The sequence below is a fragment of the Cavia porcellus genome, unplaced genomic scaffold, assembly GCF_034190915.1.
Source record: "Cavia porcellus strain 051 isolate PalLab524CR breed Dunkin Hartley unplaced genomic scaffold, mCavPor4.1 scaffold_7, whole genome shotgun sequence".
NCBI classification, from domain to species: Eukaryota; Metazoa; Chordata; class Mammalia; order Rodentia; family Caviidae; genus Cavia; species Cavia porcellus.
The window spans coordinates 69,801,267-69,865,882 of record NW_026947490.1 but is presented as its reverse complement, the minus strand read 5'-3'; the positions used below and the strand labels follow the sequence as shown (position 1 = coordinate 69,865,882).

General features: G+C 39.6%; 1 pseudogene; it reads right to left on the bottom strand.

Annotated features, from left to right (window-relative positions):
- Nucleotides 1-20,696: 20,696 nt before the first annotated feature.
- Nucleotides 20,697-51,302, bottom strand: LOC101788681 (vomeronasal type-2 receptor 116-like; annotated as a pseudogene).
- Nucleotides 51,303-64,616: the final 13,314 nt, after the last annotated feature.

Here is a 64,616-nt window from a genome sequence, read left to right as displayed (position 1 = left end):
TCCTGGGACTGAATGGAGGTTGCTGAGCATGGTCCAGTTAGGCCCTCCCATGCCACCTTCAGTGTTCCAGGTAGCTGGGCAGGCACCTAACCACTGTGGATGATGGGCTAAAGCTCTCCTCGGGCAAAGACCAGTGCTCTGGAATCACTTCACCTGCTGTAAACTCCCCATAATTGAAGAAGTTTGCTGGGCATAACCTACTCAGGCTGCAAAACCTCCCAAGGCTAGTCTAGTGTGGCTGAGACCTGGGCGGGTCCTTGAGCTCTGGGAGAGATGATTTTTTTTCTTTTCCTGGTTCAGGGCCAGCCGCTCTGTGAGACTTTGAAACAAGGGATCCACAAGTGTGGTGGTCAACCAGCTCAGCTCAGCTCAGCTCAGCTCAGCTCAACTCAGCCCAGCCCAGCTCAGCTCACTGGACTGTGAATGCATCCATCTAGCTGTTTGGATTCTTCTGTGTGTCTGCCATTCACGAACCCGCTTCAGTCCCTTTGCCTGTTTTTGCTCTCTGGCTCATGTTGTAGCTTAGCATAACTGACTCTGTTCATCTTGTGCCCAGCATTTCCTTTCACTAGCACCCTGTATTTGACCCAGGAAAATGGAAGATGACACAGGGTACAAGTCCCAAAAGAATGAGTTGTAGTACCTACAGATTGAGAAAAAAATGGAAACCTGCTCACCCAAAGAAGCAGAATTCAGGTATCAGCCAACTGAAAATGACTGAAAGATTCGAGCCAAATTGTTTCGAACAGGATGTCTTTTGTGATTCTCTTTTAAAAGCTCTGTCATTTTTCAGTTCGCTTTGACGACGACGCCTACTCCATCTTGTGGCCACCAGAGGGCACAGCTGCAACCCCAGACACAGCAGAGGATTCAGAACTCCACGGAGACAGAGACAGAGAAAGACATCACAGACTCGGCACGTGACACATTAATTCTGGGATGCACTTGTCGCATGGGGATGGGGACATAGAAAAAGGGATGGCATCCCCTTTGGGAGGGTTAGGCTTAGGCTTAGGCTTAGGTTTAGGCTTAGGCACAGCGTTAGGGTTTTAGACTGTGGAAGCTAGGCAAGGCGCTCTGACACTGGCTTTTCTGGGTACCGGCGTCTTACCTGGGGTTGCGTGTTGCCTCGCAACTGAGCCCAGTGTTTCTTTCCCGTCTCTCTTTTCATCCATAAGAGGCTGGAGCTAGCTGCCTAGAATGCCGTCTATCCCAAGGATCACAACACCACGTTTTCTCCGGTGCCCATGACTCATGATGCGTATGAAACAACGTGTGCCCTGAGATGCTAACCACTGCCCCACAAACAGGAGCCTTGAGTGCCCGGCAGCCCTGGCCTGACTTGCCTGGCTATACAGTACAGCCCAGCACAACATAGCATAGTCCTTCCTCCACTGCAGGGGCCACCTTCACTACCTATCTTCCTGCCCCTGGGAGTTGGCAGGCAGGGAAGGTCTCCCTGGGGTTGTCAGAGCACCTGGACCCTGGCAGCGCCTCTGGGGATGTAAGTGTCCATTTTACCCACCAGAGGACACTGTCTCATCTGGGCAGAAGAGTGGCAAGCAGGGACGCTGATGGCACAGTCGGGCTATTTCTCTCTCACAGATGACCACATGGCATGGCATTCCATTGGTGCGGAATGTGAGCAGCTGTCGGCTCAGATCAAGGAGTATATCTCTTTTGTTCAGGGCTTCCTGTGTGGGGCCAAGGCTTCAGTTGGAGTCTGCAGGCCACTAGGCCCCGTTCCAACCTCTACTGGCTGCTGCTAAACACCATTCTGAAGTGCCAGTACCCTCTCTTAGCTATATATATGTATCCCTGCCTGTTCCTGGGGGGGGCCCCATGTGTGTGTGAGAGGGTGTTGTCTTGCCCCAGCGGGGCCCTCCTCCTTGGATGGGCCAAGGGATCAGGAGATCTGTAAGGCCATGACCAAGGAAGGAGGCCATCTGGGAGCACCAGATGGCCTGCACAGGTGGCACACAGACAGACAGGCAGACTCATTCACTTGTCTGTGGCAAGTGCAGAATGAAGAACTGTTCCTACACACAGACAGGCAAGTTTTCCTGGGCCCAGGTCTTTGAGGAACCTTCAGCCCCATCCCCATCTGTTTGTCTGTCTGTCTGTCTTGCCAGGAGGGAGCCACCCTTATACCTGCTGCCAAGGGTGCCAGAGCAGGTGTCCCAAGTCCGGACACCTGAGATGGTGGCTGTCTCTGATGACAGACAAGGACACGAGAGAGGTGGTAGAAAGTTCTGTCTGCTGTCTCTCTCTCTTTGGGCTGTAGGGGAACTCAGGGTTGTGGATGTATAGGGCTAGGTCAGCATCCGGTGTCTGCGTGGACTGTCCTGGGTCCTCCTGAAAAGGAGGCACAGCCACTGGAATGAATCCCTGATGTCAGTCTTCCCTCCCTCCATGGGGCCTTCAATGTTGGTTTTGCCCCCTACCCTTACCTTCATTCTGGGCTCTGCATAGACTCTTCAGGCTCATACGAGGATCTGCATTGTACCCACTACCTACCTCACAGGAGGACCGACACTGTAAGGGAGTTGGGGTCACCGAGCAGCCTGATTTCAGATCCTCCCCTGAGCTTCAAGAGGGAGCAGTGCCAGTACTTCTTAGAAGGACTGACCACTAGAAGGGCTGCAGCACAGTCTAGTGTGACTCATATGACTCCACCCTCCCACAAGGGGTTTCAGACAGCTAGTTCTGATGAGCCCATGACCAATGAATGTCAGATTCTAGCTAAATCATCTCCAGTAGGATGTCTGGAACCAGGATGTTGTTCTTGAGGATTTGGGGCGCAGTGGGTGGCCCTCAGGGGTTAAGGTTAGGTCTAGCAGAGGGTGAGCATTAGCGTCTGCTGGGGTTAGCCAGCCAGTGGCTTAGAGGAGTCTACAACTCTGTAAATCACCACCCCCTATTGCTTCCCCCACCCACCCACCACGAAGGAATCCAGCTTGGAGGCCAGATTAGACACCCTCCAACCCCCACACCCAGGGAGGAAGTTGCTCTGTTCTACCAAAAAACAACTCAAGACTCTACTTGAATTTTTCCCCATGGGAAAATGTATTGTGTTTCTCTGTTCCAAAGGTAGCACAGTGAAACACGGAGAAATGGCTCACTCACAGTACAATTCCCATGAGAGAAGCAGAACCAGCCAAAGAGTGGGGTAAGCCATGCCCCCTCCCTGCCCACCACACATGCAGGAGAGAAAAATCAACCCGCTCCCTTCACCAAAGGAGGTGGGAGGAGATGGGTGTCTGTCAGTATGTCTGATGCTGAGTGAAAAACGATGTCAGACTCTAGCCAAATCTCATTTTCAGCGGGATATCTGTCTGTCTGATTTGGTGGTTCTCGGATCCAGAGCTCTGTGGAAAAAACCAGAAAGTGTTGAGGTTTGGCTCCCTGGCTCCCCAGCCACCTAGACTTATACTGGACACTGATCAGTGCAGGTTCACAGCACACACATGCTTCCCCTATCCACCAGCACCCTAACTCTAAGAAGACACACAGATGCTCTGATCATCACCTATAAACCTGGCACATGCAGTTCTATTCTGCTCTGCTCTGCTCTGTCGTGCATTAGCAAAAAGAGCTTTGTCATCCAATGCTATGCTTATCACCCTAGTAACCTTGTAACTACCTTCCCAAACACAGCTGTTTTCTGCAGTCAGCCATCCTGGAGCACCAATCACATTGTTATAAATTAACTGAAGTGTTGCCATACTGTTCTGTATGTGTCGTCACCCCAGTAACCTGTTTGCTTTGTCAATCTTTGTTCTCTTTGTGAGAGACAAATGTTGCTGGAATTAGCAGACCAAGGGCTGTGAATTACTTTAAGGAAGAAAAGGGCTAACCACTGACTATGAAACATCTCTGACCTCAAGAAAAGGGGAACAAAAGCCTTCCGCATTCCCCTATGTACTTTGTGGTTAATGAGCTATAAAAGTCTGTCCAAATTCTAACTCAGTTACACAGCTTTGCAAACTCCATCTGCACTGTGTCACTGGTTGCCAGCTTAAATAAAAGTGCTCTTTTTCTTTTTAAAATATGTCTTGCCCTGTTTTTTGGACAGCATCTTGGGGCTCATTTTTGGGGTACAACATTTAGGGGCTCATCTGAGATTGAATGGAGACCCCTTCCCACATTATTTTTCAACAATCAATTGGATTAAAATATCTGTAAGTATTTGGATCTTTTGTTCTTTGTAATTTGAGTGCACACGTTTGAAGTTGCAGATGAGCATGGTGTTGCTTCTGCACTGGAGCGGTCACCCTCCAGGAAAGGGCTTCTAGCCCATTTGTCATTTGGGACATTTTGCCTATTTGGTTTTGTGCTAGGTATATTTGTACTGTAGAGCCATTTGCTCATTTGAATCTGTTACCTCAGTACCAACATTCAGGTTTCTTTTATTTCTCTTAAACTACTGTTGCAGGTTCCATGTGGCTTCTTGGACTTTTGGGTTATAATGAAAATTATTTTCCTATAGGTTGCCAGACAACTGTGAATCAAGAAGCTTCATGTGTGTGTTTTTGTGTTTTTCTTGTCTTTTTCTTGTGGTGCCCTGTGTTGTGTTATTGTCATTGACTAGTTATTGATAACTGTGGGTAAGGTATCATCATCAGAGCCTTTGTCTCCCCTGACCTTGGTTCTTAATCATTTCAGAGATTTCAAGGATCCAGCCCAGGGATATGGAGAACCAGTAAATTCTGGAAGTTCTGTATTTTCTGTGAGCTTGAATGGCCTGCTAGGGTTCCTATTTGGCCCTTGGTGGGTAGTTTTAATTTCTCCATAGCACAGGCCATCCAACAATGTGTCTTTTGACCCCCAATCCACCCATGCCAGATTGTGTACATTCAGGTTTGGATTCCAGATCTCATTTGCGATCCTCCTTCTTGGCTTAAAAAGTTTCTCAAGGCATCAGAGCTTCAATTTGGAAATCCCTCTCTCCTGGCACCTCTGAAAATGAAACCAAAACCTGAGCCTGAGCTATGCCCAATTCTCCCTGTCGGGGAGGAAGGACCTCTGCTGCTATCTTACCAACCCTCAGCACCAATGTCTGCTCCTCCTGAACCACTATACCCTTCTCACCCTCCTAGCCCTATCTGAACCAGAAGTTATCAACATTTGGAATCAACTGATTCCTCCACCTCAACTCCCGCCCTTCTTCCTCTGCACCAGATCCCTAACTCTGAGGATCCCTCTACCCCAATATTTACCTACGTCCTGTTTGCTACTTCTGACCTTTACAATTGGAAACAACAAAACCCCCCTTTTTCTAAGAATCCTCAAAGTATTATTTGTCTTTTAGAATCAATCTTTTCCACCCATCATCCTACTTGGGATGATTGTCAGCAGATTTTGCAGGTCTTGTTCATGGCAAAGGAGAGGGAATGCATCTATATGCTAGGATGAAAAGTGGTACGTGATCCTGATGGGAACTCATCCTCTGATCCCTAATGCCTGAACCATGATTTCCCTTGGTCCCAACCTGATTGGAATCCTAACACAACTGAAGGTAAGGAGGTGCTCATTCAGTATTGCCAGTTGTTCTTAGAAGCCCTTAAAACCCACCAATTTGTCCAAGGTCTCAGAGGTAAGGCAATTGACTAATGAGTCTCAGTCAGGATTTCTGGAAAGGCTACAGGAGGCCTATTGCATTTATATTCCTATAGATCCAGTGGCAACTGAAAATGCAAGGGCAATTAATATTGCTTTTGTAACTCAGGTGGCCCCCGGCATTAAATGAAAATTGCAAAGGCTTGAGGGATTTGAGGGAATGCCTCTTAGCCAGTTATTAGAAATAGCTCAGAAGGTATTCGACAACCTTGAAGATCCCAGAGATTAAAAATTGACAAAGGTATTAGAAGTATTGACTGAGAAAGTAACCAAAATGAATGCAAAGTCTTACCCACCTATAGATAAAAATCAATGGACCTACTGTAAGGAAATGGGACACTGGCGAAAGGATTGCCCAAAGCTGAAGGCCAAATTGGAAAGGAAAGCTCTATTGTCCCATAATTAGGGAAGTCAGGGCACTCATGCCCACCTGAGCCCAGGCTAACTTTGACTGTGGGGGGCCAACTAATTGATTTCTGAGTGGACTCTGGAGCTGCTCATTCAGTTCTGTCTTGGCCCATCGGAACCCCTATAGGAAATAAATTAAAAGTATTAGGAACCACTGGCACCACAAAGGTATATCTAAAATTTCAAGGTCAGCTAGCCTGACTAGGACAAAAGACTGACTCTCACGAATTTGTCTGGGTCCCAGAATACCCAGATCCCTTGCTAGGCTGAGACCTCTTGCATAAACTAAAAGTTCATCTCAGTTTTAAAACAGTTACCCAAACAGTGCAAATGGACAATGGCCCACCTGAATTCCTTGGCGCCAAGATCCTTGCCCTATATCCTGAAGGTGAAGGATATTTATTATTGGAAAGTCCTAAAGTTTTAAATGACAATGAAATATTGCTGATCTGGCTAATCAAGATCTCATTAAGTCCCTCCATGCCCTCCAGCCAGTACTAACTTACATTCACTGATTATTCCGGCAACAACATTCTCTGCCTGCAGTCCACTCTGAAAATGAACACCCTGCATTGGAACCTAGGACACTAGTCCTCATCAAGAGACATCACCATGAATCTCTCTAACCATGGTGGAATGGTCCTCAGCACTCCAACTGCCATCAAAGTTGCTGGAAAGCCTGCCTGGATTCATCATTCCCACTTCAAGTTGGTTCCAGCCTCTTGACAATGATCAACCTACACATAAGTGGACTGTCATTCCCTCCAAGGATTCTTTAAAGCTTAAAATTGCCAAATGTATCTGATAATCTTGTTCTTATGTGTTCTTCCTTATGGAGACCCTAAGAAGATACCTTATAATCCACTGTTTGGAACTTGAAAAATTACTATTTTACTGGTGAATTATTGAGAGTCAATGCTACTGTCCATGGGATAATTAAGATAGATTCATGTGCCCTATTAAATGACATCCCAGCAAAAATTAGACAGAAGAGAATGTTGTTGGGTCAGCATGCCATGCTGCAAGATTGGTTTCTAATGGAAGGGAAACCAAACAGGCCTTGCAGGGACCTATGTAGTCAAAAGAAATTACAGTCAATTGGGATGGCAGGGTCAATAGATTCAGAAGTGTCCAGCCTAATAGTTAGAGACCAAAGTTACAGACACTTAAGTGCACTCATCAACCAAGATCTAGCAGCCCTTAGTGACTGTCTCCAAATTAGAAGATTCTTTAAGTTCACTGGCTGAGATGGTTTTAAAAGACTGGCGGGACCTACATCTCCTGCTCCTAAAGGAAGGAGGCCTCTGTCTGGCCTTAGGAGAAAATTGTTGCTTGTATGCCAATCATTCTGGGGTTATCTGACAAAATATGGCCAGCCTTAAAAGGTGGCTACAGGAATGAGAATAACCAGACAAGCTGAACAGAATTGGTTTGAATGATGGTTTTCTCTAATTTCAGCAGCCTCTGGACCTCTGTTAATTTTTACATACTTTTTTAACAATTGGACATTGTATTATAAAAAAATTGATAAACTATGTCAAAGACCAAGTTCAAACTATAAAGCTCATGATTTTAAGGACACAAGGTTATGAATAGATACCTCTGTTTGAAAATCCCATGAGCCAATGATTTGATTCACTGACAAAAATCGGTGGGGAATGTTGTGCACTAGCAAAAAGAGATTTGTCATCCTGTGCTATGCTTGTCACCCTAGTAACCATGTAACTCTCTTTGCAAACACAGCTATTTTCCACAGCTGGCCACCCTGGAGCATGGACCACATTGTTATAAATTAACTGACACACTGTCATACCTTTCTGTGTCATCACACTAGTAACCTGTTTGCTGTGTCAATCTTTGTTCCCTCTGTGAGAGACAAATGTTGCTGTGTCAACCTTTGTTCCCTTTGTGAGAGACAAATGTTCCTGGAATTAGCAGACCAAGGCCTATGAATTCCTATAAGGAAGGAAAGGGCTAACCACCAACTGCCAAATATCTCTGACCTCAAGCAAAGGGGAACAAATGCCTTCCTCACTTCTGCTCTATGCCCATCACTATGTACTTGCAGATTATGTGGTTTATGTACTATGAAAGTCTGACCAAATTCTAACCCAGTTATAAAGCATTGCAAAGTCCTTCTGCACAGTGTCACTGGTGCCAGATTAAATAAAGCACACTTTTTCTTTTTAAAAGATGTGTTGCCACTTTTTTTGGACAAATTCTCGGGAACCATTTTTGGTATTCAACACAAATAGCATAATTGACATGCCCTCCATTTCTCTTTTTGAAGTCTCTCCTCAGACGTGTTTGCCTCCATTTCTGCCACATGCTTTTGAATCCATTTGTGCTGCAAGTTCCTGATCTTGGAGAGGTAGTCTGATAGCTTTAAAACCTCATTTCAATATTTTGATAAATCTCTCATTTAGCAATGCTCTGCAGCAACCCAAACATTTCAGATATTGCAGTTTATGTTTTATGTAACTAAAGGGTTTTCTAGCATCCCTGGTGGTTTCCTCTTGAATCTTGGTCTAGCTGATGTCTACATGTTTCTTGGAAATCCCTCTGTCATCATTGCTGGGCCTTTCTTTGGAAGATGCCCTAACGGAGAGTGTGGAAGGTTGGGATGGGTTCCTGGTGTAATGTTAGGATGCAGTGTACTAAAATTAAGGCTGTGAGCATTATATGCCTTCAGTATGAAGTTCATATAGAACTGGTAGAATGAGTTATGGTCCTGCATTGCTTGTTGGCACTGGTATTTTTCCCACCATGAAATGTGTCTACTCTGCAATTCTTGTAAGCCATGCATGGTGATGTGGAGATAGCCATGGACACACTGAATCTCCAGAAAATGTAAATGAAATAAAACTTTAGTTCTTTCTCTGAGTGTGTGACAGGGAGAATTTTTGCAATCCCAATGATAGTCATGGACCCACAGACAGGAACAGAGACACAGACCAAGAGAGAAACACAGAGTAGACAGACCTATGTAAGACACACACACACACACACACACACACACACACACACACACCACAGAGAGAGAGAGAGAGAGAGACAGAGACAGAGACAGAGACAGAGACAGAGAGAGATAGATACAGAGAGGGAGACAGAGAGAGAGATTGAGGCAGAGAGGAGAGAGAAAGAAATAGAGAGAGAGAGACAGAGAGAAGACCCAAAAAATATGAGACATAGATATGCTTCCAACAGAAGGTACCTGTTGAATATTGAAATTTTCCAGAGAGATCCAGAGACTGATTCCACAGCAGAATGGTTGCCGGATGCCTGGGTTTGGGGGGATGTGATTAAAGAGTGATAATCTCTGGAGGGTTCTTAGTTGGAATGTCTTTGAGTGGATGCAAATCTGTGAGTATCTGGAGCTACAGATGTCCAGCCTATGATAAGAACCTTCTCCCTGGCCAAAGCTATCCAGGTTTCTGAACTTTTGTTTTGTCCCATTTGCAATTGCTGACAAATCTTGGGCATGTGGCTGTATGCGTGCAATGCCAGCAGTCAGAAGACAGAGGCAGGGGGAAAGGCTTTGAGTTGCAAGCCATTGTGAATGAGCTAGCAAAAACCTGCATGAAAAATGCAAGAAATTGATCCATTGGGGCTCCTTCCAGCTGGTGTCATGGTAGGCACTGGATGAGATCAAGATCTAAAGGAAACTCTTTGAAAAAGAGATGTTAGTAAGATATGTGGGGAACAGGGCATCTTTTCAAAGTGTTGGGCAGGAGCTCTCTACAGGCAAGGCAAGGCACTTGTGCTTCCTTGTGCAGCTTTGAAATGCCTGGTAGAGAGTCATATGGGCAGCATTGTCCTATAGAGAAGTCCCAGTAAGTGTGGAAGGTGCTCAGACCCATTGTAGAGGTGTGGCAGGCATGTAGGCCAAGGAGGAGGCTGCATGCATTAGGATAACCTGGGTGGGATGGAGAGAAATGTGTGTCCACTTGGGCTTGGAGTTGCAATTGAAGCCTTGAACTTGTCAATTTCCTGGTAGGATCCCACAGCTGCAAATCGACTTGCTGTGTCCTTAGGTCACAGCAAGAAATCTATGACTTCCTGCATGACTTTTCTGATCCATACAGGGAGAATGGGAAATCTCAGGGCATCCTGGAGCCACACCTCTGCATGCCTCCCACAGCTGCTGGTGAAAGCATCCAGCAGGGCTCAAGCCAGAACCAAGCCATGCCACCCTCCAAGATCCCCAGAAATGACTGGTGGCTCCTCTGATATTCCTGGAAGTGTGCACAACCAGAATGCAGCAACCCCTCCAGATGAAGCCCTGGAAGCAATATTTGATGAAAAATAGCTCACTGAGCTTTTTGACCATAAGGCTCACCCCATGACAGCGATGGCCCACAGCAGGCTACCACAAGCCCCCTTTCATTGGCATCCCTAGGTATCACTCCCTGATTGCTAGAAGTCCCATGTAACCGCAAGCAAGCTGGCTGTCCCTGAGGGTGATGGCCAGATGCAGGACACAAGATGTGACAAGACTCTCAATGGCATCCAGAGGAGCATATTGTGGGGAGGTCCCATCAACAGACAAAAGGATAGTCAGACCCTCTGTGGGGCCCCGACGACAGTCTCCTTGGGTCAGCAGATCTTCCAGTTGGGTGCCATGACAAACCCTGTTTGTGAGCAGAGACTCTATGTGAAGCAGATGACAAATGCCTGCAGTGGTCAAAGGTTCAATGGGCACTAGACGGTGACTTTAACCAATGACCAGAAACTCAGTGGAAGATATCAGCTTGTAGCAGTGCCACAGCCAGGACTCATAGACTTGCCAGGAATTCCTGGCATCCAGGAACAACTCCCAGAACAGAATGGAAGCTTGCAGACAAAGCGGTACCCACTTCCGACAAATTCCCAGTGATCCAAGCCCTATGTCTGCCCATACCGGAGCTGCGGAAAATCTTACTGGAGGCCTTCTTACCTATGTTTCCACCAGCGCACACACAGAGGTAAGAGTGGGTTTGGGTGCTAGGGAGGCGCAAGTGGCCCTGTCTGTGTGTGTTTACAAAGTTTCACAAAGCTCCCTGGGCATTCATGGTTTCCACATGCACTGTTGCTGGGCCTTCAATCTAGCTTCTCCCCCATGAGAGCTTCTCCCTTATGCTAGGCCCTACCACTGAGCTACATCGCCAGCTGTCTTTTCCTCTTCCTTCCTGTACTTCACACTTGGTTTCTTGTTTTTCCACTTCATCTTGCTCTACAACTCTTCCTCTTCCCTGGCTTCCAGTATCCTTCACCCTGTATCTCCCTCTGCCACTACTTTCTACTTAGCCTTTCCCTGGTTCTTGTCTAAATGCCTGCCTCAAACTCCAGCGCAGCCTGACAGGCATCTCTTGCTCTGTCTCATCCAGGCCAGAAGCCCCATGCATGCAATGTGCAAGGATGTGAGTGGAGATTCAACCGCTCAGATGAGCTACAGCGAAACATAAGAAGGCACACTGGGGAGCAACCCTACACATGTCAATCTGCCAGAAGAAGTTTCCATGGTCTGATCACTTAACACAGCATCAGAGAGTCCACACCTGATCTCCCTCTGACTGGCACCGCAGTCTACCAGGAATGCTGCATATGTTGGACATTCCCCCTGAGCCTTTGCTCTTGCTTTCTAACCACCCTCTAACAACACTTAATAAATAGCTTATACTTGCCAACTGTCTTCTCTTTTCATTATTTGCTCAAGCAAAGGAAAAGGCTTGTGTGGCTTTGGCTGTAGAGACTTAGGACTGTAGACCTTCAGAGTTACAGAAGCGCTCTTGTTTCATCTCCCTCTGTAGGGCAATGATGCTGCTGGGCTGTGCATCTGAGGATTTGCTCTCCAGAGGCAGTACTTGTCAAATACACTTAGACACAATTCTGTCCACGTGATTTTCTCAGGTGAACTATTTCCTGTACATCTTTCAATTCCACCACTAGTGTGAAAAGTGCAAGACTCTTTTGCTTGGCATCAGCTGAGCGTGGTGGCATGCAATTGTGTTCCCAGTTAACTGGGAGGCTGAGGCAGGAAGACTGAAAATCCCAGGTCCATCTGAGTAAATCCTTTATTTCTTGGATTCTATCCTCTGTGGCTTTCACATGGTGTCACCATGCAGTTGAGGAAAAGCTCTCAGTTACTGCCATCATCTTGTATGCACCTCTCAAGGAGGTGTGTGTGCATGGATTTGTGAGCCACCAAACACACTTAGCCTGGAAATTTGGCAAGATGCTCTGACAGTACAGCTCATGAACAAGTGATGAAGTCCCTCAGCGGTAGAGGAGCCCTGGGTCTGATCCATAATAACAAGGAGACATTTCCCTTGCACTAAGCTCTTAGGATAGCATGCAATGGGCAAGCACCAATGGGGAAAGATTCTTTGGCCTGAAGCTTTGGTAGGCTTCGAGTGGTGACTGATCAGCTCCATGTCTTTGGGGCCTGTGGCTCAGCAAGGTCCCTACCAAGGGATGGCTGTAAGAAGAATGCCCTCAGCGGATGACTCAGAATCAAATGGACATAACGAGGCTTGGGTACTACAGCCCTGTTAAATGGTCTCTCGACAGGACCTTGTTTCCTTGCTTCAGCATCCACATTCTAAGGACCCCCAACCCCTCTCAACAGCAGCCTGGCCTTAGGACCATCCTTTCAATGTGTGCACTGGATAATGACCTTTAGGACCCAAGCTAGACTTGCTGTGGCCATCAACATTTTTCTCACCCGCTCTCCATCTCTCCAATTTCTTGTTCTGTGTTCTGAATACAGCAAGGGTGGGCAAGTGAGGCCAGAGCATAGAGAGTGCACTTGGCCTTCCTAAAGGCTGACAACCAGGCTAAGAGAAGACTCTATCCCCATCTGAGACCATCCAAATCTACATTATGGGACATGAATCTATAGGCAAGGCTGTGTGATTTGTGAAACACAAGGAGACAAATGCTGATGTATACTCATCACATCAAAAGACTCAACCTCTTTTCCTCCATTTTCAAGGCAACAATAAAGAATGCATTAAGGGGTTTTACATGCCATAAATTGTGACAGCCCTGAATTACACATTTCAGTGAAACCCTAATGTATTCATTTACACACTATTTTGAGTGCAGTATACCAAGATACTCTACAACACTAAATGCTAATTCAATCTGCATCTATCTAGTCAAGAGACAATGCCACTTGGTCATTGCAGTTCATGCCTCTGTCTCCAGAATCTGGGAGGCTGGGCCAAGACCATCACATGTTGAATTCTAGGAAGAACTGAGCCAATTAGCCAACTTTTTACTGGGAACTGACAAAAAATAGGGCTACGTATATAATTCAGCAAGAATGCAGTACAGGCAATACGCAGGAGTGAATGCAGGACTCATCTGTTAATGATCCTTCCATAGCTCCACCTAAGGAAAACTTGTTATGACTTTGACTTCCTCTAGATAGTCAAGTTTGATAGTCTTCTCAGTGCTCCACCAGGGCCGTGGGCCGACCCCGGCTGGGCCCATCTGAGGGCCTCACTAAACCATCCAATAAGTAGTAGCAATGGGTGGTGTGTACAGAGGGCAGGGACTTAATCAATGCAAGCTTATGACCTGCACTTACTGGGAATTCCTTGTTCGTGGAGAATAATTTCAATCCCGGATCCCCATCACGGATGGGGTTCAACGGGTTACCCATGCCTGCCAGTGTAGCGGTCATCTAAGGGCATCACAGACCTGCTATTGCTCCATCTTGGGTGGTTGAACACCACTTGTCCCTCTAAGAAGTTGGGGGATGCCAACCACTAAGGGGTCGCTTAACTAGTTAGCATGCCTGAGTCTCCATTATAGGAATTATCCAGACTAATCACTCCACCAAGAAAGGCCCTGCACCACCATCCACGGAATCCAGAAAGAGCTATCAATGTGTCAATCCTGTCCATGTCCGGGCTGGGTGAGGTTTCTGTGTTGAGTACTCCTGGTGGTGCCAATCCGTCAGTTCCTTTAAGTTTGAGCTTCACAACCATACTCCCCCCAGACTCTAAAGACTTTGGTTTCCTGGAAACTGCCAGGCGGGTCATGGGAATAATGCCACAGCATTGCCGGTCGGCATCGTTTATGGTCAGAACTACAACAGTATCTGATCCTCTTCGAACCTCCGACTTTCATTCTTGATTAATGAAAACATTCTTGGCAAATGCTTTCGCTTTGGTCCGTCTTGCGCGGGTCCAAGAATTTCACTCTAGGGGCACAATACGAATGCCCCCGGCCATCCTCTTAATCATGGCCTCAGTTCCAAAAACCAACAAAATAGAACCGCGGTCCTATTCCATTATTCCTAGCTGCGGTATCCAGGCGGCTCGGGCCTGCTTTGAACACTCTAATTTTTTCAAAGTAAAGGCTTCGGGCCACGCGGGACACTCAGCTAAGAGCACCGAGGGGGTGCCGAGAGGCAAGGGGCGGGGACGGGAGGGGGCTCCTCTTGATATTGACCGCCCACCTGCTCCCAAGATCCAACTAGACCTTTTAAACTGCAGCACCTTTAATATATGCTATTGGAGCTGGAATTATCTCAGCTGCTGGCACCAGACTTGCCCTCCAATGGATCCTCGCGAAAGGATTTAAAGTGGTTTCATTCCAATTACAGGGCCTCGTTTAAAAGAGCCCTGTATTGCTATTTTTCCTCACTACCTCCCCGGGTCAGGAGTGGGTAATTTGCGCCCCTGTTGCTTTCCTTGGATGTGGTAGCCATTTCTCAGGCTCCCTCTCAGAAATTGAACCCTGATTCCACATCACCCGTGGTCACCATGATAGGCACGGCGACTACCATCTAAAGTTGATAGGGCAGACGTTCGAATGGGTCATGGCCGGCACGGGGGGGCATGCGATCCGCCCGAGGTTATCTAGAGTCACCAAGCCACTGGCACCCACCCCCTGGCTGGGCTGAGAGGGAACTGACCGGGTTGGTTTTGATCTAATAAATGCACGCACCCCCCTCCCCGCGAAGGGGGTCAGCGCCCTTCGGCATGTATTAGCTCTAGAATTACCACAGTTATCCAAGTAGAGGAGAGAGCGACCAAAGGAACCATAACCGATTTAATGAGCCATTCACAGTTTCACTGGACCGGCAGTGCACGGCTTAATCTTTGAGACAAGCATATGCTATTGGCACGATCAACCAGGTAGAGAAAAAACGACAAGCGCGGCGAGTGACAGACACCAAAGTAGGACACGACGCAGCTGGACGATGAGGGAGCAGGCCAGAGGGGAAGAGAGGCAGCGCACCACCTGGACCACCCCCGCAGCGCGACCACCGCCCTCGCTGCCACCTGCCTCCTCCGATCTTCACCCTCCGGCCTGGCCAGAAGGCCGGCGTGACGCGAGGCGAGGGTATGCCCCTGGAGGACACGAGTTCGCCACCCCCAGCGACACCAGTGGCTTCAGCGTGCACACCCGTGGGGGGTGGGAGAGGCGTCGGGTCCTCAGACCCCACTGGCTCACCTGGCTCCACACAGCAAGGCTGAAACCCGGCTGCACCACCTCCCTGTCCAGGGCCCTCTTGCATTCAAATCCCTCTTCCTGCACCAGCCTCCCAGAGTCCTGGCATGAGAGGCATGAAACCAAAGGCCTGACCGGAGATGGGTCCTCTCTGAACAATCCCCGTTAGGCTTCACGCACTCCCCGGGAAACTGCAGTTTCCCTTCTCTGGAGTCTCAGCATCTTATAGGGCCTAGCGGCGTGACAGACCTCTAAGTTCTCCTGAGAAGCAAAAGCACTCAGCCCACGCATCTCAGGAAATGACCAGTCCAGAACTGAGACAAGGTTCCCATTTCAAGGGTGGATAAACCCTAGAGTTTCTGCTTTTCATTCTGTGTGTCTGTATGTGTATTGTTCTCTCCTTCTCTCATCTAATTCTGGATAGTCCTCTCTCTCTCTCTCTCTCTCTCTCTCTCTCTCTCTGTGTGTGTGTGTGTGTGTGTGTGTCTCTCTCTCTGTGTGTGTGTGTCTCTCTCTCCATCTCTCTCTCTCTCTCTCTCTCTCTCTCTCTCTCTCTCTCTGTGTCTGAATGTGTGTGTGAATTTCTGTGCGTGTGTAGGTGTCTTTGTGTGTGTGTGTGTGTGTGTGTGTGTGTGTGTGCGTTTTTGTCTGTGTGTTTAGGAGTGCTTTTATTTTTTTATTTTATTTTTTATCGGTACCAGGGATGGAACTCAGGACCACCTGCTTGCAAGGCAGGTGCTTATACTGCTGAGCTAAATCCTCAGCCCCAAGAGTGCTTTTAAGTATGTTTGTGTGTTTGCATGAGTGTGACAGGATATGTTTCTATCCACATGTCTGTGTGTGTGAGTGTCTGTGTGTGCCTGTGAAGAATTTTGGGCTTGACTATATGTAGGGCCTTCTCCACTCCAGATCCATGGCACTAAGGACTCTCCACAAGCCTTTCTGAGGTTTTCTCCAAATTCTGGGGCTTTGCACGTTGGCCCCACTGGGTCAGAACTTGCCACCTCCCTGCCACAGCTCGCCAGAGCCAGCACCTCCACTTGCGGTAGTCTCTGTCAGTGAAGCTGGCACAAGCCCACCGTCCAGTGTTGGAGTACTAACTTCACAGGCCAGTCTCCTAGAGATTGTCTCATCCCTGAAGAAAGAGGGAAAGCCCTAGTGAAAGGCAGAAGGACGTTCACACTCAGAAAGGGATCCAGCCCCTTTGCTTAGGGCAGCTGGGAAAGCAGCACTGCTCCCTAGGCACAAGCCTGAAAGCACTGTCTTGCCCTGTGTGTGTGTTCAAGTAGTTGAGATGGGAAAGTGCCTGGTGGGACTTTGAAGACTATTTTGCTCCTAGAAAGAAACAATTGGGGAATCTGAATTAAAAATGGCAAAGGTCCGTAATCAGGTAGAAGAAATAAATCTTTAATAAAGGAGACAGGTGGAGAGCCAAGCTCCAGGGAAGATAAAAGCCAGGGACGGAACAACTGTGGGAAAGTGCAGGATTGGGACTTGCCCTCAAGGCAGGGTCTTGGGTGGAGTGCCCACCCCTTCCCTCCCTCCAGGGAAACACAAAGTCAGGAGTGCAGGTTTCCCCGCTAGAGAGAGGTTCTCTGGATATTCCCTGGGCGAGTCAGGCTCGAGGTTCTCCTCCTTTGGGAGCAGAGTTTTTGGTAATGTCACATGGTCTTGGCCATGAGAGGGGCAACTTTCTTTGGTGGCGGGCCTCCTGCTGTAGGGTGCTGGAAATATGGCAACTGCAGCAGGACTCAGATGGGCACTGGCTTGCATCTGAGAGGCAGGATTCATGCAGCCTCTTCTGCTGTGTCTGCCACTGCTGGTGAGGCACATTCAGGTTCCCAAGGGGGACCTGTGTCCCATGGACCTCAGCTTTAGGCAAGACCCTTGCTGGTACTTCTGCTGCTGCTGCTCCTGCTGTGGCTGCCGGTCCTGCTGACACTGATCTTGCTGGTCCACTTGTGCTTTGTTCTCCTCCTGCCCCTCCTTGGGCTCCCTCCATTCCTCTGCACCCTGGTCCTGCTCCCCTTTCCCTTCCTATCACCCTCCTTTCATTTCTTATGCCTCCTATTTCTCCTGCTCCTCCCATTGCAACCTTCTGCTTCTGCCTGAGCACGGGCTCAGTGCTTATAGGGATGACCTGGCTTTGGTGGGCTTCGGGCTCCTGGGCTCTGACCTTTCGGATCCTGCTGGTCATGTCTTGCAGTCACTGTTCTCGGGCATCCTGGAGCTGCAGGTACATGTCCTGCCAGGACTCTTGCTCCTCTGGCTCTTGGCTCTTAATGTGTCTGTGACAATGCAGTTTCCATAAATGCTCTGTCTTTTCAGCAAGCCCTCCATTACATGTCTCTATGCATTGGAGCTCATGAGGCGGGCACTTCTCCAGGATGGGTTGAAGGACACAATTCGGGATGAAGTTCACATCACAGATGGTGTCTTGGTTTTTGGAGAGAAACTGGCGGAAGCACTCATAGAAGGCTATCTTGCTTGCACAAGAGGCAGAGGCAAAACCTGAGAAGCCTGCCATCATGGCCCAGGTTCTGTGTGTGCTGCAGCTGGCTTCCTGGTCTAATTCCCGATTTTCCCTCAGAGGGGCTGGTCGAGCCAGCCTGAATATGCTCTGCCAGGGTGTGTTCAGACTCCGGTGTGCTCGGCACCTTCCAGGCGCTGTATTAATGCTGACACAGAGGCAGAGATACCCCCCAGGCTGGGCTGGAGGTGTGAGGCTGAACCTGGCTGTAACCTTGGTGATTAGAAGCTTCTCAGGGTGGAGAAGCGGGAGCCACCAATGTGAAGTGCTTCTGGCTGCTGCCTATGCTCTGGGGGCAGGCTGCAAACCTGCTGGGAGGCATGGGGAGCCGAAGCCATTCTGTGTATCCATTCTGAGCCTCGAAGGCTGCGCTCCCTGTCTCTGCATTTTCACATGGGAAGCCCCAGGCATGCCACACCTCTGGCAGAAGCACATCCCCACCTAGGCCTTCTGTGGCTCTGCTCTCCTCAACATCCTGAATGCTCTGCCAGCTTTGGGCTGGGATACAGCCAAGCTTTTCCACTGGGCTCCCAAGGCCCTGGCCAACCTGCCAACCTGCTGGTCTTTGCGCAAGCTCTTGTCTGTCTCTCTGACACCTGTGCACTCAAGGACTTCTGGAGTCATGGGCAGGGCAGAGAGCTTCCTTAAGTATTTGCCAAGCTTGTGGAAGTCGCTTATGCACAGCAGGTGCCCCTGCAGCTTCTGTGCTGCTCACATCATGGGCTCCAACCTAGTCTTCGCCATACCGGTCCTACCCAGGTCTCCTAGCTCACCACACTGGCCACCCTCCCTGGAGCAACACTGGCTGCTCACCCTTCTCTGGACCAAGCTGGGCCTAAAGGGCCTGAGGGGGCTGGGCTTGCACAGCACAGATGGCTTGCTCCAACACACAGTTTAATTAAATCCACGCGGTCTGGGTTCAGAGAGGCCACCACAATCTACGCTTTCAACAAAACAACAGATGTTTCTCCAAGCACAGAGCTGAGCTCCAGGATAGCAACTTCCTCCTTTGTCTTTCAGCTTCTCTTTTGCCTCTCCCACAGGAGTGGGGCCTAAGCAGCCAGCAGATTCACCTTCAAAGTGTGCCTCCCACCCAAGCAACATAAGAGCCCCCAGGGCAGCTCTCAAGACTTGGGCCCTTTTTATGCCTTGAGCTCCGCCCATACTCCCATAATGCATCTGACCTGAAGTCCCACCCACCATGCCAATGCCTGTCTGCCTACCTACCTTGGGATGGGCCTGGGGGCTGGCGGGCCCTCCTCTTTCCTCTTCAGCTCATCCGTTCATTCATGAGCTGCACTCTCATCCCACATTCTCTTACTTTCTGGTTTCCTTGTCTCCTGACTTCACTTCCCCTATCCTGGGGCTGTATTCAAAGGCCATTGTGTTGAGCTCTGTGCCAGCAAGTGGCCCACTGGCATGAGCTCTGTGCCTATTGATGGCCCTGTGGCCAAATCATGTCATGTGGGGCCTAGCAGGTTCTCCTTCAGCTGAGGAAGGGTCGGGGCTGCGTTCAAATCGCCCTCTTCCTGCACCAGCCTCCCAGAGTCCAGGCATGAGAGGCATGAACCTAAAGCCCCAAATCAGAGATGGGTCCACTCTCAACAATTCTCTAGGCTTCACGCACTCCCCGGGAAACTGCAGTTTCCCTTCTCTGGAGCCTCTTCCAATCAAACCACGAGGCTTGAGATTCACCACATTCACACCCACCTAACCTTTCCATAGGGCCTTTGGTGTTTGGACTGGGGTCTGTCTGCTCTTGTCACCTTTCTAGGCTCCGGAAGTCATCTGCCTACCCTTTGGCAAGTAAGTAGCTGGGAGCAAGAATGGATGACAAGGTGATGGACAAAAGCACGTGGCATCTTCCCACCATCCAGAGAAACCAGGCTGTTTTTCAAGAGGTTTAGGCCGATAGCTTCAGGCAGCATGTTCCCCCTGAGTCAGGAGCATATGTGGATCCTGCACATGAAAGCACACTTTCTGTGTCCCTTTCCCTGCCTCACCCGAATCATCGCTCATGGGATCTAGAGCATCACAACTTTGACGGCTCTTGCTATGAGCCCAGCCATGCTGCATCTCATCCCCAGCCAGTCTTTACCCATTGCATTTCTTCACAGTGACAGGGGCACGCTTCAAATGGACTCAGGCACACAGTGTCTAGAAAACAGAGTCCCACCACTTACAGGGCCTAGCAGCATGGCAGCCCTCTTCAGTTCTCCTGAGAAGCAAAAGCACTCAGCCCATGAATCTTAGGAAACAACCAGTCTGCAACTGAGACAAGGCTCCCTTTTTAAGGGTGGATGGACCCTAGAGTTTCTGCATTTCATTCTGTGTGTCTATATGTGTATTGTTCTCTCCCTCTCTCATCTCATTCTCTCTCTCTCTCTCTCTCTCTCTCTCTCTCTCTCTCTCTGGGTGTGTGTTTGTGTTTCTGTGTGTGTATATGTCTTTTAGTGTCTGTGTTTTGTCTGTTTGTGTGAATGTGCTTTTAAGATTGTGTGTGTGTTTGCATGAATGTGACAGAATGTGTTTCATTCTGTGTGTCTGTGTGTCTGTGTGTACCTGTGAAGAATTTTGGGTTTGACTATGCGTAGGGCCATCTCCATCACAGGTCCATGGCACTAAGGAACATCCACAGGCTTTTCTGAGGTTTTCTCTGAATACCAGGGCTTTACACGTTGGCCCCACTGGGTCAGGACTTGCTACTGCCCTGCCACAGCTCGCCAGAGCCACCACCACCACTTGCAGAGGTCTCTGTCAATGAAGGTGGCACAAGCCCCTCATCCAGGACTGGAGTGCCAGCTTCACAGGCTAGTCTCCGAAGGATTGTCTCATCCTTAAAGAAGAGAGGGAAAGTCCGTGTGAAAGATGGAAGGGTGTTTCTACTGGGAAGGGGCTCCAGCCCTTTTGCTGAGGGCAGCTAGGAGAGCTGCACTGCTACCTAGGCACACCTCTCAAACCACTGTCTTTCCTGTGTGTGTGTTCAAGCAGCTGAGGACATATAGTGGGATCTTTGTGCAGCCAGTCTTGCCTGAGATGCAGAGGTGCAAGCCAAGAAGCCAGGCATTGTGGTTTGGGTTCTGTGTGCACTGCACCTGGCTTCCTGGTCTCATTCCCAAATTGCACTCAGAGGGGCTGGTGGAGCCATCCTGGCTGCACAGTGGAGGTTCTGGGCAATGAGCTCTGCCAGGGTGTGTTCAGATGTAGGTATGCTCGGCGCCTCCCATGCGCAGTAGTAATGGTGGCACAGAGGTGGAAACACCCCACAGTCTGGGCCAGAGGCCTGAGGCTGGACCTGGTCATGGCCCTAGAGATTGGAAGCTTCCCTTTGACCCTAAGACCCTTGAAAATATGCACATAATAAATGCAGTCCTCATTGCACAAAAATCACCTGGTACTTGCAAGAAAATCCAATCTGATAGATCATACTCTCTGTCCAAAGACCAATATATGAGTTATAAGGGATATGGATACTAAATAATTAATGATCCTTCATATTAAAATATAAGGACTCTCAAAGGCTTCAACTTGGATGAAATTAAAACCCTTTCATCAGTCTTATGGGCCCAGAGTAGGCCAGACTGGGTTGCCTTCTTTTGCTGAATCACTGGAAGCCAACAGTCCATGTCTGTATTGGGGACTAATCTATAACTTTCCTGGTAGACAATAGAATTCTCTATAGTTACTCAAATGTCCCCTCTGTCAAAAAATGGTTACCATCATCAGGGTAGCTGAGACTCTTGTCTCTCATCCCTTCTGCCAGAAATGAATTTGTAGCCTGGGAGGACATCTCACCAAACAGGAATAAGCCCGTTCTCATATTGCTTCTGGGAAAAGACTTTCTTTTCTAACAGTTAGAAGCAATTTTTCCATTGCACCAAACCAGGCAGCCTCCTTCTTTACACCTGCAACAGCTTGAGAAGCCAGGATATAATAAGAGCTGTAGCTACATCTTGGAACAAATGGCCTCCTAGTGAAGATCCTATCTTTACTCTGAGGCTTTAGTGAAAGCAGGGATGAATCTATATTGACACCTAAAATAAACCACAAAGATTTGTAATAAGAATGTGCCACTGAGGGTTCATACCATATATTCTAAAATATAACCCAGTCCATCTGCAAAGTAGTCATTGTGCCATGTGGCAAGTTGAAGGAATTTGAGTCAGAGACATGAATTCAAGCTTCTGGATTCTACCTCAAGAGGTAAGAGGTAGACCACATTTTCCTTCCCTCTTTGAAAATCTACCATAATAGACTTCATCTATTACACAATGATTGAAGGTATCAGAAAATGGTCAATAACTCAGAGATTGGAAGCAAAGACCTATGTCTGGCAAGAGTTTCCAAGAAAAAAAATGCAAACAAGAATAGCATCACAAAAGATCAGTGACTCTGTAGACAAAGTAATTAAAACTAATGAAGCAAAATCCAAAAAGTTGTAATGAAAGAACATGAACTTGAGGAAAACTTCAAATGGCATGATTTAAGAATAGAATCCCAAGGAGAGGTATGAGAGAAGTAGGTACCACAAGAAAAAATATCTAAAGAAATGTTCAAATACTTTCCAAATTTGTTGAATACTATATAGATTTACTAATCAGTGAATTGAGGTAAATATTCAACAGAAAGGCAAGCTCACATAAACATTACTATGTGTCCTTATCCACATTATTCCCCAGATCTGACACCATGCAACTGCTAGCTCTTTCCCAAAGTCAAAATGACTATGAAAAGAAAATACTTTAAATTGATTAGGAAATTAAGGAAACCATGACAACACAACTATATTTGTACATTTGTACATTCACAAAACAGGACTTGAGAATTGCTTTCTGGTTAGTGTAACCTATCAGGAAAAGTGTTCTTTTTAAAAAATTTTCCATGTTTACAGTGCACAATATTTTTACCTCTTGTGTAGAATTGGTACATAAACTTACTTCCTTTTCTCATCCTGTTTTTGTCCCTTCCCCTCATCTCTGGACCCTCTTCTGCTTTGAGAGAGCTCTATCTCAAGGGGAGCATTCTTTTTTGTTTTCGTTTTTAAAAGCCATTTTATTTCAAAGGTGAAAAAATGAAAATAAAAATATAAAAGAAATTTCCAACACAAGTCAATCAGGAGGCAACAATTATATATATATATATATATATATATATATATATGTATATATATATATATATATATATATATATATTATATAGTACATTGTTATCCCCAAATCATTCACACAGACCTCATCTAAATTCTATTGTCCAAACAATACCTGCACAAATCTTTCTTTTCAGTGAATGCAGAGAAATCAGGAATATGACTATCTTAACTATATTATATACATATACACATATACATATGCTGTTTCTTTCAGCTTTTTGCACTAGTGAAGCAATATGATGCTTACACATATATGACTTAGTCATTTCACTTATGAGCAAACTCTTTTTTATTTAAAAAAATAAAAATTAAAAATAAAACAGGTCACTACAGGACAATTTAAGCAACATAGTGTTTTGCCACAAGACAACGTGACATAACAGTAGCTAACATAGTACAGTAGCTAACATAATATTTCCTTGAAATATTTGAGTATAACTTCATATACTATAGTATCAAACATAATAAGACAGTGTAAAACCATCCAAGAGAACAAAAGTATTACAGGGTATTCATAATCAACTAAAAGAAAACACCAACAATGCTTACTATCTTATCTCCTTGTTCATAAAAATTTTGTTTATACTATCACATCTAATAAAATCCAGTAAGATACAACATGATAAAACTGATGGAGACAGAAGAACAAAAGCTTGGTGGAACTTCAAAAAAAGATGATATTAAATCATCACTAGCCATTATAATCTCTTGTTTTCTTCAAAATAGCTGCTCATACCCTCACAGACAATAAAATCAAACAACCCAGAATAAAAACATTCCAACTAATGAATGAAAACATTATAAGGCTTCAAAGCCATATAATGGGGAATCAGGATAACCACAAACTTTCATGTATTCTTACCATTTCTTACACTAGGGAAACTAATCGATATTTATACATGTAAATTTCATTTATTTCACTTATGAGTACAGTCTCAACCTGCATTCATTTATTTATAAATATGGCAATGTGATCATTTTTATAGCTGAGTAATACCCCATTGTATAAAAATATCACAACTTTTTTTATCCATTCCTCAGTTGTTGGACACTTAGGTTGTTTCCAAGATCTGGCTACTACAAATTGTGCTGCTATAAACATGGGTGCACATATATCACTGTGGTATGATGTTTTCAGTTCTTCTGGGAATATGCCTAGAAGTGGAATAGCAAAAAAAATGGATTTTGAGAAATTTCCAGACTGACCTCCATTGATGGTTGCACCAGTCTACACTCCCACCAACAGTGCAGGAGAGTTCCTTTTTCCAAACAACCTATCCAGCAATTGTTATTGGTAGTATTCTTTTTTTAAAATTTTATTTAAGAGGAAAAAGAGAAAAACATAAAACAAAACAAAGCGGTGTAAGGGTAAACATAATACAGAACTACAAAAAAAAACCAACATAACAGTAAGAAATCACCTATTAATAGATTACATATTATCATCTTGGAAATAGTTGCTCAAATCACAGTATCAAAGAATACAAAGTAGACATTCAAACAGAGAGACTGCAATCATCTGTGTTCAATGATCCAAAAACATTAATATAGTCAGCTATTTAACACCCCTAAACACACTTGCTGTTATATCCGTTAGAGCTCTTTTTTTTCCCCCTCTCTTTTTTACAACAAAATTTACACATTTTGGATTTTATTACTCCTTAGTTCTTATTACTCTTTTGGAGGGGGGGAGAGAATAAAGTCAAATATGGCAAAACAAAGCTGTCAGTCAAAACCAAGGATAGACATAGCACATGATGTAGAACAGAGTACAAGGTTATCAACAATGGTTATCAACGCTGTCTCTTGTTTCCTTAAAAAGAATTGTCTATCTCATTAGGTATTATAAAGTTGAACAAACAGTAGAGAATAAGACAAATAAAACCTAAACCTTGTAAACATTACAGGAATTCAAAAGAAGATAATAGTCAAACCAGAATGGGCATCATAGTGAATCTTATTGCTTTCAAAGTAGTTGCCTATTCCCTCAAACTTGATACTATCATACAGAATGGAACAGAGTCTAATCTGTCAAAACAAGATCATGTGAGTATTACAGGACTTCAAAACAAGTTAATAGGAAATCAAAAAGAGTTACTATTATATATTCTAATTTTTTTAAATTTTTCCCCTTAATTAAAACAAACATAAGAAATAACTAAATAATTTTTTTAAAGAATAAGGGAGAGATTGAGTTAAAACAGGACATAACAATATAACAAAAGAGGTCAAAGCATGACTGTTTCAGCAACCTCGTGCTTCATCACCAAATAACCCGACTTAATAGTAGTTACCATAGTGTCTGTCTTTTTCCTTGAAATATTTGGATAAAACTTCATATACTATAGCTTCAAATATTTCCATATCAAGAAGCCCAGAATAAAGCCTTTCCAATTAATAACTGAAAACTTTATAAGGTTTCAAGGCACGTAATGGGGAATCATGATTACCACATATTTTTATATATTTGAATCATTACTTACATTAGGGAAACTATTCGGTATTCACACATGCGAGATTGATTTATTTCACTTATGAGTATGGTCTCAAGCTGCGCCCATTTATTGATAAATATCTCAATGTGATCCTTCTTTATAGCTGAATAATACTCCATTGTATAGAAATACCACAACTTTTTTATCCATTCCTCAGTTGATGGACACTTGGGTTGTTTCCAAGATCTGGCAATTACAAATTGTGCTGCTATAAACATAGTTGCACATAACACTGTGGTATGATGCTTTAAGTTCTTCTGGGAATATGCCTAGAAGTGGAGTAGCTGGAAAAAAATGGATTTTGAGAAATTTCCAGACTGACCTCCACGATGGTTGCACCAGTCTACACTCCCACCAACAGTGCAGGAGAGTTCCTTTTTCCAAACAACCTATCCAGCAACTGTTATTGGTAGTATTCTTGATCCTGACCATTCTTTCAGGAGTGAGATGGAATCTCAGTGTAGTTTTAATTTGCATTTCTCTAATGAGTAATGATGATGAACATTTTTTCATATATTTATTTGCATCTGTATTTCTTCATCTGAGAATTGTGTGTAATGCCCATTTTTGGAGTGTATCTTTGAATTTCGGGGTCTGATTATTTTTTAATTCTTTGTATGTTTTAGACAGAAGTCCTTTGTCTGAGGGACAGTTCACTAAGGTTTTTTTCCCAGTTTGTGGGTTTTCTTTTCACTATGCTACAGATTTCTTTTCATGTGCAGAAACTTTTTAATAAGATGTGATTCCAGTTATTGATTCTGGGAAGTATTTCCTGTGTGGTTTGAGTCCTGTTCATGAATTTTCTACCTATCTCTATGTCTTCAAGGTTTTTACCCAATTCGTCTTCAAATAGATTTAGTGTTTCTGTTTTAATATTCTTATCTTTAATCCATTTAGATTTTAATTTAGTACATGGTGATAGGCATGGGGCTAGTTTTAGTTTTCAGCACATGGAGAGCCAGTTTTTCCAACACCGTTTACTAAAGAGACTGTTGTTCTTCCAGTGAGCATGTTTGGACCCTTTATAAAAGATAAGGTGGTTGAGTATGTTGGTAGATGTGATTGTATGTTCTAATCTATTCCATTGACCTTCAGCTCTGTTTTGACTCAAGTACCATGTTGATTTTATTACTTTGTAGCATAACTTCAAGTCAGGGATTGTGATGCTTTGTAGCATAACTTCAAGTCAGGGATTGTGATGCCTCCTGCCTTGCCTTTGCTGTTTAGAACTGCCTTTGCTATTCTAGGTCTCTCCTGGTTCCAGATGAATTTTACAAGTGATTTCTCTAGAACTATGAGGGATGCTGATGGTATTTTTATTGGGATTGCATTGAATCTGTATAACAGTTTTGGGAAATTGGCCATTTTCACAATATTTATTCTTCCTATCCATGAGCAAGGGATGTCTTTCCATTTTCTGAGATCCTCTTCAATTTCTTTTTTCAGTGTATTATAATTTTCCCTGTATAGAACTTCCACTTCTTTTGTGAGAATAATTACTACATATTTCACTTTTTTGATTGCTGGTGTGAAGGGTTTGGCTTCTCTTATTCCTCTCTCTGTGATTTTGTTGTTAGTGTATAGGAATACTATTGATTTTTTTGAGTATTGATTTTGTATCCAGCTACAGTACTGAATTTGTTTATCATATCTAGGAGTCTTTCAATGGAATTTTGGGGGTCTTCTATGTAGAGTATCATGTCATCCACAAATAATGATAATTGAACTTCCTCTTTTCCTATCTTTACCACTTTTGATTCTCACTCTTGTCTAATTGCTCCGGTTAGTATTTCCATTACTATATTAAATAGGAGTGGTGATAAAGGACATCCTTGTCTTCTGCCTGATTTTAAGGTAAAGGCCTTCAATTTTTGGCCATTTAGTATGATACTAGCTATTGGTTTGTCATAGATGGCCTTTATTATATTTACGAAAAGACCATCTATTCCGATTTTCTGTAAGGTTCTTATCATGAATGAATGTTAGACCTTCTCAAAGGCTTTTTCTGCACCTACAGAAATGATCATGTGATTTTTACTTTTGACTTTATTGATATGGTGGATTACATTTGTTGATTTATGTATGTTGAACCATCTCTGCATGCCTGGGATGAATCCCATTTGGTCATGGTGTATAAACTTCTTGATTTGCTGCATCCTATTTGCCAATATTTTATTGGAGATTTTTGCATCTGTATTCTTTAGGGAGATTGGCCTGTCGTTCTATTCTTTAGTTGTGTGTTTCTCAGGTTTTGGTACTGGGGTAATATTTGCTTCCAGGAATGACTTAGGAAGGGTTGCTTCCCTTTAGATTTCATTGAAGTGTTTGAGGAGTGTTGGCAATAAGTCTTCTTTGTATTTCTTGTAGAATTCCACAGTGAGTCCCTCTGGGCCTGGGCTCTTCTGTGTAGGTAAGGACTTAATTACATTTTCAATTTCGTTAATAGAAATTGGGTTATTCAGCAGTTTTACATCTCCTTGACCTAGCTTTGGTACTTCATATATTTCTAGGAATCTGTCTATTTCTTCTGTGTTATCAAACTTTTGAGAATAGAGATTTTCAAAACAGGTGTTGATTATATTCCTGTATTTATACAGTCTGTATTGATTTCGCCTTTCTCATTCCTTGTTGCATGAATTTGAACTTTTTCTGCCCTTTTTAAAATAAGCTTGGCTAATTGATTATCAATTTTATTTATTCTTTCAAAGAACCAACTCTTTGATTCATTGATTCTTTACTTAGTCTCTATTGCATTAATTCCTCCTCTGATTTTTATAATTTCCTCCCTTCTTTTGGCTTTGGGCTTGACTTGCTCTTCTTTTTCTAGATATTTACAGTGTAGCAGCAGGTTATTTGTATTCATTCCTGATGTGGGAACTCAGTGCAATAATTTTTCCTCTGAGGACAGAATCTCACAGATTCTGATAAGTTGTACTTGTATTTTCATTTGTTGTACGTATTGTTTAATTTCTTCTTTAATTTTCCCTGTGACCCACTGATTACTCAAGAATGTGTTATTCAATTTCCATGACTTTCAGTTTGTGAGATTTTTGCATTTTCTTTTATCATTAATTTCTAGTTCATGGCGCTATGGTCTGGTAACATGCATGGGATAATTTAAACACTTTTGCCTTCATTTACATATGTTCTGTGGGCTAGTATATGGTCTATTTTAGAGAATGTCCCATGTACTGCTAAGAAGAATGTGTATTCTGATGTTATTAAATGGAACACTCTATATATGTCTATCAAGTCCATTTATTCACAGGTGTGATTCAGTTCTGTTATTGCTTTGCTGATTTTCTGTGGTTGATCTGTCCATTGGTGTCAGTGGTGTGTTAGGGTCTCTTGTTATAATTGTGTTACTGATAATTTGGTTTTTCATTTCTGTTAATACTTGTTTTGTATAACTGAGTGCTCTAGAATTTGGTGCATATATATTTAAGATAGTTATCTCTTTTTCTTGAAGTATGTAATGACCTTCTTCATCTTTTCTGATCATTCTTGGTTTGAAGTTCTCATTGTCTGCAAACAGAATGGCTACATCTACGTTTTTTGGGGGGTTCCTGTTACATGAAGCATTGTTTCCCATCCTTGACTTTCAGTCTGTGAGTTTTCTTTAGGGTTAGATGGGTTTCTTAGTATATGTTTGGATGTTGCTTACTGAACCATTCTGCAAGTCTGTTTCTTTTAATTGGTGAATTGAGGCCATTGACATTAATTGTTGTAACTGTTCTATATTGGTTTATTGTTAACATGGTATCTTTCTGCTGTTGCATCTTTATCTTTCTGTTCTGTTTAATTGTCTGCTTTGCTTAGTGGTTTTTTCCTAAGTGTATCTAAACTGTCTTTCAGTATTCCTTGCAGGGTTGATCTTATGATAATGAAGTTCTTTAGCTGTTCTTTGTCTTGGAAGTATCTTATATCTCCATCCATTTTTAAGGACAGTTTTTCAGGGTACATCAGCTTTGGTTGAAAATCGTTTTCCTTTACGGTCTGAAATACTTCAGTTCATGCTCTTCTTGACTGTGGTGGCAGGGTCATGTGGAGAGCTGCCAGAGCACAGCCGAGCACAGACATCTTCCTCAATCCATTCATGCACTGAGGCATGTGCAGAGCTGCTACTCATGGCCATTATTTCTCGGGCTGTGTGGGAGCTGAGCTTTCACTCTGGAGAGAGATAAATGGCTTCTGATAGCTCCTCTTTGCCAGTAGAGATTTCACCATGTGACACCTCTCCACTCTGTTCCTTTCTTGCTTCCTGATTTAAAATGAGCACCATATTCAAAAGTGAATGTTGACTTGCCAGCAAACCTCAGCACACCTGCACTGCCGCTTCTGCATGATGGAAGGAACCACAAAGAGGAAACTACCAAGCTCCACCCTGGCTCATGCCACTGGGCCTGCCTGACTGCCTCAGCATCCCCGACACCAAGCTTTACCCCAGCTCAGGAAGCTGTGCTTGAGTTGCCCACATCAGCACCCTTCTACTACCACTGCACAGAAGATGACTGCTATGCTCCTTCCTGGCTCTGGATGCTGAGTCCTGCCATTGACTCAGCATGTTCCTCCCCTATGCTGATGCATAGAACTGCCACACTCATCCTGACTCAACCCACTACCCTAGGCTACCCTCCCCATCTCTTAGATCAAGCACTGCTGTGAACGTTGGCTCCCACTACCCCTCCAAGAACCTTGAACTGAGGTGGAGTGGGAGTGCTGGTTTGAAAGGAGATATGGTGGTCCCTCACCCAGACAGAGGATCCTGGTAGGTACTGGTCAATATGTACCCATGTCAGACTTCTCAGCACACACTTTCAATTAAGACGAGCTTGGAATGAAGTAATTTCAGGCCCTAAAAGAAAACAGTTTTCAACCCAGACTGATGTAACCAGAAAAATTATCTTTCAAATTTAATGGAGAAATAAGATACTTCCATAACAAAGAAAAACTGAAGAAATTCATATCTACCAAACCAACCCTTCAAATAGTATTGAAAGACATACCAGAAAGAGTTAAAAATGACCACAATGACCAGAACAACTACAGAAACAAACCACAAGCCTGGACAAGAAATTAAACAAGGGAGGAAAGCAGGAAATCAAGAACAGGAACATAATATGGCAAAGTCAAGCCAGTACATACCAGTGATATTCATAAATGTAAATGACCTCAATTCACCTGTCAAAAGAAGCACATTGACAGAATGGATTAAGAAACAGGTCCTCATTACATGCTGTATACAAGAAACATCTGACTCAAAAAGAAACTCATAGATTAAAAGTCAAAGGATGGTAAAAAGTATTCCATGCAACAGGACCCCAGAAAAAAGGAGGGTTAGCCACCTTGTTTGCAGAAAAAGTGAACTTCAAACCTAAAGTGATTAAAAGAGCTATAGTAGAAAACTACATACTTATTGGAAAACTAGAAGAGGAAGACAAAACAATTATAACTCTATATGCACCAAATACAGGAGCACCCAACTATGTAAGACAAATACTAATGGACATGAAAAATCAAATACACAAGAACACAATTGTAAGAGGAGAACTTAACACCCCACTGTGTGCTGAGAAGTCAGCCATGGGTACAAAGAGATAGATCAATGAGACAAAAAGTCATCAAAGAAATAACAGGACTGAATCACACCTGTGAATCACTTAGTGGATTTAATGTACTTAGTGGACTTAATGTACTTAGTGGATGTTTACATAGTGTTCCAACCAACCACATCAGAATATACATTCTTCTAAGCTGCACATGGGATATTCTTCAAAATAGACCATATATTATCCCATAAAACATTCTTAAGTAAATGCAAAGGGAGTGAAATTATCCCATGCATAATATCAGATCATAGTGCACTAAAATTGGAAGTCAATGGCAAAGAACCTGAAAAACCTGCATAAATACATGGAAATTAAATAACAACCTTCTGAACAAATAGTGGATTACAGATGAAATTAAAGAACAAATAAAACAATACCTACAATACAACAAAAATGCAGACACAGCATATTGTAACCTATGGGATGCAATGAAAGCAGTCCTAAGAGGAAAATATATAGCAATAAATAGTCACATCAAGAAAACAGAATAAGCACAAATAGATAACCTAATGCTACATCTCAAGCTTCTAGAAAAGGAAGAGCAAGTCAAACCCAAAGCTCATAGAAGAGAGGAAATTTTAAAGATTAGAGCAGAAATTAATACAATTGAAACAAAAAATACAAAGAATTAACAAATCAAAGAGCTGGGTTTTTTGAGAGGATAAACAAACTTGATAAACCTCTAGCCAACCTTATCAAGAAAAAACTCAAATCCATGCAATAGTGACTGAAAAGAGGGAAATTACTACAGAGCCCATTAAAATTCAAAAGACCATGAAAATCTACTTTGAAAATCGCTATGGGGTGGAAAACACAGAGGAAGTGGACAGATTCCTAGAAACATATGAACTACGAAGCATAATCAAGAAGATATAGAAATCTTAAATAATCCAATATCAGCTACTGAAACTGAAAACGTGATTAAAAACTTATCAACAAAGAAAAACCTAGGTCCTGATGGATTCATGGCTGAATTCTATAAGAAATTTAAAAAAGATTTAATGCAAATACTCCTTAAACTCTTCAAAAAATTTGAAAGAAAATCAGTCCTCCCTAAGTCATTCTTGGAGGCAGGTATTACCCTGATACCAATAGAAACAAGAGAAAGACTCAACCAAATGAGTACCCTAACCCGGCTGCGATTGAAGAACTGTGGAGCTTCCAAGGGGCAGGTGGGCGCACAGTGTCCCTGAGGCCCAGCTTGTCTGGAACTGCGGAGTTCTGAGCAGGCAGAGGAGGGCCACTGGTTCTGTAGGCCTAATGGCTTGGAGTAGCGCGGCGCCAGAGTCCCAGTAGCTCCAAACATAGAAGGGGATTTTCAACAGATCCTGAGGAAGCTTTCAAGTAACACTTGAAACACAGAAATATAGGAAAATGACAAAACGAAAGACCAAATTACAACCTCAAACCTCCAGCCCATCTCAAGAAACCCTAGGAGCGATGTATATAGAAGAAAATATATCCCATCCACCTCATATATCGGACACAATAGCCACTGAAATTGACAAGCAACTCCAGGAAGCTTTAAAGAAATTCAAACTCGAAATAATCTCCCAGATAAAAGAAGAAATGATAAAAGAAATGAAAGAGATTCTAAATATATCTAAAGAAAACACAGATAAAAAATTGGAGGAACTAAACAAAAAGATAGAATCCCTAGACGAGCAATATAAGAAACAAACAGAATACATAATGCAGATGCACAGAGATATACAGGAAATAAAAAACTCCACTGAAAGTTGTAAAAACCGCCTTAATGAAAGTGAAGATAGAATTTCAGACCTTGAAGACAGGATTGCAGCTAGTGAACAGGAAAGGAAAGATCTTTTGAAAATAACAAGTAACCAGGAAACAACAATTCAACAACTGCAAGACGATGCAAAGAAGAATAACATAAGAATGATAGGGATTAATGAAAGAGAGGGAGACAACATGAAGGATGTCAGGAGGATATTTAGAGAAGTAATAGCTGAAAATTTCCCAAGCATGAGATCAGAAACTGACATCAGGATCAGTGAAGCATATAGAATTCCAAACAGTCATAACCAAAATAAAACTACACCCAGACATATAATAGTCACCATCCCAGAAATCCAACACAAGAATAGATTATTAAAAGCTGTCAGAGAGAAAAGACAAATCACTTATAAAGGAAAACCTATCAGAATCACAGCAGACTTCTCAGCACAAACGATAAAGTCAAGAAGAGCATGGAGTGAAGTATTCCAGATCCTAAAGCAAAATGATTTCCAACCAAGACTGATATATCCTGCAAAACTATCATTCAAAATAGATGGTGCAATACGATACTTCCATGACAAAGAACAGCTGAAGAACTTCATGAACACCAAACCAACCCTGCAAAAAATATTGAAAGACAGTTTAGATACACAAAGGAAAAAACCACTAAGCAAAGCAAATAATTAAACAGAACCGAAAGATAAAGATGCAACAGCAGAGAGATAACATTCCTACAATTAACCAGCATTTAACAGTAATAACCATTAATGTAAATGGTCTCAATGCACCAATCAAAAGAAACAGACTAGCAGAATGGATCAAGAAACAAAATCCAACCATATGCTGTTTACAGGAAACCCATCTAACCCAGAAAGATACTCACAGACTGAAAGTCAAAGGATGGAAAACAATTCTTCATGCAGCAGGAATCCAAAAAAAGGCAGGAGTAGCCATTCTGTTTGCAGACAACGTGAACTTTAAACCAACAATGACCATAAAGGACAAAGAAGGTCACTACATACTCGTAAGGGGAAAACTCCAAGAGGAAGAGATAACTATCTTAAATATATACGCACCAAACTCCAGAGCACCCAGTTATATAAAACAATTATTAACAGAAATGAAAACTCAAATTATCAGTAACACAATTGTAACAGGAGACCTTAATACACCACTGACACCAAGGGACAGATCAACCAGACAGAAAATGAGCAAAGAAATAACAGAACTGAATCACACCTGTGAACAAATGGGTTTGATAGACATATACAGAATGTTCCACCCAACAACATCAGAATACACATTCTTCTCAGCAGTACATGGATCATTTTCTAAAATAGACCATATATTAGCTCACAGAACATATTTAAGCAAATGCAAAAGAGTTGAAATCATCCCTTGCATATTATCGGATCATAGCGCTCTGAAATTAGAAATTAATGACAAAGGATACTGCAAAAATTCCGCAAACACATGGAAACTAAATAACACACTCTTGAGTAATCAGTGGGTCACAGAAGAAATTAAACAATACCTAAAAGAAAATGAAAATGCAGATACAACTTACCGGAATCTGTGGGATGCAATGAAAGCCATTCTGAGAGGAAAATTTATTGCACTGAGTTCCCACATCAGGAAAACAGAACGAATACAAGTAAATAACTTGATGCTACACCTCAAACAGCTAGAAAAAGAAGAGCAAGTCAAGCCCAAAGCCAAAAGAAGAGAGGAAATTATAAGAACCAGAGCAGAAATCAATGCAATAGAGACTAAGAAAACAATCCAAAGAATCAACGAATCAAAGAGTTGGTTCTTTGAAAGAATAAATAAAATTGATAAGCCCCTAGCCAACCTTATTTTAAAAAGGAAAGAAAAAGCTCAAATTCATGCAATAAGAAATGAAAAAGGAGAAATCACTACAGACCCAATAGAAATACAGAGGATCATCAACACCTATTTCGAAAACCTCTACTCTCAAAAGTTTGATAACACAGAAGAAATAGACAGATTCTTAGAAGCATATGAAGTACCAAAGCTAGATCAAGAGGATATAAAACTGTTGAATAACCCAATCTCTGCTAATGAAATTGAGAATGTAATTGGGTCCTTGCCCACCAAGAAGAGCCCAGGCCCAGATGGATTCACTGCAGAATTCTACAAGAAATATAAAGAAGACCTAATGCCGACACTCCTCAAACTATTCAATGAAATTGAAAGGGAAGCAATCCTTCCTAAGTCATTCCTGGAAGCAAATATTACTCTAGTACCAAAACCTGAGAAAGACCCAACTATAAAAGAGAACTATAGACCGATCTCCCTAATGAACACAGATGCAAAAATCCTCAATAAAATATTGGCAAATAGGATCCAGCAAATCATCAAGAAGATTATACACCATGACCAGGTGGGATTCATCCCAGGAATGCAAGGATGGTTCAACATACGCAAATCAATAAATGTAATCCACCATATCAATAAAGCCAAAAATAAGAATCACATGATCATCTCTATAGATGCAGAAAAAGCCTTCGATAAGGTCCAACACTTATTCATGATAAGAACTTTACAGAAAATTGGAATAAATGGTCTTTACCTCAATATAATAAAGGCCATTTATGACAAACCAACAGCCAGCATCATACTAAATGGCCAAAAATTGAAAGCCTTTACTTTAAAATCGGGTACAAGACAAGGATGTCCTTTATCACCACTCCTATTTAATATAGTACTGGAAGTACTAGCCAGAGCAATTAGGCAAGAAAGAGAAATAAAAGGGGTAAAGATAGGAAAAGAAGAAGTTAAATTATCATTGTTTGCAGATGACATGATACTCTACATAGAAGACCCCCTAAACTCCATTGAAATACTCTTAGATACAATAAATAAATTCAGTAATGTGGCTGGATACAAAATCAATACTCAGAAATCAATAGCATTCCTATACACGAACAACAAAATTACAGAGAGGGAAATAAGAGAAACTGGACTATTCACATTAGCAAGCAAAAAAATGAAATATTTAGGAATTACTCTTACGAAAGAAGTGAAAGACTTATACAGTGAAAATTATAATACACTGAAAAAGGAAATTGAAGATGATCTCAGAAAATGGAAAGACATCCCTTGCTCATGGATAGGAAGAACAAACATTGTGAAAATGGCCATTCTCCCAAAACTGTTATACAGATTCAATGCAATCCCAATAGAAATACCATCAACATACCTTATAGATCTAGAGAAATCACTCCTAAATTTCATCTGGAACCAGAAGAGACCTAGAATCGCAAAGGCAATTCTAAGCAGCAAAGACAAAGCAGGAGGCATCACAATCCCTGACTTGAAGTTATACTACAAAGCAACAGTAGTAAAATCAACATGGTATTGGAATCAAAACAGAGCTGAAGATCACTGGAATAGATTAGAAGATACAACCACAACTACAAACACACTCAACCACCTTATCTTTGATAAAGGAGCCAAGCAGGTTCCCTGGAAGAACGACAGTCTCTTTAATAAATGGTGCTGGAAAAACTGGCTCTCCATTTGCCGAAAACTAAAGCTAGACCCATGTCTATCACCATGTACTAAATTAAAATCTAAATGGGTCAAAGATCTGAATATTAAAACAGAAACACTAAATCTATTGGAAGACAAAATAGGTAGAAACCTTGGAGACATAGGAGTAGGTAAAGAATTCATGAACAGGACTCAAACCGCACAGGAAATACTTCCCAGAATCAATAACTGGGACCACTTCTTATTAAAAAGTTTCTGCATGTCAAAAGAAATCTCCAGCATAGTGAAAAGAAAACCCACAAACTGGGAAAAGATTTTAGTGAACTCTCTCTCAGACAAGGGCCTCTTGTCTAAAACATATAAAGAATTAAAGAAACTCAGACCTCCGAAATTCAAAGATCCAATCCAAAAATGGGCATCTGAGATGAATATGCAATTCTCAGATGAAGAAATGCAAATGGCAAATAAATACATGAAAAAATGCTCATCATCATTGGTCATTAGAGAAATGCAAATTAAAACCACACTGAGATACCATCTCACTCCTGAAAGAATGGCCAGGATCAAGAAAACCGACAACAAATGCTGGAGAGGCTGTGGGGAAAAAGGAACTCTCCTGCACTGCTGGTGGGAGTGTAGACTGGTACAGCCTTTGTGGAGATCTGTCTGGAGATTTCTCAAAAAGTTGGGACTGGAAATCCCATTTATTCCAGCTATTCCACTTCTAGGCATATTCCCAGAAGAACTGAAAGCATCATACCACAGTGATATATGTGCACCTATGTTTATAGCAGCACAATTTGTAATCGCCAGATCTTGGAAACAACCCAAGTGCCCATCAACTGAGGAATGGATAAAAAAGTTGTGGTATTTCTATACAATGGAGTATTATTCAGCTATAAAGAAGGATCACATTGAGATATTTATCAATAAATGGGCACAGCTTGAGACCATACTCATAAGTGAAATAAATCAATCTCGCATGTGTGAATACCGAATAGTTTCCCTAATGTAAGTAATGATTCAAATATATAAAAATATGTGGTAATCATGATTCCCCATTAGGTGGCCTTGAAGCCTTATAAAGTTTTCAGTTATTAATTAGAAAGGCTTTATTCTGGGCTTCTTGATATGAAAATATTTGAAGCTAGAGTATATGAAGTTTTACCCAAATATTTCAAGGAAAAAGACACTATGGTAACTACTATTAAGTCAGGTTATAAGGTGGTGAAGTACTAGGTTGTTGAAACAGTCATGCTGTGACCTCTATTGTTATATTGTTATGTCCTGTTTTATCTCAATCTCCCCCTTATTGTTTCAAAAAAAATTATTTAGTCATTTCTTATGTTTGTCTTAATTAAAGAAAAAATTCAAAAAAATTAGGATATATAAATAGTAACTCTTTTCGATTTCCTATTAACTTGTTTTGAAGTCCTGTAGTACTCCCACGATCTTGTTTTGACTGATTAGACTCTGTTCCATTCTATATGATAGTATCAAGTTTGAAGACATAGGCAACTACTTTGAAGACAATAAGATTCACTAAGATACCCATTCTGGTTTGACTATTGTCTTCTTTGGAAGTCCTGTAATGTTTACAACGCCTAAGTTTTATTGGTCTTGTTCTCTACTGTTTTGTCCAACTTTATAATATCTAATAAGATAGACAATTCTTTTTAAGGAAACAAGGGACAACGTTGATAACCATTGTTGATAAACTTGTACTCTGTTCTACACCATGTGCTACGTCTATCCTTGGTATTGACTGACAGCTTTGTTTTGCCATATTTGACTGTATTCTTCCCCCCCCCCAAAGAAAGTAATAAGCACTAAGGAGTAATAAAATCCAAGATGTGTAAATTTTGTTGTAAAAAAGAGAGGGAAAAAAAAAAAGAAAAGGAGCTCTAACGGATATAACAGCAAGTGTGTTTGGGGGTGTTAAATAGCTGACTTTATCAATGTTTTTGGAACATTGAACACAGCTGTTTGCAGTCTCCCTGTTTGAATGTCCACCTTGTGTTCTTTGATACTGTGATTTGAGGAACTATTTTCAAGAAAATAGTGTGTAATCTACTAGCAGGTAATTTCTTACTGTTATGGTTTTTTGTTTTGTTTTGTTTTGTTTTGTTTTGTTTTGTAGTTCTGTATTGCGTGTACCCTTACGCCGCTTTGGTTTGTTTTGTGTTTTTCTCTTTTTCCTCTTAAATAAAAAAAAAAAGACTCAACCAAAAAGGAGAACTACAGACCAATCTCACTAATGAACACTGATGCAAAGATTCTCAATAAAATACTAGTAAATAGAATGCAACAAATCATCAAGAAGATAATACACCATGACCAAGTGGGACTTATTCTAGGAATGCAGGGATGGCTCAATATATGCAAATCAATAAATGTAATACATCACATCAACAGAACCAAGAATAAAAACCACAGGGTCATCTCAATAGATGCAGAAAAAGGTTTTGATAAAGTACATCACGTGTTCATGATAAAAACCCTACAGTAACTCAGAATAGATGGTATGTACCTTAATCTCATAAAGGCCATTTATGACAACCCAACAGCCAGCATTATACTAAATGGACAGAAACTGAAAGCTTTCACTGTAAAATCAGGAACAAGACAGAGATATTCACTATCTAGATATCCACTATCATGTCTAGAACTATCCTATTCAATATAGTTCTAGACATATTAGCAAGAGCAATCAGCCAAGAGGGAGAAATAAAAGGAATAAAAATAGGAAAAGAAGTTAAATTATCACTATTTGAAGACAGCATGATACTCTACAAACAAGACCCCCAAAACTCCATTAAGAAACTGCTGGAGGTTATAAACAAATTCAGCAGTGTAGCTGGATGCAAAGGCAACACTCAAAAATCAATACCATTCTTGTACACAAAGAACTCATTGAGTGAGAAATTATGGCAGTATCACCTTTCACAATAGCCTAAAAAAATCAAATGCCTAGAAATCAGCCTAATCAAGAGTGTAAAAGATCTATATGCTAAAAACTATGCTACTCTAAAACAGGAGATTGAAGAGGATATTAGAAAATGGAAGGATATTCCTTGCTCTTGGTTGGGAAGAACCAACATTGTGAAAATGTCCGCACTCCCAAAACGGTTATACAGATTAAATGCAGGCCTAATCAAAATACATCAACATACCTTACAACATACCTTATAAAAAAATTTCATCTGGAAACAGAAGAAACCTAGAATAGCAAGGCAATTCTGGGCAACAAAGGCAAGAGAGGAGGCATCTCAATTCCTGAATTGAAACTATACTACAAAGCCACAGTGATAAAATCAACAAGATTTTGATTAAATCAAATCAACTGGCAAAGAAATAAACCTTGAGGATAGAGAATCAATGGAACAGATTAGAAGATGCAAACACAACTACAAAGACACTCAGCCACCTTATATTTGACAAAGGGATCAAACATGTTCAAAGGAAGGATAGCCTCTTTAATAAATGGTGTTGGAAAAATTGGCATTCCATATGCCAAAGACCAAAAATAGACCCATGTCTATCGCCATGCACTAAAGTCAAGTCAAAATAGATAAAAGATTTAAGTATTAAAACAGAAATACTAAATCTACTGGAAGACAAAGTAGGTAAAAATCTTGAAGACATAGGGATAGAGAGAGAATTCATGAATAAAATGCAAACTGAATGGGAAATACTTCTAAGAATCAACAGTTGGGATCTCATATTACTAAAACATTTTTGCACTTCAAAAGAAATCACCAATAAAGTGAAAATAAAATCCACAAAATGGGAAAGAATTTTAGCCAACAATTCCTCAGCCAAAGGACTTATATCCAGAACGTATAAAGAGCTGAAAAACATCAAACCTCCCACCAAATTCAAAGACCCTCCCAAAAATGGGCACTTGAGATGAACACACAGTTCTCAGGTGAAGATATACAAATGGCAAATAAATATAGGAAGAAATGTTCACCATCACTGGTCATTTGACAAATTCAAATTAAAACAGCATTGAGATTTCATCTCACCCTGGAAAGAATGACTGCCATCAAGAAAACAACTGATAACAAATATTGACAAAGATGCGTGGAAAAAGGAACTCTTCTCCACTGTTGGTGGGAGTGCAGACTGGTGCAACCACTATGGAAATCAGTATGGAGATTCCTCAAAAATCTAGGATTGGAGGTTCCACTGAATCTAGCTTTTCCTCTCCTGGGTATTTTCCCAGAAAAATTGAAAAGAACATGTCCCAGTGATATATGTGTATCCATATTCATAGCAGCACAATTTGTGATAGCTAAATCTTGGAAACAACCAAAATGCCAATCAATTGCAGAATAGATGAAAAAATGTATTTTTATACAATGGAATACTACTCAGCTATAAAAAGGATCATCTTGAAACCTTTATAGGTAAATGGAGGCAAATTTAAAATATCCTCATTAGTGAAATGAACAAGATTCAGATGATTAAATATCACCCAGTCTCTCTAGTGTAAGAAACAATAAAAACTGACAGAATAATAAGATCCAAAAAGTATAATAGATATTGAAAGCAAAAGAGAAGGAAAGTGCTCTAAAGAGTATAATGGTATGTAAAGAGTGTAAGATAGATGACCATATTACTGAATCTCTGTTGGAACATTGAACAGAAGGATTTTTACCATCAATGTTTGAAAGTCTAGCCACTATTTATGCTTTGATTTTGTGATTTGGCAACTATTTTTTAAGACGACAATGAGAAATCTAACAACTAGTGATTCTACAATGACAATTTTTTTAAAAATTGTTATTGTTCTACATTTCTTTCCTGTTTTCCTATTTTCTTTAATATTCTTCTGTATATTTGGGAAAAAGTGAACAATACGCAATACAACAACCATTGTTAAATTTCTTTCATTCTGTTTGCAAGACCTGTATTGTTATTGTTTTGAATCTGCTGTTGTTTATATCTTCTTTATGTTTTTCTTTTCTGACTTTTCTCTTTTTAAAATATAAATAAATAAATAAATAAAAAGAAAATACATTTCATTTTATTTTATGGAAAAATAATGTTTCAAAACAAAACAGAATCAACATTTGACACCTAGCATATTATTATCTTCAGAGTAGATACTCAGAGGTCAAGATTCTCCAAATAAAAGTAAATTCTCGAAGTAAAAGTAATATTTTGCCTGCACTTAAGGTCATTTTCAGAGCATCCCTGCCCTCAAATGCTGATTCTGACATTATGGAGTTTTCACTTGGACAGGTGCTCAGACTCAATAGCAAGACTCAGGACTCACACCCACAACTCTGGTAACCTTGTCACATGTGCATTACTTCCAGAGATTGTCTGACCTTCCTTAGCATATTCAGCACTGTTGAAGTGTCTGTGAATCTCTTGTTGGACGACAATTTAACAAGACATGTCACCCAATACCATATAAAAGTGGGCTACCCAGGATTTCCCCTTGAGATTTTCAACTATGAGTCATCTTTAGGTGTCTTTCAAGCCTACCCTACTCAAGCACTAAGTGTTCCCTGAGTTTCTAGAGGTGATGTAATGGAAATTATCTCTGAATTGGGATGATGTTGACAGTTCAAAGAATGACTTTGACAAGCCCACATTGATGAGTAAATACTTTTGGTATAAGTCACATGCAGCATAGGTAGAACTCATACAAAGCTGCACTATCAAAGTTGGCACATCCTTCTTAGCAAGCTACAGTTTACCTAGCATGAATGTTAAATACCAAAACTGAGGACCAAAGAAGTTTCCCAGAAAATTTATGCTTAACAGTTTGTTATCTTATTCTTTTTTTTGTGCCAGGGATTGAATTTATGATCTCACACCTGACAGACAGGCAATATGCCACAAAAATTCAAACCAGTATCTAGGGAGAAATGCAACAGGAAAATAGTTTTTATATACCACTTATATGTATATATAATGAGTCCAAATAAGATGTACAAACAGAACCATTTATCACATTAATAAATTATGATTAAATCAGACTAAATGGAAATATGTATAAATTGTGAATGCAAAATCACTTCTCCACAGTTTCAAGTTCTCGCCAAAATTGGCATATGAATTCAGTGCCTTGTTGTGCTACATGCTACGTTGTCATGTTACATTCCATATGACCAATCAATTCTAGAAGTTTAAAGATCACAATGACAGAGAAATTCTGTAACACCCATAGGAATATTGTAATAGGTAAAAGTGAGGCCGACTACGCAATTTTGCTACTATCACTGTATTACAGGCAAGGTATGTTGAGAGAAGAGAAAAGCGATGAAATGTATCAGCATTCAGGGATATGTATATATGTATATATATATATATATATATATATATATATATATGTGTGTGTGTGTGTGTGTGTGTGTGTGTGTGTGTGTTAGTGTATTAAAATCAGTAAAAACATGACATCAAAGAAGGTAAAATAAACTGAATAACATAACAAAATTGAAGATAGCAAACTAATTTTGTTGTAATAGAAATAAAAGAACAAAAAATACCGAGTAAAATTCAAGTAGAAAAGGAAATTAATACAAGTGGCAAAAATTATAATGGTCTTATGTCAAGAAGTAACTATTCTTTGATTATTCAAGTGAATTCAGGAGCCTAACATAAAGTCTGACTGGGAAAACCATAGACAGATGCATCACAATATTTATGCATTTAGGAAAATAATAATTTTAATTTAAGAAGACTATTTTTTCTATGAAAATGTACTGTATCTCCAAACCCATACAAATAATTTCCTTCTGGCCTTAACAAAGTGATATAGCACTTAGGAACAAAGATGCAGCCGAGTAGCACTGCACTGGAAGCCAAGATGGAGAAGACCTCCAGGGCCACCACCACCTTCCCCTTTCTGCTATGGTACACAGGGAGGAAGGTGACCCACACACTGCAGAACACCAACATGCTGAACATCAGGACCTTGGCTTCATTCACTGTGTCAGGCAGGTTGCTGGCCAAGAAAACCACCATGAAGCTGAACAGTGCTAAAGCTAAAGAGCCCAGGTATCCCAGGACACAGTAAAAGGCAATGAGGGAGCCCTTGTTATACACAATGATGGTGTGGCCATGTTCAGTGTGTGCATCTGTGTCAATGTAGGATGGATTTGTCCCCATCCAGACTGCACAGAGAGTGACTTGGATCATGGAGAAGATGGGGATGATGTAGTTTGGTGCCCCAGATACCAACAACTGTGTCATCCTTCCACCTGGAACAGTCATTTTAAAGGCCAGCACCACAGTGATGGTTTTGGCAAAGACAATGGAAACAGCCACAGTGAAGACAGCTGCAAATGTGGTCTGCTGGAGGATGCAGGCGGCTGTGTTGGGATGGCCAGTGATGAACAAGGGGCAGAGGAAACAGGAGATGAGGGAGATGAGCAGGGTGTAGCTCAGAGTCCAGTTGTTGGCCTTGACAATTGGAGTGTCTCGGTGCTTCACAAAATGCCCAAGGACAGCAGCTGTGAGGATGGTAAGACTCACTGCATTGCCAGCCAGAGCCTTCCCCAAGGGTTCTGCATAGTTCACAAAAGTCACAGACTTTTGGAGGCAGTGCTTTCTCTCAGTGTTGGCAGACTGATGACCTGGACATGGCACACACTGTTCCATGTCTAGTGAGAAGTTAAAATTCTCACCACTGCAAATCCAGTTTTCCCCTCCTAGTCACACCCCTTACCCCAAAATGCTCATGGTTATTTGAGGCAAATCTCTCTATTCTTCTAGATACATAAAGAGTTATATAAGAGGCTGTTACTTCTTGATACAGACTACATTATTTTTGATGTCATAGATGACACTATTATCTTTATTAATCTGACATATTCATAAATGCAGTTATTCTCTTTCACAGACTGAAACACTTTCTGTGAAATAAACTTTTCTAAGTGCTATTCTGTTTTCTCATTCAACCAATAAGGAATAATTTATGAACCATCACAATCCAATAAGTTCAATGACTCAGATAATACAAGCAGTGCTTGTCAGGAAATGAATTGTCACCCTATATAATGTTGTTATTTTCACCAAAATTCTAATTCCTTTTTTTGTACAGTGTATCGATCTCATAATCTTGCACTTGTCAGGCAGGTATATAATTGAATTTTGACTAAAATTGCCTATCATCAGTATATTAATTTGGTAAATAGTGATTCTTCTTCATTGAATCTTCTTTCCATGAACACATTTTATCCAACCAGTTATTTCAGGTTTATGTTTAATTCTTTCCTTTAATTTATTACTCATATATTCCTAAGCACTTAAAGAATTTATAGGTATTTCACACATTAAAATGTCGTCAGTATTATCTTATATCTTTCTTCTTGGAATGGCACATGAGTGAATTCTACGAGAATTTTTTTTTTCCTGGTACCGGGGATCAAACTCACGACCATGCGCTTGCAAGGCAGGCCCTTATGCCACTGAGCTAAATCCCCAGCCCCTCTGGGAGAATTTTAACATAAAACTTTCACTTAGTTAAAACTTTATAGATTCATTAATATAAATTCATTCATTAATTCATTCATTGAAATTTTATCTGTGCACACATCTAATGCTGAAAACTAAATGTATTTGTACTAAATCCTTTCTGAGAATTTTTTAACTTTTATTTCTTTGCTTCAAGATATTCTATTAGCTAAGTGTTCCAGTGTATTGCCAATAAAAGTAATGTTATGGAGAAATTTTTACATATTCTTCTTTTCCAAATTTAATCACAAAATACAATGCTTTCTTTGTATTCAGGGAATATTAGTTATGGAACTAAGACAGTTGTTTCCAACTTTTAATCTAGTAAGAGTTACTGTCATTCATTTCTAACTTTTCACTAAGTGTTCAATACATTCTATTATTACTTATTCATTTTAGTTCTGTTTTCTAAGACAATTAGTGCAATGAATTATATTGAATATAGAAAATCTGGTCATGATCTAGCTCCCCATCACAATTGTGAATACCCTTCAAAAGGGAAAGTAAAGCATAGAAATCACGATTCTACTATCAATTTGTGACAGCAGTGGATGCCAGACTTAAGCTCTTTACATAAAATAAATTGCTCTCCACTTTCCCTTTTTTTTGGTCTTTTTCCTTTTTTTTTTTTTTTTATTGGTACCAGGGATCGAACTCACGGATACCTGCTTGCAAGGCAGGTGCTTAATGCCACTGAGCTAAATCCCCAGCCCCCACTTTCCCATTTTTGTAAGATGTGTGATTAATAAGTATTAGTATGGCCTTAAATGCTTATGTTTCTCCAGTGAGGCTTTATACATTATTAAAATTTGGGAAAGCCCTAAATTATGAGCTAATATGTTAAACGTGATATTGTAGAATTTTTCCTATTTTGTTTTGGATGTTTTACCCTTTTATTTTAAATTTATCAATTCCAAGTAAACATTCATAGATCGATGTCCACCTATTCATATCACCATATATGAAAGATTGCTTTTCTGCACAAAGTACCAATTTCTCTGCAGTTATGTTTTGTATGCAGTTTTTCTCTTTATTCCTGTTAAACTTAATTGAAGGTAATCAGTTTTTTAAAGGGAATTGACTTTAGGGTTTTTTTGTTGTTTTGTTTTGTTTTCTCTAGATATCCAGATTTATTTTATATTGTTTCTTCTCACAATCTTATTATTGTTGAATTTGCTAATTTTTACTAGTTTCTGATAAAAATCCTCAAATGTGAAACTGAGCCTTTCTTTATTAGGAAGTCAATATATGGCTATAAAGTTACTTTCACATTCAACACAAAGGTTTCATAAGTAATATACCCATTAGACACAAAAAATTTTATTTCCTAATTAAGCACAAGACATTGAAGAATGTATTACTTAAACCTGAAGGAACTAATTTGGGGTGCATTGTTTCTATAAATTAGTATGGAGCACATATATCAAAGTGCCACACATCTAATTTGATTGTACATACCCAAAGTTACTCACTTCTATACAATATCAAGTTTATTATATTTCAAAACTAATTAAGAATTACATTAAGCACATTAGAAAACTAAAGCACACAAGTCAGAAAAATAAATAATGTACAACAGAGAGGTAATGTAACCATACCAACATTTTTAACGTAAATGCAGTCAATTCCAAAGTGATACGTATGGTATTCAAAAATCTTATATATTATTTTTCTCTGCACCATGCACAAAATGTCTTCTGACATTCTTTGTTCTTTAATAATACTGAGCCTCATTTTATGTACTTCACTTACTATGCAATTTGTAAATATTCCATGACCATACTTCTATTAATCACATCAAGAAATTGTCATATCCCTTGCCCATTTGATATAACACAGATGTTATGAGATCTATGAAAAATTTTATTGTACATTGATCAAAAATGTAAGTATGATCATTTATTATATCCTATATTCTGTGTAAATATGACACTTAAAGCTCAGTGACACAATTACTCATGTCACTACACAATAGGTGACTGAAAGTTCAGTGACACTAACAATTATTCATGTCACTACACAATAGGTGACTAAAAGGTATGGCTCATATTACAACTTTATAATTTCACTGCAAGAAAAGACATATGGCCACTAATTTTTTTCAAAATACTTCCTCTCATTTCAAAAGCTCTTATCTCACCATTATTTCACTTTCTGAATCAGTACTTAAACTCTTTCTGGATTATTCACATATATTCAGTGATCCATGCTCCCAAATACTTTTCAATGGAAAAGCAGGCTTCTAAGACATTATGATATGTACTTATCTATCTACTCATTGAATCTGCCACAAGGCCACCTCTGACTCTGCCTCAAAGTCATTGTACTTATTTAGCCTTCCAGGTACTGGGATGATAAGCATGCTTCACCATAAATGTCTGGGGACATAATGTTCTGTGTGGATCTAGAAAAATAAAGGTGCCATGTATGATGTCACATGCCTATATTCAGAACTGTACCAGAAGTGGTAGGAGGACCACAAGTTTCAGGCCAGCCTTGCAACTTAAGGAGAAAGTTTCTAAGAATAACAAAATGCATTTGGCAGAAAAAACACCCCAGTGGTAGACCATGTGTGCAGCTCATCCCAGAAAAGCAAAAGGGAAACAAAAAACAGTACTCAAATATAGTTCAGAGAAAGATGAGTATGGACTATCAAGAAGTACTGTTACAGAGGGAAGTTACTAAGAAATGGGAGAAAGAACTTGCCTTTATTATTCTTGTTATAACTCGGGCCCCCGATATAAAATCCAAGGAAGCAAGAGACCAAAAATTTAGGTAGCAAAGGCTTTATTTCCAGGCCTGGCGATGAGTCTCCGAGAGCCAATTTGGAGACTGTGTCCCAGAGACTGAAGGAAGGACTTTAAAAAGAGGCTGGAGGAAAAGGGGGCGGGACAAAGAAACCTGCAGAGCCATCAAACTTGTTGACCCGAGTCTGGAAACTGTATTGCTGTCCACTTAGCTCTGACAATCTCGGGAGTTCTTGGTGTTTCTCAAATTACTCCCATCCTACAGACTGACATTATCTCGGAGTGGCACATCTGCAGCAATATTTGGAGAAGAATGTGGACAGCTAATTATCCCAGGACAGCTCGTTTTCACTAGTGGGTGTGAAGGTGTCAAGAGTTACAAGAAGCTGAAACTTAAGTTTTACAAAGATCTGATATCTAACTCATTTGATGCATACAGAACAAAAGGAAAGCACTGATCGGGGTTTGGGCCATAGTATTTCCCGGTAATTTCTTTGAAGCTAAACAGTTCTTAAAATTGGGGCAGGCTCATTTTATGACAGATCATCACTGGATCGGGAAGAGGTCACCAGAAACCCAAATTCTTTATAGCCTAGATAGATAAGTGAGGGGAGAGGGAGGCAATAAGGTGCCATACAGAACAGAAAACGGCGGTTATGTGTCAAGGTCAGGTAAAGGGTTAAACTCATATGCAAATCTCTCTGCACACAAGCAAGTTATTTCAAACAAGTGTAAATTAATGGGCCATCCTAGTTTTCTTTAGCTCTTTAGCAGAGAATAGAGGCGCCTAACAGTGATTAACAACCCTTGTTAGCTTGTTTTAGCACAACTTCTGTAGTTTGTAAAGGGCAACAATGGTTAACATATCAATTAGGTGAGATTCTTGCAATTCTTTACAGAGGAGAGTATTGCTCAACATATCAATTAGGTCATTTAACATATCAGTTAGGGAAAAAGGATAAAAAAAAACACATTTAGTAAGCCACGTTGCAGGTTTGCTATAATATACATACAATGAAGCTATTTTTTTTAGAGTACAACAATTCTCTTCAAGATTTTACTCATTTCTTGAATTTATGAGAGACAAAAGAGAGGCTGACAACTGATCCAGAACCTTTACTTTTTTCTTTTTTCTTTTTTTTTTTTTTTTACCGGTACCAGGGATTGAACTCACGACCACGCACTTGCAAGGCAGGCACTCATGCTACTGAGTAAATTCCCAGCCCCCAGAAGTTTTACTCTTAACTGTATCATTAGCAATCTCATTCTTTGAGCAAGGGGTGCAATCAAAACAGCAGGCAGCCTTTCATTGCTAAAGGGGTTCCTTAAATCCAGGATTACAGCTCTCACTGCATACAGAGTGAGAAGTCCGAGGACAATCAGATTCAGGTTTGTAACTTATCTTTTATTTAGTCTTTCACAAGCAAACTGACAACTTAATTTTGTGCTAATGCATGCATTCACATATTTGCTTGAATGTCACATATATTTACTGTCAAAACTATGAATATTGACAAAACATGGTTATGTAAATATGATTCTTTCCTATTCATCAGAAAGATGGAAAGTAGGAAATATTTTACATTCAAAACGTGAGTTGTTAAGTTTTCAGGTGTGAGCATTCAATATCGAGGGTGCAGCACAAGATGCACAAAAAGGTTTTATTTGTTTGTGTTAATGAAGGAAATGATGTTTAGTGGCCACCTACCTCCATAATTCCTGTGGCTCACTCTATCATCTTCTCAGAAAAGACAACTGCTGCCCAACTGGAGCATGCAGGGAAATCTCTCCAACTTTTGCCCTAAATCTCAGGCCTTCAGAAACCAAAAGTTGAGAATGTCATACTTGACATCTGTTTTAATGTTTTTGTCTAAAGTTACTTGTTCTCCAACAGGACTGGTAAACTGAAGATCCTTCAGAAAAGCATGTAGCTGAAAAAGATTTTTTTAATTCCTTTCTTCATAAATTAAGTAGAGTAAATTAAAATATCATAATGTTCCTAAAAACTTAGTTTCAGAAGAAGATATGTGAACCAAACCCATACAAATATATGCTGTGAATGGATGTCAACAATATCCACTCACTGTTTTCTGATTTCTCCTATAACATCTATCTGCTAAGTGAGGTTATAAATGCCACCATGGCTGTAGAATGCAATACAAATCTTAGACAAAATATCTAACATAGAGTTTAGCACATTTAGGTACACAAAAAACACACATCCTACTTTCTTTTCTAACACTACATGGGAAAAGTTTCCATTTTCATTGAAAACTTGGTGTTTTCTTCAGAACCAATGAAATGGTCTTGATTCATTTCCAGGTCAAAATTTATCTCTAGAATCCTTTGGGTTGTCCAGAAATGATTTTTGTTTGTTGGTTTTGAGCACTTTTGGAAAGCCCTATATTTTGACTTTGATAACAGAGCCTGCATCACAACAAAAAAACCATTACCTGCCGGGGAGAGAACAGCATATTATCCCCACTTCCTGTGAGCTGTGCTTGAGCTTGTTGTAAAAGCAACTCCTGGAGGGCATGGGACACCACATACACTGCATTGTATGCATTGAAACTCCCATCGCTCTTGTGGCTGTGTCAAAACGATTCAGAGAGGCATTAGGTGCACAGTCCTTCAGCAAACAGTCAGAGACAGGCAATGAGCAGTGGAAATCTGGAATCAATACTGAGTGAGGAAAATGTCTTCTGGTTATTTGAAGGGGGTAGCCATTTGGATAAACTTATCAAAACCAGAAATCTCCTCATCGTGGTGTGAAATAATGAGAGTCCCATGAAATGAGTCCAGGATGAAATTTCTCCCAGCCAGGACTGTATTCGACTGTGAATTTGTGACTCACACTCCCTATCACCAAATATAACCCTATCTGATGGTTTATGTGATTTAGACTGTCAGTATTATAATAAAATATTACATCTACAGGTGATATTTCTCAAATCAGGAAATCTTGCACCTTTGTAACTGAAAGGTAGGACACAGGAGCATTTGAGATCATTTTTACACATGCCACACATAGTCCATTCCTGTCCATCTCTCCTCTCACACTGAGAGAAACTGAAAACCACTCTGCCCTTCTGCAATGACCAGTCCTCAGGTCCAGGTGAAATGAAGCATCAAGGAAACCACCCCACGGGCCAGAGATGCATCCTTTGGGCCCACCTGATAGAGAGAGAGAAACTGGCCATTTTCATTGAAATCAGTTTCATAAGTGCCAAAGGTAAGCTGAAGGGAAAAGAAAACTTGAAATTATGTGGAGAGACTTGATGTAAAGCACAATCTTACATGTATTATGAAACAGTTGAAATACAGAAGGAAATACAGATGCCAAGCAAATTGTAGAAGGAAAAACTCATTATTCTCATTTATTTAATCATCTGACTTTATAAGAATCTTGTTTTAGAAATTAACTGAGCAGACTGTGAGTTCAAGAAATCCTGTCCTGCTTTTCTGATGTATGTAAGGAAAATGTGGGTAATCTATAAATCTCAATGTGTTGCACTTTGAGACTACACAATATGTGTGACGCACTAACCCAATTTCTCCGTTTGTCATCCTTAGGAACTGAACCTGATATTATCAACTAATATGACATGATTATATCCTTCCCTATTTATCCTGCCTCACCTGTGGAAATTTGTAGAATTCCAGAAATTTTTCAATTTGAGAAGAAATTGCCCATGGTGATCTTGTCAGCAGTGCTATTGATTTAGTCTCTGTCCCACATCTATCGTGAGGTGTCCCATTTTGTCCTGTGTGCCAAACGAGAAACTGTCTAATAACTTCCAGTAACTGTAAAGTCAGTTATGGTATTCATATCCCAGAGATATGTTGTGTAAAAGATGAGAATTCTTGTTAATCTCTTTGATGGCAAAAATGAAGTCTGGAACAGTCTGGTAATTGTTGGGCATAAGCCAGAAAAGAGAGAGAAGTAATTCATAGATTAAAATTAAAAACTCAATGCATAATTGTATTCCAATCCAGACCAATATCACTTATTAGTTGGATGTGGTGTCTTTCCCTCTTTCATATCCTAAGGAACTAACTGTGAAAGTGCTGGTTTTAGTGTTATTTCTGAAAGTTGATCAGTATTAAATTAGATTATCTTTGTTGATTTATCATGGACAAGAGTAACATCCTTACAATTGACCAAAGAAAACATGCATCATATTTTGTTATAGGAGGACATAATAACATGATTTCAATATATAAATCATGAATCAAATATTTTCAACTTCTTAGCCTTGATGATTTTTAAAAAGCAAGTAAAGCATGTTTTAGGCATGTACTTTGTTGTTCATTATTCTTCCACAGTCTGAGTTAAGACAACATTCTGTGTCAATACAAGACTCAGAAATTGTAATCTACTTCTGCAAGATCTGATGCCTACAAGTTCTTAGAACTTTTTCTAAACAAATTGCTTAACAGGATCCAATGGGTTTTTACTAACTTTCAAATACATAGAAAAATGATTCCAATTATAAAGGAAAATAGAATAGAGTAAAAACTCAGGATTCTAACAGATGAGAAATTTTACATACATTATCCTTTTCATCTCTTAAAAACAGAAAAGTAATTTAAAATCTGTAGCAGTGCTTCTCTTAAACTGTCCCTGTACTCCACATTTTTCAGCATCTATGCCAGAAAATGATGTTTTTGCCTTATCATTGACTGATATTTGATTTTGTAAGACTAGAATACAGCTTCCCTGGTTGTCCTATCTGTCAAGGACTGGTGAAGAGGTTAGGTCACATGTGTGTCTTGTTAATATTCTGTTTCATGGAGAAGAATGGGTGTTCTTTTCTCCTTGAACTGGTACACATTGACCCCAGGAACAGATCTACTATTGAAGTTCTCTACTCTGCCCCATCGATGCCCAGAATATGTATTTTTCAGTTGCGGTTTTTTATGTATCAATATGTGTCTTCTAAATAAATCTTGCTAATATAACTTTTATTTTACTATTACTGCAAAATGTTATCTTTCTCTCACACAGGGTTGTTGAATTCCTCAGAATACTGCCATATATTTTCTTATTGGCATGCTTCCTCTATATTCTATTTTGTTTTCATCATTATAAGCTCTAGAAGCTTAATTTTCCTTTTTGCTTCTACATTATCTGGATATATTACAATGTGTAAAATCACAGTATTTTTGTGATAACTTGAAAATCCATAGAATTATAAATTGTGCATCTTCTTTGATATTTTTAATCAAGCATTTTATCTAATGCATTGTTAATTAATAAAACTACTAAAGATTTATTTTCATTGTGTTTGTCATATAATATTTTTAGTACTTTGTCTTTGAAATTTTTCAAATGTAATGTGGTTTATATACATGTTCCACAAACAGTTAACTAAATTTGTCATTTTTTCATCAAGTGCCACAGTTTGTGTTCAAGGGGAAAAAAGTGGTTACAATTTTGTAAGTAGTGTTTTCATCAAATGTCACAGTTTGTGTAGTAGTGAAGTAAAACAAAATTATGATTTTGTAATGAAAATGTATCCTTTATTCCAGCACGAATACCTTGTCATTTTCAGATTAATTCTAACTCATTTTGTAGGGTTTGTTTTTCATGTATTTATATATCCTTGTTTTCATTATTTTAATGTATCACTTGTACTTGGGTAAGTGCTAGGCTTTATCTGTCTACTTTATCACATGTTATAGCTAAATAGCAGCTGCTAATCTGAATATATTTTCTCATCAGTTTAGAAATTAGTGGACATTTCAATTTCCAGCTGTTTCTACATCATTGATATATTTTTGTTTCAGAATTTTTTCTGCATTTTATTACCTTCTTTCATATTTAATTTTATTTTAATTTTACAATTCCTTGTGTAATTGTGGGCCTTATAGGAAGAATCAATATATGTTTCCTTCATAATTAAAAGTGGGTTTTTTATCTCATATCATCAATTATAAACCATCTATGAATCTTCTAATTTTTACAATTTTTTTTATTTTGAAGAGAATAAAACCAAACAAAATAAAACAGAATAGTCAATCAAGACAAAACAATGTACATGATACAGGATATTTAATTAAGATAAAAGGAAATTAATAGTGGCTAACATAATGCCTCATTATCTCCAAAATAATTCCCCATACCATCAGACATAATAAATTACATCTATACAATTATAAATTGTGCACATTCCTTATTATTTTAATCATGCATTTACCTAAATTATTAATTAGTACAACTAAAAAAGATTTATTTTCATTGTATATGCCAAATAATATTTTTGTAATATTTTGTGTTTTGAAATTTTTCAAATATAATGTGGTTTCCATGCATTTTTCAGAAAAAAGTCTTAATTAAATTTGTCATTTTTCTAAGTGTCACAGTTTGTATTCAAGTGGGAAAAAGTGGTTGCACTTTTATAATTACTGTTTCCATCAAATGTTAGTAAAGTACAGTGCAGTACAGTAGTAAAGAAAAAATAATTGTTTTCACATATTTGTTAAGAAAAAAGGAAATTAATAGTGGCTCACATAATGCCTCTTGTTATCTTCAAAATAACTGTCCATACATCAGACATAATAAAATCAATCAAAACTAAACACTGAAATCAATACAGAATTTCAAAACAAGATAATAGGACCATAATGGCTACCATAGTGCCTCTTGTTATCGTGAAAGTAGCTGCCTATACCATAACACATAGTAAAATCAAGCAAAATAAAATAGGATAAAATCAATCAAAACAAAATAATGAAAGCAATGCATGGCTTCAAAACAAGATAATAAGAAACCAATAATAGATACAGTAAAATATGTTGTTATCCCTGAAATATCTGTCCATGCTATCAAATATAATGAAATCAAAGAAAATAGAACGGAATAAAACCAAACAGAACAATGAAAACAGTACGGGTTTTGAACACACAGTAATAGATTAACAATGACCTTTTCTTTTTAGATATTTCCTCACCTTTCACTTTCACAGTCTCTATTGTGTATTTTGGATCCCACTAACTCCTTTAGTTTTTTTATACTATGGAAACCACATGATGTTCACCCATGGCATTCTGAACCATTTCACTCATGAGCATGATTGCAAGTTTTATCCACTTATCCACAAGAGCCTTGAGATTATCTTTCTTTATAGCTGACTAACTTTCCATTGTATAAAGTGACATATCTAACTTATCCATTCTTCAGTTGATGAGCAAGCTACCCCTTCTTTTTTCTGGTTTCCTGTCACATAGAGCATTGTTTACTCTCCTTTGACTTTCAGCCTATGAATTTTCTTTCAAGTTAGATGTGTTTCTGGTACAAATAAAGTTGATGGATTCTGTGTCCTGATCTACTCTGCCTGTGTTTATTTTTGTTTGGTGAATTGAGGCCAACTACATTAGTGGTAATGTAGCCAACATGCCCAGGGTCATCTTTGCTATGCTATTTTCTTACTGTTGGCTACCTCCTTCCCTTCCATTCAACTGTCTGTTCTACTCCATGATTTCCCTCTGCTTCTGTTCCTTGTATTGTAAGATTTATCTCTCTCGAGAATGTTCTTCAGTATTCTTTGTAGAGTTGGTATGGTGGTCATGAATTCCTTTGGTTGCTCCTTATCATGAAAGTATCTTGTGTTTCCATTAATTCTGAAAGATAGTTTTTGCAGGATACATCTGCCTGTGTTGGAAATTGTTTTCTTTCAAGACTTAAAAACCTTCACTCCAAAGTCTTCTTGACTTAATGGTTTCTGGGAAGAAGACTGTTGTGATTGTGAGGGTTTTCCCTCTATAGATGATCTGTTTGTTTTCTCTAACAGCTTTTAATATTTTGTTCTTCTGCTGAATTTCTGGGATCTGGATTAATATATATCTGCATGTAGATTTACTTTGGTTGTGGCTAGTGTGAGTTCTATATGCCTCACTTGTTACATCATTTTCCCATGCTTGGGAAATTTTCTGCTATTGCTTCTGAAAGCAGACATTTTATGTTATTTGTATTGACCCTTGCTTTTTTGCTGACAATTATTCTTCTTGAATTATGTTTCTTTATGTATCTTGAGGCCTCTCTGCCACTGTTCCTGAAATACTGGTGTTTTTTTCTCTGTCTCTAGAATGTCCTTCAGTAGTCTCTGTAGGGTTGGATTGGTGATCTTTAATTCCCCCAGTTCCTCTTTTTTGTGCAAGTATCTTGTTTCTCCATTAATTTCTAGGACCAGTTTTGCAGGGCACATCAATTTGGGCTGGAGATTATTTTGTTTCAGGGCTTGGAATACTTCATTCCAAGCTCTTCTTGATTTGATGATCTGTGTTGATAAGTCTGCTATGATTTTGATGGATTTTCCTTTATATATGACCTGTTTCTTCTTTTCTCTGATGGCTTCTAATATTCTGTTCTTATATAAAATTTCTATATGCCTCATACATCTTAATATCATTTCCTTTTCCTATGCTTGGGATGTTTTCCTTAATTAGTCTATGAATAGCCTTTGTATTTCATTTGTTTTTACCTCTGCTTCTACATTCACTTTTTTTATTCTTAAGGTGTAGATCCTCTTGTCATCTTCTAGCCTTTGTATTGTTATTGCATGTTTCCCTGTTATTTTTAAGAGATCTATCCTTTCATGATCACACATTGCAAATCTGATTCAAGTTTTCATAGTCTATTCTTAGTTTCTTTCAAACAGTTTTTCCAGCTTTCAATGGAGTTTTTAATTTCCTGGTAATCTCTTTGAATCTACTTCATATATTCTAGGTTTACTTTATATTCTTCATCAAACATTTCCCTCTTTTTTTTGTGTTCCTCCATTCTTCCATCTATGTCTTATTGAGAGGTGCTTAGCATTTCTTTTTTTTAAATCTACTTATATCTTGCTTGACATGAATTAATATTTCACTTTTGAGCTCATTTGTGAGGTCATGAAGATATCTCTTTATGTTCACTGATGCTATGTCTGATATTGCATGTTTGCTGCCCTCAATCCCTTTTGTATTTACCTCTCCTGGATAAATATCCTCAGGGTTGGGGGCTAGGGCCTTTTTTCTTATTTCTTTCTCTTGTCACATTTTTTATTTCTTCAATACAGTTGTATAGTGGAGGCCCCAGCCCCTTTCCTTGTTGGTTATGGTTCTTCTGAATCATGCTGGCTAGGGATTTCTGTCCTCTCCAGTTTGCTGTTGGTAATTGAGGTGTAAGCAGGGGCAACTTATGCTGGCTCCTCCCCTCCAGGCCAGTCAACCTGTGGGGGCATTCACCATGTTAGTGTGTGCCATACATACAGAATTGGTTTGGGACAACTTATTGGGTTCTGGCCAGGGGCATGACCCAGGACAAGCAAATCCCACCAATCTGCTCTGGGCAGGGAGCAATCAACTGAGGTCACTGCTGTTCTTTGTTCCTGCCCATCCTGGTTGATTCCAACATGTTGTCTAGTTGCTTGCCCCTCTCCCATGGGAGGATCTTATTCCCAGCACTCACCATGGGTTAATGCACATCCCTCACTGGCTCAGTTCTCTATTGGGCTCCATGACCTCTGACTTGAGCACAACTGCAGATCCAATGAGTCACAGTGGTGCAAGTCCAGGCAGCTCCAGTGAGTCACAGTGGCACAAGTTTGGGCAGCTTGAGTTTGGGCGGCTCCAGTGAAAGCACCATGACTGCTAATCTTCGCTGCTCCAATGGGATCCCTGAGACTGCATGTTTGACCAGCTCTTTTCCCTATATTTTCTTCCTGGGTTGAGAGAATCCATCTCCCTCTGTCTGGACCTCTCCAGGATATTTTATTCTGACATCTGAGTTGTCTCTCTCAGGGAGCCTCCATATACTGCTGCTTATTGATCCACCATCTTTAGCTCCTCTTTCTATTTTTTTTTTTTTTTGTATTTTTACCAGTACCATGGATCGAACTCATGACCACATGCTTGCAAGGCAGGTGCTTATGCCGCTGAGCTAAATCCCCAGCCCCTTTAGCTCCTCTTTAAATTTTATCTTTCCTGGGAGGAAAACGTCTTTATTAAAAATACACAACATTTTATACTAATCAGCATCCATTTCATATTACACACATTAACTACAGGAAAATATATTTATTTAATGCTTTGCCTTTAAAGAGAACTCAAACAAAATTTCTGTCTGAATTCATCCACATGGAGATGCATCTGAAGAGATAAATATCTTTATTTGTTTTATATAGTTATTGGAAAATGTAAGTAAAATCAACACTTCACATTTCACCCCATAAAAATGCACATTTTATAATTAATGATCTTTATTGAAATTTTTTGAAAATTCTATTTAAAAGGTCAATCTTTCTTAAGTAGAAAATACTGACTTGCTGTAATTGTGTTGTGTATGTCAGGCAATGCTTTTCATGGGTGACCATTGAATCACCTTCTACTAGAAATCTTCTGTTAATGACGACAGGAACCACACCAAGAATGCACTCTAACCTGCTTTGGATGCTGTGTGCTGATTATATTTAAAGAAGCTCTGGGTCAAGTGCATTTGTTCAATTAGTACTGTTTGTTGCACCAGAGTTGGTTACTATTTCTCTAAGATCCATAATACATAAAATTAACAAATGTAAAATAGCCCAAAAAAGAATAGAAGTGCCACTATTCATGTTTCATAAAATAGAAGGTGTTTCACTTCAGAAACATAAAAAATCAAAAGAGGATTTATGATTCATAAAATGGAAAATACCCAACCAAAGAGTAAATGTATGTCCAGTTGTCAAATCTCTCCAGCTTAATGTCAGTAATATTATGCATTATGGCATAAATGCATGTGATTTAGAAACAGACTAATTTTGTACTGGAAACTTGAAAAAACTATGATGTTCTGTAAAAGAACATCAAAACCTGAAAATAATATTGCATATTCACCACTTAATTCCTCTGAAATTTACACTACTTTCACTAAAAATGAAAACAATTTTTCTTGCAATATCAAAACTTACTTTAGAGATTTTTAAATATAAGAATTCTTTGGAGTTAATGAAAGTAATTCATATTTAGATGACAAAAATTTAGAAAAAATACTACTAAATGCAATAGTTTTAAAACATTTAAATCTTAAATTTCAATGGATCAAGTGAGTAAAAAAACAGAAGTGATCTATGTGGACCCTTTTATTTACTTTTACACATATATAGTAGATATATTGCTTATATCAGATAGTTGCTATTGAAAAGTGGTAGATAAATGTTAAATTATTTTGTTGATGGTAAAAGTAAGCCACTGTGAAAGGTAAAATCACTTAATGTACTCATACTTAATATAAGATGAAAACCAAAATCTCTGAATAGTATTTGAATAATAGGAAATATATTAAAATAAATACAATGTCTACTGATGCACATTTGTAATCACAACACTACAGGATGTTGAGATGGAAAGCTCATAAGTTTTAGCCCCACTTTGGCAACTAAATGATTTACAGAGATGTTGCCCCAAAATTATATGCCTAAGCAAATTGTTTGAAAGTTGGGAATGTAGCTTGGTGGGAAGTTGCTGCGTTCTAAATGTAGTACCACAAAAAGTACTAGAATTATCACAGATGTGTGTGCAAAAATACAGTCAGATGGTCGTATTATCAGGTTCATATCCATTTTTCATATACTATATGCAAGAATACTTAATTCAAGCAAAAATTTCTTAAAATGTTTAAATAATCATAAACCAATATTTGTGTCCTTAAATAGGTGAACCATTTCTGAAGTGGTGGAAAGTCTATAATATGACCGAAAAAGTGTTAAAAGAGGAACCATAGAATAAAATATGGTTAAGATTATATGGAAATATATAATTGATCTCTTAATAATGTTTAAATATATCAAAATCTGTTTGGACACATCAAGTTGTGTCACATTTGGTGTAAAGATGAAGAAAATAATGCAAACTTTGATACTGCTAGAGGTGTTTTATTATCATGTTCCTCAAGAGTTCTTTGACCATATGAGTAAAAAACTTTAAATTATATGTAGTATAGAAAACAGCCATTGTACTTGTCAAAAAATATAGATCTAGCTGAAACAATCTAACTCTCTCAAAAGTCTGTTATTATCTTTATAAAAATATGAAATCAGAAACCAATTTGAAAATTATGAGCATTAAAATTTGATGAGAATAAACCTTACTAGCTTTTTTTTTTTAACTGGTACCAGGGATCGAACTCATGACTGCACGCTTGCAAGGCAGGTGCTGATGCTGCTGAGCTAAATCCCCAGACCCAAAACCTTATTAGTTTTATAAGATATAATATTATATAGGCAAAAGAATTATGCTGATATTGATATTTGTAAATATATATCATCTTATGTAAAATATGCTGAAGAATAGAGATATAATATTATTTATTTATATATGAGTATATATATATATATGCATTTAATTTAAAATCCCCAGAATATTAAGACTAATTTATACATAATTTATACTTTATGATATCAAACATATGCATGCATGAGTCATAGCATCCTTTATCACATTACAATTGTAAATTAAAATGCAATTTCATTATAAAGACAAACACATATTTGTATCTGTACATATTTTTACTTTTGAAGCTCTCTTCCTTTTCATTTTGATTTCAGGGAATCTTGAAATGCTTTCATGGACAGTTTAAGATTTTTACTGAATGCATAATTTGTTTTGGACATTGAAAGCACTGGAAAATTAAAGAATGTTTTTTTCAATCAGGGGAGTTGAGGCCACATAAGGTGACATCCAGCACACCAGCATGGGCCCCAGGAGAGTTTAAGATCATCACTCCCAGTGCTTAAGTGCCCACCATGCTTCCAGCCACACTAGACTGGGCTCCACCAGTTTCTTGGGCATAACTAGACAATCCCCAGTGACCTTCTTTCAACCCAGGAAGCTGAGGTTGCACTAGGTGAGTTCCAGCACATCAGTGATAGCCAGGAGAGAACTTTTGGATAATCATCCCCAGTGGTCAGGAGCCCGACCAGCTATCTGGAACACTGGAGGTGGCATGGGAGGTCTGACTGTGGGCCTGACTGGACCATGCTCAGCAACTTCCATTCAGTCCCAGGAGCCAGTGGCACAGGAGGTGATTTCCAACACACCTGGGGGAAGCTTTGGAACATCACTTGAAACACAAACATATAGGAAAATGACAAGATGAAAGCCAAAATGCAATTTCAAGCTCCCAGCCAATCCCAACAAAGCCTAAGTGCCCTATACATAGGAGAAAATATAAGCCATACACCTGAAATACATGAAATAATAGCAATTGAAATAAAGAAGCAAATCCAAGAAGCTATAAAGGAATTCAAATTAGAAATAATCTCCCAAAGAAAAGAAGAAATGACAACAGTAATGAAAGAAATGCTGAACACATCTAAAGCAGACACAGTTAAAAAAATAGAGGAACAATGCAAAAACATAGAATCCCTGGATGAACAATAAAAGAAACAAACAGAATACATGAATCAGATTCAAAGAGATATACAGGAAATCAAAAATTCCATTGAAAATTGTCAAAACTGCCTCAACAAAAGTGAAGATAGAACTTAAGACTTTGAATCCAATATTGTAGCTAGTGAACAGGAAAGGAAAGATCTTTTAAAAACAACAAGGAATCAGGAAATAATAATTCAACAGCTGCAAGATGAAGCAAAGATAAACAACATAAGACTGATAGGGATAAATGAAAACTAAGGGGAAAACACAAAGAATATCAAGAGGCTATTTACAGAAGTGAGAGCTGAAAACTTCTGAAACATCAGAATTGAAACTTACATATGGATAAGTGAAGCATATAGAACTCCAAATAGCCATGACCAAAATAACACTACACTCAGACATATAATAATCACCATCCCAGAAATTCAACAAAAGAATAGAATATTAAAACTAGTCAGAGAGAAAAGACAGATCACCTATAAAGGAAAACCTACCAGAATCACAGCAGACTTCTCAGCACAAACAATGAAGTCAAGAAGAGCATGTAGTGAAGTATTTCAGATCCTAAAGGAAAATGATTTCCAACCTAGATTGATGTACTCTTCAAAACTGTCCTTCAAAATGGATGGAGAAATAAGACAATTTCATGACAAAGAAGACCTGAAGAACTTCAGGATCACCAAACCCTGAAAAGAATACTGAAAGAAGTTTAGATACACTTAGGTAAAAACCACTAAGCTAAACAGAATGGAAAGATAAAGATGCAACAGCAGAAAGGTAACATGTCAACAATAAACCAACATATAACAGTTATAACCATTAATGTAAATGGCCTCAATGCACCAATTAAGAGAAACAGACTGGCAGCATGGATCAAGAAACAACATCCAACCATATGCTGTCCACTAGAAACCCATCTAACCCAAAAGGAAACTCATAGACTGAAAGTCAAAGGATGGAAAACAATACTTCATGCAACAGGAACCCAAAAATGTGGGTTAGCGAGTCTCTTTGCAGACAAAGTTAATTTCAAAGCAAAAATGGTCCGAAGAGATAAAGAAGTTCACTACATACTGGTTGGGGGAAAACTTCAAGAGGAAGAGACAACAATCTTAAATATATATACACCAAATTCCAGAGCACCCAGCTATACAAAGCAAGTATTAACAGAAATTAAAAATCAAATAAACAATAACATAAATATAACTGGAGACCTTACCACACCATTGACACACAGGAAATCAGCAAAGAAATGACAGAACTGAATCACACCTTTGAGCGAATGGACTTTATAGATGTATAAAGAGTTTTCCATTTAACAATATCACAGTAAACATTCTTCTCAGCAGTACATGGGACAGTCTCTAAAATACAACACATACTAGCCCAAAGACTAGAATTTAAGTAAAGGCAAAAGAATTGAAATTATCCTGTACATGTTATTGGATCATAATGCCATGAAACTAGAAATTAGTGACAAAAGAAACTACAAAACTGCCACAAAAACATGGAAATTAGACAATACACTCCTGAGCAATCAGTGGGTCACAGAGGAAATTAAAGAAAAATTAAACTATCTACAAGCACACAAAAATGCAAATAAAACTTAACAGAATCTGTGGGATGCAGTGAAAGCGGTACTCAGGAAAATTTATTGCACAGAATTCCCACATCAGGAAAACTGCATGAACACAAATAAACAACCTGATACTACACTTCAGAAAAAGAAAAGCAAGTCAAATCAAAAGCCAAAAGAAGGGAGGAAATTATAAAAATCAGAGCAGAAATTAATGCAATAGAGATGAAGAAAACAATCCAAAGAATCAATGAATCAAAGAGTTGGTTCTTTGAAGGAATAAATAAAATTGATAAGCCTCTAGCAAACCTTATTTTAAAAAGTTTTTTTAAAAAGCTCTACTTCATGCAATAAGGTATGAAAAAGGTGAAATCTCTACAGATTCTGGAAATAGAGAAGATTCTCAACACCTATTTAAAAAAACTCTACTCTCATAGGTTTGATAACACAGAAGAAATGGACAGATTCCTAGAAACATATGAACTACCAAAGCTGGGAAAAGAAAATGTAAAACTGCTAAATAATATAATTTCTGTTAATGAAATTTAAAATGTAATTAAACACTGACCTACAAAGAAGAGCCCAGGCCCAGACAGCATTCACTGTGGAATTCTACAAGAAATACAAAGAAATGCTGACACTCCTCAAACTCTTTAACTAAATCAAAAGGGAAGCAATTCTCCCTAAGTCATTCCTGGAAGCAATTACTCTAGTACCAAAACCTGAGAAAGATCCAACTAACAAAGAGAACTACAGATCAATCTCCCTAATGAACACAGATGCAAAAATCCTCAATAAAATATTGGCAAACAAGATGCAGCAAATCATCAGAAAGATTATACATCCTGACCAAGTGGAACTCATCACAGGTATTCAGGGATGATTCAACATATGTAAACCAATAAATGTAATCCACCATATCAAAAGAGCCAAAAGTAAGAATCACACAATCATTTCTACAAATGGATAAAAAGCTTTTGAGAAAGTGCAACAATTATTGGTGATAAGAACCTTACATAAAATTGGAATAGATGGTCTTTACCTCAATATGATAAATGCCATCTATGAAAAACAAGCATTATGTTAAATGGTCAAAAATGGAATGCCTTTACCTGAAAATCAGGAGCAAGACAAGAATGCTCCTTATCACCACTCCTATTCAACGTATTTCTGGAAATACTAGCCAAAGCAATTAGACAAGAGAGAGAAATAAATGGAGTAAGATAGGAAAAGAAGAAGTTAAGTTATCGTTATTTGCAAATCACATAATATTCTACATAGAAGACCCCCAAAACACCATTGACAGCTTCCTCTAGGTTTCAAATATGGTGGCTTGTTAGGGGATTGGGCAGAGAGTCTCTGCAGAAAAAAACATATTAGATGCTAGAATATGACAACATGGAGAGGGCCAGATGAATGGATAATGATTCTTATCAACCAAGACAGCACGGCTGGAGGATTTAAGATCGTGCTGAGACTGTGGCTGCAGATAACAGGAGTCTGCAAATCCCACACCTTTAATGTGGCACACTGACCAGTGGATCCACAAGGAAAAGCTGTATTAGATTTTGTCAACTGCTGGAAATTGAGACCTGGGACCCTGCGAAGTAGCCAGGGCCACCTGGCTGTGCTGGAGAAGATTGTGAGAAGCTCCGGAGCTCCGAAGCTGGGCACCATGCAGTTTTCTGACCATTCCATACTGTGTCAGTAACGCAGTAAAGGCAAGCAGCGCAGTGTGCAGTAGACCCAAGAGGAAGATCTGCACTGAGTCCTGGTGAGTACTAGGAAATGGGTCTCACAGCTGCTGTGGCTGGCTGGAGGACATCTTGGAATTGGGCAGAGCCTGCCACCATGACAGTATCAGTAACATGGAGAGTCTGGTGAAGGAAATCTTGGAGTTGGGCACA